Source organism: Aotus nancymaae, unplaced genomic scaffold (assembly GCF_030222135.1).
Source record: "Aotus nancymaae isolate 86718 unplaced genomic scaffold, 86718_ANA_hifiasm-v0.15.2.pri h1tg000029l, whole genome shotgun sequence".
Lineage (NCBI taxonomy): Eukaryota > Metazoa > Chordata > Mammalia > Primates > Aotidae > Aotus > Aotus nancymaae.
The window spans coordinates 37,945,471-38,013,636 of record NW_026988442.1 but is presented as its reverse complement, the minus strand read 5'-3'; the positions used below and the strand labels follow the sequence as shown (position 1 = coordinate 38,013,636).

Below are 68,166 nucleotides of genomic sequence, written 5' to 3'. Positions count from 1 at the left end.
TTGTCCCGTGGACAAGGCTCGTCTCTGAATGAAACCACATGTCACCCCCTCCTGCCCCTACACTTCTTAGTTATTCTTTCATCCATTGATGAAACAAATAATTGTCATGTAGGAATGGGGAAATCACTGAACAAGTCTGGCAAGAGCCTCGCCCTCAGGGGCTTACAATCTAGTGGAAGTTACAACAAATAAACTAGATGATTCCATTAATTCATCCATCCCACAAATAGCTATTGATTTTTTTCATTTTTCAATAAGTAATTATTGAGCCTTGACTATATAGGAGACACTGAGAATTATTTTGGAACAAGACGGGCAAGATCCTTGACTTCAAGGGCTCGGTTCGAGTAGGAGTTACAACAAATAAATGAACAAGGTGATGTCAGAGGGTAAGCGCTAAGAAAAATGCAACAGGATATTGTGATGGAGCAGAGCAACAAAGGTAGGAGGATCTGCTAAGAAAGGGTGACGAGGGAACCCTCTCTGGGAGAGACATCTCAGCTCAGATCATCCTACGCACCTAGGGCAAGGTCTGCCGGGCCAGCAAGCTTTTCCACCTGCCCCTTCACTGTGCTTCCGGACTGCACCCCTGGATGGGGTATTCATGGCATGTCTGATGTTAGCTTCTCCGCATCACGCCTTACTTATCCCCTCCGAGAGCTGCAAGCTCCTGGAGGGCAGGTGGGAGGGGCACAGCTGATCGGCTGGCTGGCTGGTGGATTTGGGACAATAGATCGGGCTGACCCCAGGAGGTGGCAGGAATTCTATAGGGTACCAGGAAATTTTGCACAAGTGAGCACCACAATGAACATCCATGTCAGCAGGCTGACCGGATGCGTCCACACGCCTCGAAACGCCAGGCGAGGATGTGCTGGGCCAGAACGACAAGGAGGGCCGGTCAGGAGCCCAGGCACCTCCTGGACCTGACCCAACTATGCCCAGAGGTCGTCAGGGCGCCCGCCCGCCGCGCGTGCGCAGCAGAGCTCCCGCGCCGGCGCCTCCAGGTGCCATCTACGGCACTGCGCCGGCGCGTTGCGCCGGGCGCTAAGGGGCGTGGTTTTCTTGCGCCGCGCGCAAGGCTAGGGCAAAACCCGGACCGGGATAGGACGTGGGGCCGCGCGTCGGGACGTCCCTTGCGTCCGGCCTGACGGCGCCTGCGCGCTGCGCGGCCGGCTGGTGTGCTGGGGGCGGGGCGGGGGCCGGTGTAGCCTCTGTACCTAGTTGTGCCCTGGCGCCACCCGGTCATCGCTCAGGTCGCCGGCGCCATGAAGATCTGGACATCGGAGCACGTCTTTGAGTAAGTTTGGGGCGCGGGGACGGCTCCGGGGAGGGTGGGCACGTCGGCTCTGGGGTCGAGGCGAGGCAGAGGCGGCCCTCAGGAGGCTTCCAGGCGTCGGGCCTAGCGAGAGGAGCGAATCCTGAAGCCTGCGGGCCCCGGGGACACTGAGGGCTGGTCAAGGTCACGACCCCGAGACGCCCGAGCTGAGAGGACGGCTCCGACCACCGGGCCCAGGCGGCCTTGCGGCTGGGAGGGCCGCCGAAGCCACTTCCGGACTGTCCCCCACCAGGAGGCAGCCTCGGGCCAGCGCCCGCCTGAGGTCCTGGGGGCGTCGCAGAGCACGAGGTCCTTGACTACACTTAGGGTTGCCACATCCAGCCCTGCCGAACCCCTTTGGGACATGGACCCGAGAATCCCAAGAGGGAGGTGTTGGTTTTCTGCAGAGTGTACTTTTCCTGGCCGCCGTTTGGGTGGAGTTCCTACCTCCGATTGTGACTCCGATTGTGAGTTGTGGGTGAACTCAGGCCACCAGGATGTGAGACCTGTTCATCTACGCCGCAGAGCCTTGGATTTGGAATTCAAGGTCTAGCTCTGCCAGCAACAAGCGTGTGACCTTGGGTTTCCCATTTTCATCTGAGAAATAGAAGAGGACAGTCATCAGGGCCTACCCGTGTTGATTCTCTTTGAGGCCATGTTCAGGAACATCTTTTTGGATTAGCGTGAAATGTTTATTAACGAAAATAGGCCTTGAACCAGTTGGATGTGGAGAATTAAATTCTCTTCCAGGTCCATAATTCCGTAAACAAAAAAGCCACAAACTTAAACAGCAAAATATTTTTCCCTGAGTTACCTACTCTCATCCGCTGATCTTAATGTCATTGCCACAGTTTTAATTAGTATAGCCTTGTAAATAAATATACTACAAAGCCATTTATGTTTTAAAAAGGGTCTCTGAAGGCAACTTTTATTATTTTTATTTTTGAGGCAGAGTCTTGCTCTGTCGTCCAGGCTGGAGTGCAGTAGCACCATCTTGGCTCACTGCAACCTCTGCCTCCCATGTTCAAGTGATTCTCCTGCCTCAGCCTCCCAAGTATCTGGGATTACAGGTGCCCACCACCACGCCCTGCTAACTTTTGTATTTTTAGTAGAGACAGAGGTTTCACCATGTTGGCCATGCTGGTCTCCAACTCCTGACCTCAAGTGATCCACCCGCCTCGGCCTCCCAAAGTGCTGGGATTACAGGTGTGAGCCACTGCGTCCAGCCTCTGAAGGCAACTTTTAAAACGTTGGCAGCATTTGTACTTAGCAGGACACATCCTAGGGCCTGCTGTATCCTGCAAAGTGTAGAATATTAGAATCAGAAGGGAGCTTTTTTTTTTCATCCTACTGTTTAGTCTTTGTGGGAGGAAGAAGACCTGAAAGTTGTAGTCATTCTGATGTTCATTAACCTAGTCACATTCATCACTAGTCCAGTTCAGCTCTGGGGATGCTTAATTTCATTCCTCTTCCAGGTTTGCATGCTCCAGAAATTCTTGGCACTGAGTCTCTGTAGAACTTTCTTCTCCCTTGCCAGGTGTGGTGGCTCATGCCTGTAATCCCAGCACTTTGGGAGACTGAGGTCAGCAGATCACCTGAGGTGGGGAGTTTGAGACCAGCCTGACCAACATGGAAAAACCCCATCTCTACTAAAAATGCAAAATTAGCCGGGCATGGTGGTGCACGCCTGTAATCACAGCTACTCGGGAGGCTGAGGCAGGAGAATCGCTTGAACCCAGGAGGTGAAGGGTGCAGTGAGCTGAGATCATGCCACTGCACTCCAGCCTGGACAAGAGTGAAACTCTGTCTCAAAAAATAAAGCACTTTCTTCTCCCTTATCTTCCCTACTGCTCCTTCCTGACCGGTCCCCTGCTTCCCTCTGTACTCTTTCTCTGCCTTTGTCTTCAACGCTTCCCTTTTTCCCATTCAGTGTAAATGTTCAGTGAGATTCTGTTGTTGGCCTTCCTATGTTGGATTTCATCTATGATCTTAATTTCTTTTTTTTTTCTCTTTTTGTCACAGACTTTTTTTATCCTGGGAGAAGAAGCCCTGATCCGTGCTTTCTCCCCATATAAACTGGGCTATTTGGTCAAAGTCCCAAATGATAAGTTCACTTTTATGGCACCCAGATCTGTACCTTGAGCTCCAGCCTCTCCAGCTTCGCTCTTTATTTTCAGGTGCCTGTTAGGCATCACTACCCTCCTGTCCCACAGGCCCTTCAAACTCAGCCTACCTGAAGTTGAAGTCATAATCTCCCCTCACAAATCTGAATGTTGTTTCTGATGTTTAGGATGTGACTGTCTAACAACAATATCTAAGTCATTATTCTACATCTTATCTATTGATTTTCCAGGACTTTCTTCCAAGGCCTCTTCTGAGGCCTATAGTTGGCAACCAGGTGAAATCATTCATTGACTCCTTCAACATATAGAGATGTCCAGTATGTGTCAGGCACTGTTATTTGGATTGATTACATTTTATTAAGTAAATGAAGACATTGTTGCTGCCCCAGTGAAGTTAACAATGTCCTCACCTGGTTTCAAGGGTGAAGAAGTGGGACAGGTCAGTGAGCCATAGCCAGGTCCTCCTGATTCTACTTTGGTACGGTCTTTGAATGTCTTCCATTATGAGATCCTTTTCACATAATTATGTTAATACAGTTCATATTAATTGCTGGAAGATTATTAATCGTAGTAAGTATTGTTTGTAATGTTTGAGCTGGTTATGGTTCATAAAATAATCTTGAGCCAAGCTAAGTCAACATCAGTGGTTTCAAGTTGGTTCAGAAAGGGGAGATGGACTCAATTACAAATAATGCATAACCACCCTGAGGCCATGCAATTATTAATTTTTTAGAGAGGGTTGGGGGAAGAGATAAGGGTGTAGAAGCCACCTAACCATGGTATATGACTGGATGGAGACCTGCGGAGGGTTTATCTGATTTTCATTTTAGATAGTTGCCTTGGTAAGAATCAGAGTGCTTCGCCTGTAAGCTTCTATTTGTGGGGACTGTTCGGATTGATGAAGCAACTCTGCTTATATATCTGCATTGATTGCTGGATAAGGCTGGAGACTAAAGACATAATGAGGTTCATTTGTATAATATTATAGAGAAAACAATATTATAATAAAAACATTAAAAATAATGTCACTGGTTGTCCAGGGTTCTGGGAAATTTCCCAGAACCCTGGACAACCAGTGACATTATTTTTAATGTCAATTAAAGATGTAGTTGTCAATCTGAGGTCTCTAAAAAGTTGGAATAATGTCTACCTGTTTCATTTTTAGACAAATAAAAAGTAATGCTGTGTGGCTTATCAGTCATTGTAGCTTGAAACATCATCCCCAGATCTTGTCTTTTTCCTTCAAATGAAGATGAGAGCACAGATACGTGGTGTAGAAGGGGCTAGAATCAGACTGCAGGTGGACTAAATCACCTTTAATACTGATTGTACTTAATAAGGGGTCCTTTTGAAAATGATGTCTTTTGTACAAGTGTCTTATTCACAGAAGTTGTGAAGTGAACAAAGGTGCATCACATTTTGAATCACCCAAGCACATGTGCTTTTTCAAGAAAAAAAGATACTGCAAGTTCTCAAGTGATGCGATATTAATACCACTTCAATACTAGGTGATAAGCAAGTGCTGACAACATTAAAAGAGAATATTAGAAAGTAGCATATTAGGAGTGCCTTAAGGACATTTTATTGTATTGAGTGACCTTTTCAAAACAGAAATCAGAATCACTCCTTTGAGGAAAACAATGAATAAAGATTGACTGGAGGGAATGTTATTTATTACATTAATATGAAGGAAAAGTTCAATAATTAAATCAAAGCTTTGGATCTTTTTTGTGATCCCCATAAGAGCTTATAGTGCCCATAAATTCTTTTACTTTTGTTACTTCCTTATAACCTGATAGAATTGGGGTTAGACAAAATAACAAATAGCATAATGATACTTTTGGCTCTTTGTTGCAGTAGAACACAATTTTAAATACATTTTCTTGAATCACTGGTTCTTCCTAGAAATAATTTACATGTGAAAGTGGATAATGGTAAGTAGGAAAGACAGTTTAAGAAACTATACTGTAGTGCTTTGTAGGCTACTTTGATCTTTATAGATACGAGTTTTATTACATAGCCTGTATTGTAGAAAAATACTGAAGCCTGTTAAAAATGTAGATCGATTTCCCATAATCATCATTGTTTCAGAAGATAATTTTTCCTAGGAAAACTCACTAAACTTACATTGTAAAAAATGATTTGATGGATTATAAAATCTGTTTAACTCATATGCATATTTTTAAATATTTGAGTGTTTTGTTTTGTTTTGGTTTGGTTCACATCGGCAGCCACCCATGGGAAACTGTTACAACAGCTGCAATGCAGAAATACCCAAACCCTATGAACCCAAGTGTGGTTGGAGTTGATGTGTTGGACAGACATATAGATCCCTCTGGAAAGTTGCACAGCCACAGACTTCTCAGCACAGAGTGGGGACTGCCTTCCATCGTGAAGTCTGTAAGTGTGTCTTTATTCCCGGAGAAATGTGACTGCTGTAGAGAAGTTTTCTAAACTGCATTATAATTTCAAATAGGTTGTGGGAGCCGATTCTGAATGTCATTTTTGCATCAGTTCAAGTTGTATTATAATAAACTTGAGTTATGAGTGTATAACGAATTGGAAATATTATTACAGTCTTCACGAAGGCACCCGATAGAATCTTCTGAAGGAAGCCAGCTAATTCTGTTTAATCTGAAAAGACTTATATTCTGCTTTTTCTGCTTTTGCCAGCAACTTGAGACCAATCCTAAGGTTTGGAAGTAATGGTCTGGTCATGATTGTTAGTGACAGTTCTGTAGTCAGTGGTGGGTTGGATACATTAAGTAAGGAGTATGTTCTCGGACTTGTTCTTGCCACATTTGTTCCAAGGTCTGGAACTCCTTCCTGTACATTTAGAAATAATTCTATTCCCTTAAGAATAAGCTGGCTTTAGTGAGCAGATTTAACCAGGAAGAAACTGAATGCCAATTTACCATAATGTGAGAAAACTGGTGTAATAGTGAATCCAGAGGGTCTCTTTATGGAAAGTAGGTTCACTAGGAAAACAAAAGTATACATTTCATTAGGAATGTACTTACTGCCTCCTTTATACAAACCATGGCATTAGCTAGTGCGGACTTAGAAATGAGCAAGGTCAGGGGATGGGCTTGGGGTCTTAGCACAGGGAGTGACAGTGGACACTGATGTGTGATCCTCCATCATGAGAAAGCTGTTTTTCTGTCTGGAGAATGAAGCTGAGGTGCCGCCTCCCTTGGACTGTTCTAGGAAAATACAGATACCTTTGAGTTCTCCTTTTTTCTAGCTGCCATGTTGCCCCAAGCCTGATTTCCATAGTTCAGCCTCAGCGCTCCACTGTTGCATCTCGGCAGATTCAGCGTGGTGCCTCGTGTTGCAGACATCTCAGTGGGCTGGTTTCTAATTGCCTGTGGGAAAAGTTTTTGTGTCTGACAGTCTCATCTCATCCATGTTGTGTCAATAGGCCTTTTTTCTGACTTTTGCTTGTTTCCTCTGGTTTTTAGGAAACAGATTTTTGGTTCAAGATATTGACATTTTTTCCTGCAAATAAAATGTTGATGTACTTGGTAAGAAATTCTTCCTCCTCTGATGACTAATTGTGAATGTTTTACTTAGCTTATTGGTGCAGCAAGAACGAAAACATATGTGCAAGAACATTCTGTAGTTGATCCTGTAGAGAAAACAATGGAACTTAAATCTACTAACGTAAGTCTTGGCCCCCTTTTGTTTCATTTTGAACTGTCTGGCTGAGTTCTTTGTGTCTCTTCTAGTTGACATATAAGTGAGTGCATGTTCACGGGGTGGTTTAGAGACTCCCTGCACATGCGCAGCCCAGACTCGGCCCCGTGTGTCGCTTCCTTACCCTTCCTGCTCTGATGATCCTGCCTGTATCTAAGGGGATAGCACTCAATAAAATGAGTTTGGGATTATGTGTATTATCATTATACTTTCTTTCCTCAACTTTGTTTTTTAAATAAAAAGTAGGCAATGAATAGTTTATGCAGTAATAGCAGTGGTTTATTTGTTGTTTTGTTATGTGTAGCTAGTAAGATTTTGGCTTGTGTGTTGATTTTGGAAACATTTTGAATCTTCAGTTCTAAAATTATTTGCTTTTTTTTTTTTCATTCTGTAGATTTCATTTACAAATATGGTTTCAGTAGATGAGAGACTTATATACAAACCACATCCTCAGGACCCAGAAAAGTGAGTAAAAAATATTTTAACAAATGTATTGTAAAGGGTGTTGAAAAAAATTTTTTTTTGTCAAATTTTTTGAAAATGAAAGTGGGGTCATCTGAACCAGCATGAGTATGTTTTGTTCCAGAACTGTTTTGACTCAAGAAGCTATAATCACTGTGAAAGGAGTTAGCCTCAGCAGTTACCTTGAAGGATTGATGGCAAGTACGATATCCTCCAATGCTAGTAAAGTAAGTGAGGCTGTTTCTTGGTTATTATTCCCTGGTTCATTTCCTAGACAAATGGGGTGCTGACTGCGTGTGTGTTCCTGTAAGCTGACCCTTACCCACTCTACCCTAGGAAACTGCAGCAAGTTGGGCAGTTACTTACACAGGCTCTGGGTTCGCATGCAGTCTCTAGCTTTTAGCCTTTCAACCTTGAGCAATTAAGTTAACCTTTCTATGCCTCAGTTTCCCATTTTTGAAGTGGAGATTACCCATTTTACAGGGTTGGCATGGAGTAAATGAGATAACGCTGCAAGTACGTAGCCTGGGACCCAGCACTTAGGAAGTGCTCAGTGATGTGTAGCTGTGTGTCATTTAAAGCACTGCTTCTCAACCTTTTTTCACTATTGTCTCCCCCCAACCTGTTTTAGACATTTTTCGCCTTATTGCCACTTCCATTAAGTTATATCATATCATATACATATGTATGGGCTTTAGAGGAAGATTTTTCCATCCCTCCCAAGAACCAATTTTTGTTTATTGAGAACATTAAGTTTAGAGAAAGATGCCTAATGCACTGTTTCATAGCACATGGTTAATTTGGTCATTCAGTAGTCAAGAGATACTCACGGATGCCTTCTCTGTGTCAGGCAGAGTACTAGGCTAGACAGGGAATCCAGCAGGGACCAAAACAAGTGTGGTCCCTGCCCTCGTGGAACTAAAAGGCAGGTGACATTAATCACACAGCATGTCATTAGGAAAGAAAAGGTTAAGAAAGGTATGAGAATGCTTAATGAGTGTTTAGGAACTGATGTTTCTCCTGAGCGCGTAATGGGGACAGGTTGATTTCGAGCAGTGTGCCAAGAAGAGTGTTCTAGGTGGAGGAGCTGCATGTGTGAAGGCCCTGAGACAGGAAGTGGCGATTGCTCTTTCTGTTTTTCAAGGAACTGCACAGAAGACTAGGAGAGAAGGGGTGAGGAGGGAGTTGGGGACCAGATCCTGTAGGACCTTGTACAGGCTTTTGGTTTAAAATATAAAGCAAAGGGATTTGACCTTCTTGCCCCTAAAAAGGGGACCACTGTAATGAAATAAATAAGACATCCTGTTATTTAATTGTAGATTATTTTGAGAACATCTTTTGCATACAAAATAAAAGTCAGTTTATGGATCAAGCCAGTTGCTCAAGGCATTTGATGTTTGCTAAATAACATTAGAAAAGAAAAAGCCAAGACAAAAACGATCTGTCATCTAAGATTTAAACTTGTCACGCTCCTTGTTACTTCCTGGTGTGTCATTAATTCAATATATGGCTTTGCTCTCACTAATAATAAACGTATTGGAATTTTTTAAGGGCCGAGAAGCAATGGAATGGGTAATACACAAATTAAATGCTGAGATTGAAGAACTGACAGCCTCAGCAAGAGGAAGCATACGGACTCCAATGGCTGCAGCAGCATTTGCAGAGAAGTGATAGTGAAAGTTGGTGGGCAACGTCGGGTACTCCAGGTCTCTCCAAGCTGACTATATATTTATTTGTTATTTTAACAATACAACTATATTTTAGGTAATTTTTTTTTTTAAGTTGGTATAAGGCTGTGTGACTTGATCAAAACATGCAGGGCTTGTAAATAAAAGGGATCATCTGAAATTAATGTTGTTTGAAATTATCTGATTTTGAGGGTTCCAGTATTTCTGTGAAAATTCAACAAGAATTCCTTGGAAATAAGTATTGATACTGAATCTCCTTAAAGTAGGATTTTCAAGCTTTTCATACACTGGAACTCCACCTGACTTTGGACCAACCCCAGAACAGAGCAGAGCCACCCATAGACGCCCATTGCCCTGCTGCTGTACACTTGAACAGCTTGCACAAGGGAACTCACCTAAAAGGAGAAATGGTGTAGTTTTAAAATATATTTTGTGTAAAATAACTTGCTCTGCTATAAACCACCATTAAAAACCAGTGTTTTGATTTGGTACTTAATATTTTTGGAGTGAAAATTATCACTCAAGTAACATGACTCCAACAAAAGTATGGTTTCATTATATTAAAGAGTACTGTATTGATTTGCCAAAGTTTTGTAACTTAGTAAAGGTATTAACTTCCTTGGATTTGTACTTTATGATTTAGTATGCTGTACCGTGGGCTGGTTATGTTAACTGAAAAGAATAAAGTCATTACCTGAGTTTTGCAGCGCTCTAACTTAAACAGAAGAACGGCTGTTCACATCTTTTAGCATTTCACATTTGCCTAACTTAAAAATTGCCATGTGTCAAAATCATGGTTTTGTAATTGCTAAGGCATGATATGTCAGGTTATTTGAATATAATTACTTTTTGAAGTAATTGTGACCACAAAACATCTTTTTTACATTAAGGAGCTGTACATCATTTGAAATTACTCAAGTGATGTCTTGCTCTGAAGCATAAACCCCAGGTACTGAATGTTTTTAATAATATGGTGCCACTGCAGGATTTGGGGGTGGTGGGAAAGAACAAGGATAATGGTGGGGGATAGGCTTGGCCTGAAACTAGCCACTGAGTGAATTGCACTGCAGCTTTCATTGATGGGAATTCCGTGTTTGGGATGTCAGAGGGCAGCTTGCAAACTGAAAATCCAATAAATGTACTTTGTTTTATATTTTGTAGCAGCCAGTTAGTAACCACTAAATAATAGCTTTGACATTTGCAATTGTTGCATAGAGAGTATTTTTGCTACAAGATGATTAGCTCTTGCCTTTAATTTACAGTGCTTAGTGTGATAAACTTCTAGTCATGTTCTCTGTCAGAGACCAGTTAATATATGTACATAACCACAGAAATAGAATAACCAAACTATTTTTAAATTATTGTTTTCCTACTTAAAAATTGTATAGCTTAAGACTTTTTAGGACATTTGTAAAAGCAGATTAAATTTAATAAGGTTTCTGATTTTTTTTTGTAACCGGATATAGTTTTTACAAGTGAAATAACATTTCAGCTAAATATCACTAAATAATTGATATTTGATGAAAATCTGCCTTGTGTAATTTCTGCAAATTATACTTGTTCTGAAAAAGGTGTCATGCCCTAATAAGAGATTTTTAACAAATCCCCATCCTTTGATTTTTTTTAAACGCTGATCTAATTATAAAACTATAAATTTTCATTTTCCAGTGCAGTTGGTTACGTTTTTTGAAATAGCTGGTAATTGATAGCTTCTACCTGTTAATCATAAATGCACAGCAAGCAAATGAATTTAAGAGGACTAAACTGGAATAAGTGTTCATAAATGAAATCCTTGGACTATTTAATACTAAAGTTGAAATGTGGATTAAGAAAAACTTTTGTTAATAAAAACTTTCTTTTAAGTATTGTTTTTCCTGATTATAATTCTTTTTAATAATTAAGGTGAAGAGCAAAGGGTTTTTTTCCCCCCCCTCTTTATGAGAGAAAACACTTTAATTCCTAGACTGAGACTTCACCGCGTTAGGTTAAGAGTTTGAATTTTTTTTTTTTTTTTTTTTTTTTTGAGACGGAGTTTCGCTCTTGTTACCCAGGCTGGAGTGCAATGGCGCGATCTCGGCTCACCGCAACCTCCGCCTCCTGGGTTCAGGCAATTCTCCTGCCTCAGCCTCCTGAGTAGCTGGGATTACAGGCACGCGCCACCATGCCCAGCTAATTTTTTGTATTTCACCATGTTGACCAGGATGGTCTCCATCTCTTGACCTCGTGATCCACCCACCTCGGCCTCCCAAAGTGCTGGGATTACAGGCGTGAGCCACCGCGCCCGGCCGAGTTTGATTCTCTAAATCACAGGCACTCAGATGAGCATTTTCCCTGTCGCGTGGCAGCTCCCCTGTGCGTCCAGTGAGTTTTCCTCACGTTTTTCTTCCCATCCATCCCGGGCAACAGTGGCAACTGTTGCCTGACCCTCCGTCTTGTCGCACATTGGAAGCACGTCCTAGAACAGAAAACGCCAAGGGGGGTCCTCCACTTGGATTCCAGTGTTTAGCGTCACTCTGGGAAAAAGGGTGCCTAAGCGTTTTTCTGAATCTCAGCTCTCAGGACACGCTTATCTGTCCACAGATTTTCAAAAAGCCGGCGCCGTTTCCCTGAAGCGGGTGCAAAGCCAGGCCCTCGGGGCGGCCGTCCCCGCGCCGCCTCGCGTCCTCGCCTCCCGAAAGCACGCGGCTCCACGGCCCCCCAGCCCCCTTGCCCCGGCCGCCCGCGTCGGGGTAATACGGAAGCCCGGGAAACACACGCCTCGGGCGCTCGCGGAGCCAATAGGTGGACGCAGTCGGCCGGCCCGCCCGGGGATTGGCACCCGCGGTCCAAGCCTCGCGTGCCCATTGGCTACCGGCGCCAGGGGGCTTCCGCGGCAGGGCAACAGGGGCCGTGCGCAAGGGAGGGGCGGGGCAGGAGGCGGTGATTGGCAGGCCCGCACGCCCCGCCCCTTCCGCTTCTGTGGTCTGAACTTCCTGCGGCTGAACCGCCCGGCTGAGCCGACATTGCCGGCGTCTTTGCGATTCGACCCGACGCGTTCCGTTTTCTCGACAGCATGGTGGCCTACTGGCGACAGGCTGGACTAAGGTAGGCCCAGGCCTCCAGAGGGAAGGGCGCCGCGAGCCCGGCCCGCACGCATCCAAGTGCCCAGAGGTCATGCAGGACACGGCCGGGAGCAGCTGCCCCACGCGTGACCGGGACTGGTCGAGCCTCGGGTGCCGCCGCCAAGATGGCGTCGCTATGGGCAAAGCGTTCTGGAGGGCGCGGCCTCGGCCTCGCGTGGGAGTGCGCCTGTGTCCTGCGTCGCCTCCCGTCGGGGCGGCCCAACACCCAGAGTGCCCGTGGACACCTTGCGAATGGGAGCTTTCTCGAGAGAGAGGCCAGCTCTTTTCTTCCAGAATGGTGCTGGAGCCAGATGGTCAAAGTAGTACAGTCACAGCCACCTCGGGAAACAGGAGATTTTTTTCCACGTTACCGCTGTTGGCAGCTTTGATCTTTAATCCAGCATCGCGGTAGAGTCTTTTACAACGTTACACATATTTTTAAACTTTTAAGTCCTGTCAATCTCAGGTTTACTTATGTGTAAAAGGGGTGACAGTCGTTGGTAAACTGTAGAGAGCTCCTCACAAAGATGAGAGTTGGTTCCTGGGAAGATCAAATATGGAACCCACTTGAGGACATGGTGTCTCATAGTGGAACCGAAAACCATTGTTGTAGGTGTCACATCTGACCCATGCACCTGAATGAGCAGAAGTACCGTGCGTGTTCCAGGTGACACACCTTGTTCGTTGACTAGATGGTGTTGCACTTTCCATTTTGTGGGTATATGTGACCGCTCTACAACTAAGCTTCCCGGTTTGCTGAGGTCAAGCAAGCAATCTTGTAGAACTGGAAGGTGGATGATCTACTACTGGATGATAGTCCCAGTAGCAGATGCCATTTATTAGCCAACTTTCCTGTGATCTGTACCTTTTCACACTTTGTTTTTCCTCCTCCCAGCTGTCAGGACAGGTATTATCCTTTTATTCTATTGTTTTTTCAGGTGAATAAAGGTGCTGAAAAGGTTGACCAGCCTGAAGGTCACCCAGTTAGTAAGAATGGACGCAGGCATTGGAACTCATACCTCTGAGTCCCCAAAATAAATTCTAAAACATGAGAAAATAGACAGCACCCCTCCCCGCTTCCTGTTTTTCATAAGTGTGAAAGGTGATCTGACATCTTTTGGAAACTACGTTGTTGATGGGAGTCCATCTACCAAACAGGAAGCAGGTTTTACGATTTTGCTAGCATTGATGATGTTCTCTAAGCACTTTTCAGTTTAATTTAGAAATCTTGATTAGGAAGTATTTTCAGTGGCAGATTTGTGATGCAGAATTCAGTATTCTCAAGAAAACCTTTAAATAATTTAGTACAGGAAGAACTGTTTTAATTCAAAATAGTTTTTTCTCTTAATTATGTATACCTCACCTTTCAAGAATAATGTAATTAAAGTTTTAAGGAGAGAGAGAATTGATTGATCATGTTATAGTCTCTGTTAACATTTTGGTCTATTTTTTTTCTGTGCTGTGGGATTTTTAAAAACATTTATGCAGCTTTTAATTTGAATTAATATACTCTAAAGAGAAAACAGTACAAAGAAGAAAAATCAAAGATCATGCATCCAAACACCAGTTAATACTTCGGTACACTTTTTTCTAGTGTTATTTTTCTTTGTATAGATTCTGGCGTTAGTCATATTTTTAAATCCAGTTGTACACTAAGGTACAACCAAACCAAAATAAAAAGTACAGGAAGAAAAGCGAAAGCACATAACAGCTGTCTGGCTGGAATATTGATAATTAACTGTATACCTTCATTTTCTCCCAGCTACATCCGATATTCCCAGATCTGTGCAAAAGCAGTGAGAGATGCGCTGAAGACAGAATTCAAAGCAAATGCTGAGAAGACTGCTGGCAGCAATGTAAAAATTGTGAAAGTAAAGAAGGAATAATCTGTAAGTTACTGATTGATTTAGAACAGTTGCATCCGAAGTTTTTGGAACACCATAAAGATCAAAATAATTTTAGTTTTGGGTTCTGTTCATTTTTTAGTCAGTGTATTTGGAAGTTAGTTATTGGGATAATATAATTTAGAGCATACAGGTTATAGAAGTCCTTTGGCCTAATAAAAAGAAAGTCTTTTCAGGCCCTAACAAGCAGGAGTAATTGGTACATTGATTTTCAGTTCATTTAGCAATGCTTAGGTAGAGAGCCATGTTATTTTAATTAAACCTGTTTCATTTGTCTGCACAAATCAAATAATTTGGAGGATGAACTCCCCACTTTTATAATTGCTATTGGAGTTAACATAACAGTTCAAGAGCATGAAAAATTACAGTTCTTTACATTTTTATTTCCCCCACATCTAATATTTTCACAAATCACTACTTCCTGAACATAGTAACTACAAGTACAGGGAAGGGTCCTGCTGTTGTACCAAGCAATAAAATCTGCAAGACCCTGCAGTGAATACTGTTTTGCTAAATTTATTATGCTTTTAGAGGGTTTGGTTCATTTTACTTTTTCAAAGATGTTGGTGATGTAAAGTTACATTCTCATGAAATAAAAAGTTCTGTACAGTTGCTAGGTGTAGACTTTTGCGTTCCAAATTATAAACGTGGTTTTATCTCTAAAGTACTTTCTTGACATTGTTATTTCAAAGGTAGGCAAAGCAAATTGTCAGAGATGTTTTCCAGATTTAATTTTCTTGTTTTGCTTTTAAAAAGCTTCAGACTCACAATAGCACGGAAATGTGAGAAATATTAATCCTTTGGCAGCTTGTGGTTATGAGCAATTTTACTTATTGGAACTGTCTCCCCTAAGCACTTTTTATTTTCATTTTGAATTAGTAAATATTTTATTACAAGTCTGGAGATGGAGTGTTTTGAATTTAGCCCTTTTTCTATGGGCTGTCTAATCTCATAATTCTGAGTAATGAGACCTGGTTTTATGTTGGGTTGTTTTGTTTTAACGATAAACTAACAGAAGATCATTTAGCCTCACACCGCTCTGCAGCAGCCACTAGACTCTGCATCAAACGCCGAGATTTTGCGGTGTCCTAGGGGTGGGGAAGTAGTGTCTGATCCCCTTAAACAAATCATTAGCCCCTCTCTGTTATGTCCTTCGGAGTTGGGAACCTCACCTCATTAGCACAGGAGATGTGAGTGTCTTTTAAAGGCAAAGTAGTTTCTTTATTACTGGGAGAGTGTTTACTTTTACTCAGCCGAGAAATGCCTGCTTGACTAAGCCTGTGTACTTGAACTGGCACCTTTGACTAAGCCTGTGTACTTGAACTGGCACCTTTTTACATCCAAGCCAAGGCAATGTGAATTATAGCCACAGTTATACCGTTCACTATAAGGAAGTTATTTCTTATATTCATGTTGAATTTTTAAGAAAACACCCGAGAACTAGCCGGCAACTGTTGCGTTTTCTTTTTCTTCCTAGACCCTGACTAAAGCTTGATATGCCGTATTTCCAAGGTGAAGATGTGTGGCCACATGTTACGGCAGATTGAAAAGGATCTTATTTCATGGAAAAAAAAATCTTGTCTTGTTCATAAATTGACAATGTCAATAAATTGAAGTATGGTTCACTGTTACTCTTGATTTTTAGTTTCTGTCAGACTTTTATTCTCTTTAGAGGAACTGTCTGCACAGCTGCATGATTGTGGCCATGTGAACCAGAGTTTCTTAAAAGCACGGGAAGCCAGATTTAATATTTAGTGACCAAAGGGATGCAGAAAGCATTTTGAAAATGTCTCAAAATAGTTGTTTCATGACATTAATTGGTGATCAAAATTATCTGCTGTCATTGAGACTTTGTAGTCCCTTATTTTTGAATTGTTGTCAGAATAATGAATTGGTCATCAGTAACCTAAATGAAAATAATTATTCCATACTAAAAGTGCTTATTAGAAGAAGAAATACTAAATTGTACTCACGTTTTTTGTATTCACTTAAAACCTATAGATAAAAACAATTACTTTAAGCACAAAGTGCTTTTCACATTGTTTTGTAAATGTATCTTTATATTCTTGTAACATTTCTCATGGGAAATGAGGCAAAGCTATTTAATAACTTGCTTGCTGAGTTGATGGCCAAACTAAAATTACAGTCTAAAGTTTTTGACTGCAGATCTGGTGCATGATGATCACAACGCAATTTCGTGGTATTTTCATAGTGATTTCATTCATTGATTATTTAGGGATGAAGAATTGTTGCAAGTTACAGTTTTTATCTTTCTTTGAAACTTGGGAACAGTTGGCCAGGTAAAATACCATTGCAAAGTTAATTGCCTGATTTTAACTGTATTTGGAGAATGGAGAAATAAATTTGAACTGGAAATTTTGAAACACCATTCTAGGACCCGTTCTCACTATGGTACTTAAGCTCACAAGGATTCATCAGGGCCACTATCAGCAATGCTGAGGTCAAGCTGAAAAGAAAGTCTTTGTCCCAGCTTCTGGGAATGACTTATTGTCCCAATACTTGACCTGTAGGTTTTTATTGAATTTTTAGCACAGAGTGAGCAGGAGGCCCAGCCGATTGAGTGGGAAAGAGTGCCTCTGGACAACAGCATGTTAGGAGCCCCTGGAGTCCTTTGCTCGGAGCTGTCAGCCTGCTATTTGCAAGTTAGGACACCTCAGTTCAGTGCTGTGGTCCCCAAGACTAAGGTACTAGGAAGCATCCTCCATTACAGGGAATAGGAATAAATGAATCACAGGTCTGTAGGGCCTTTTTGATACAGGATGAATAAAGTAACTAATAAATGGGCTAAATTATTTCCAGTCAAGTAATTAGAGATATGTCATTTATTAAGGAGGCAGATGGGGTGCTTAAGAGGTGAGACTTAGGGACAGGGTTTCTGATATGGAAAGGAGTGAAGTAACTGAGTAAAAGACAAGTTTACCATCAGGCAGAGTTTGTGAGGGACTCTTTCTCTGTGATTAAAAAAAAAAAATCCTGAACCAGTAGTATAATGAAATAAACTTCCTGCCTCCAGTGCTGCTGGGTAGCTGGCGGGGCAACTGTTCCCAATGATGAGGTGACCTCAATCAGACCAGCTTGTGGGTATCCCACTAACTAGTTGGGTGATGTTTGAGGGAGTCAGTCTCTTAGTTCACGTAGTCCTTGTGTGTGAAGTGAAGGAATCGGATAAGCTCTAAGATTCTGATTCTGCTGTCTCAGTCTCTGAGAAACCAATGTCGCCGTAGCAACCATACTGCTGAAGGAATAAGCTCTTCAAAATCAGAAGGGACAAATTTCTCTAGGTTTCTAGTTTGTGTTTTGTGTTTTTAAATCTATTTCTACCATACAAAAGAGTAGGATGGTGAGATGCATTTCTAAATATTTTTAACTACTCAGTCTGGGTGGTTAGGCTTCAAGAAAAGGAATTGATTTAGTCTGAAATAAAGCAATTTTGCCAAATTATTTTATACTTTAATGATTGCTATTGAGCAAACAAATCTTTACAGTAATGTAAATCACAAGTTGTTTAAAAGGTTTAAATACCTCTCTCCTTACATCTACTTCATTGCCTCCTTAGGTTTGGGAAGTAAAGCACCAGAGGAAGCATGTGTAAATCCTTGTATAATCGCAGGATGCAGGTCTTCAGCATCTCAGGAAGTTACTAACTTCTCACTAAGTATATAGGTGCAGTGGTGCAGCTTCTTACTAAATCTAGTGCTTCTTGAACCACATGTAGAAAGTGTTGAAAACATGATGGTGGTTTTGTGTTTTTTGAAGTTTGTAAATAGAAAACTTGTTGGTGATCCCAATGGCAAGGTATTTTTCACTTGATATGTACTTTAGTTATTTCCTCATGATGCATACGTGAGAAGAGTGAAGTTTCTCAGAATGAGCAACTGTCATCCATTCACCTGCTATTTTATTATTGCTGATTACAAAAGCAAATCAAGAGATGAAAACCCAGTTGCCTGCAAGTAAATATGTACTGCAGTGAGGGTCGGAGCATTTTCCTATTACCAGTTATCCATGGATCAAATAGTGTATCTCAGTGGTAATTCTAGAGGGCCATTAAAACCCTGATGGTGCTGGAAGAGATGGCAGTGCTGCCCGTCAGAAATAGGTAAATTGTAATTAAGAAGTTATGGTTGATTTGATTGCGCTCTTGTGTATCTGGTCCTGTTGTAATGTGAGCAGATTAAAATCATGTCGTGGTTAAAGCTGTGTCATGCAAACATTTATGGCAATTTCTGTAAATTAATTTGAACTGTAAAAGTTCCTTAATGAGACGGTGTCCTCCGTAACAGAAGGACACTGCAGCCACTGCTGCTTCATTCCTGCATTTGAATGGTTGCAGATCAGATGGTGTGCCCTTTCTCAAAGAGGCTGTGGAGCTTTTTGGGGGGTGATTACTGAATGAAAGTGAAAAGAGCACTTCAAAAGAGCCTTTAAAAGGAAAACCAAGGATGATTATTAATGAGTTCCTGGGATCTAACACTAATAAGAAATTTAAAATATATAAACACACATGTTCAAAGCTAGCTCTTCAGAAATGAAGATCAGAGGGCTGCAGATTAGTTTTGCTTGTCTTTTGTTTTTCATGTTTAGACCAGGTGTTTTTCTAGGGAGGACTGTGACTTTTCTTTTTTCCTCTTTTCCAGTTAGCAGGTTGTGTGCACAGGTCCACACAGCATGGATTATTTCTAGTGGATGTTGACTCACATTGACCTTGGCTCTGTAGCTCCCCATGTACTAGTCAGGCACCTGGCTCTTGTGAAGGCTGGCAGGCACAGGAAGGCAGGATGCCAGGCAGTGTTTGCTCAGAGGAGAGAACCTAAGGGAAGAGTCTTAGTAGCCCTCGGATACCAAGTGAGGATTCCAGGGTGCTTATCAGTGCTGCTCGAGTTTAAAAAGTTAACACCAGCTGCGGTGGCTCCTGCAGATCCACACGTGTAGTCTGGATGCCTGGCACAAGGCATATCATAAATAGCCAGTGAACACTTTGAAACAAAGGGAGCACTTTACACTTCACTATATTTTTAAGTTAATAAGTATGCATTTAATGTCAAACTCGTCAAAGTTAGTAAATGTCAGCAAAGACCCTAACGCCTATCAGCTGCTCCCCACCCCATCTCCCGCAGTCCCTGTGTTGAAGCTAATGATGAGTGCATATCATTCACTGTGCTGCAGTGCAGAATGGGTTTTGGAGTGCTGCAGGAGAAACACTAATCTAACGGGAAACTGTTCTGTAAGCGGCTCCGTGGCACAGCTTCTCTCACGGTTAATGTCCGTTATCTTCTGGCTCCATTTCTGCCTCCTCCGTGACCTCTTCATTTTCCTCTAGAACTGCTTTGGCATCTTGAAATTGTTGGTACTCAGATACCAAATCATGGATGTTACTTTCAGCTTCCCCAAACTCGTTTATGTCCATCCCTTCACTGGTGTACCAGTGCACAAAAGCTTTCCTTTTGAACATGGCTGAGAAATGCTCAGAGACCCTATTAAAGATCTCTTGGATGGCCGTGTTGTTGCCAATGAAGGTGGCGGCCATGCTCAGCCCCTGGGGCGGGATGTCGCAAACAGCCACCTTGACATTGTTGGGAATCCACTCCACAAAACAGCCGCTGTTCCTGGTCTGCACGGAGAGCAGCTGCTGGTCCACTTCCTTGGTGGACATCTTGCCCCGGAAGATGCAGGCCACTGTTAGGTAGCGGCCACGGCGGGGGTCACAGGCAGCCATGGTGTTGCGGGCGTCGAACATCTGCTGGGTGAGCTCGGCCACGGAGAGGGCCCGGTACTGCTGGCTGCCCTGGGCTGTGAGCGGGGCAAAGCCGGGCATAAAGAAGTGCAGGCGGGGGAAGGGGACCATGTTCACTGCCAGCTTGCGTAGGTCTGCGTTGAGCTGACCCGGGAACCGGAGGGAGGTGGTTATGCCGCTCATGGTCAAGGACACCAGGTGGTTGAGATCCCCGTAGGTGGGTGTCGTCAGCTTCAGGGTACGGAAGCAGATGTCGTAGAGGGCCTCATTGTCAATACAGAAACAGGCATCTGCATTCTCAATCAGCTGGTGGATAGACAAGACCGCGTTGTAGGGCTCCACCACTGTGTCTGACACCTTGGGGGAAGGCATGACACTGAAGGAATTCATGATCCGGTCCGGGTAGTCCTCTCTGATCTTGTTCATGAGCAGAGTGCCCATCCCAGAGCCTGTGCCCCCGCCCAGGGAGTGGACGATCTGGAAGCCCTGCAGGCAGTCACAGCTCTCGCTCTCGTGCCTCACCACCTCCAGAACGTTCTCGATCAGCTCGGCTCCCTCTGTGTAATGGCCTTTGGCCCAGTTGTTGCCAGCCCCAAAGTTACCTGTGGCAAAAAAGAGTAACCAGCAAGGTGAAAAGAGAAGGGCACCATTAAGGCATCCGCCTCTCCTCCTGGTGGAACCTTCTGGAAAAACCTACCATGGACAAAACTGTTGGGTTGAAAGAGGGCTCCTAATTTGCTAGATCGAATGCTGTCCATCATCCCAGGTTCTAGGTCCACCAAGACTGCTCGGGGCACATATTTCCTACCTGTGTAGAAAAATAGGAAAAAGTCAGCATGCTTGTTTTTCTAAAAGTTATGTTTTATCAGAATAGACCTTGCCATACTGGTCCAAAAAAATCATGGATATTCTAGAAAGGGGCCCTTGGTAGGTTGAGATTTGAGTATCTAACATCATATTTCTGACCCCAACAGCAATCTCACAAATCTATAGAATTACCCAAGAAACACTGTCGTTGCTCTGTGATAGTGCCAGTGAGAGATTCTCTTCTTTCATACTGGAAATGATTCTGTTTTCATTTGTGAAACCACAGAGGAAAGTGAGTACTTCACCTGCTTGTGTTAAGGTGTGTGCCCCATCCGGCAGCTTCTTCCCCAGTCCTGCCTCTTGACCAGGGGCTGGGGACCCACCACTCTGGGGATCCTGCTGCCCTGCCTGCCGCCTCCCTGAGCCTGGACATCACTACATTGACATTCTGTCTCCTGGGCCTCTGCCCATCCTTTGTCTGTGTTCCCAGTTGCCAGATCACTGCTCCCAGAGCTCCCCAGGCCTACCGTAGGCTTCGTTGTAGTACACGCTGATTCTCTCCAGCTGCAAGGCCGAGGCCCCGCGGTCACTCCCAGCCGAGTCAATCCCATGCTCCTCACCAATCATCTCCCAGAACTGAAAGCAGGAGGAAGGTCACAGTAAAGGGACCCCAAAAAAGGCTGTGTTAGCCAGAGAGAAAGTTAGCACTCCTAGGCCTGTTTCCCTGGGGTTGCCTGACCCTCCCCAAGACATTCTTTTTGGGCCTTTTCATAAATAACCATGACATCATTTACTTTTTGCCTCTACTAAGCAGTATGAAGTAATATGAAGGCTGCGTTTTCCCCCTACCTGAACTTAAATAAAATGTCACCAAATACTAAATTGGATTTTGCTCCTATTAAATTGAGACCATTATATACATTAAAACTGTTTTAGAATTTAACGTCAATGTGTCTCTAATTTCTCTTTATAATGCTCCAAGCTAGTAAAGTGTAGATTCCATTAAAGGAAAATAAGATGAATTTTTGTCTGATTTCACAATAATATTTCACTTTGGGGATTTCTTTTCATGAACTTTTCCAAACAACCCATAACTTGGACCTCTATGCATGATTTTAAGTAATGGCTTTTTTTTTTTTTTTTTTGAGACGGAGTCTCACTCTGTCACTAGGCAGGAGTGCAGTGATGCAATCTCAGCTCACTGTAACCTCGGCCTCCCGAGTAGCTGGAACTACAGGTGTGGGCTACCATGTCCAGCTAATTTTTATATTTTTAGTAGAGATGGGGTTTCACCATGTTGGCCAGGATGGTCTCGATCTCTTGACCACATGATCTGCCCACCTCAGCCTTTCAAAAGTGCTGGGATTACAGGCATGAGCCACCATGTCTGTTCTTTGGGGTTTTTTTGAGACAGAGTTTTACTCTTGTAGCCCAGGCTGGAGTGCAGTGGCATGATCTCGGCTCACTGCAACCTCCACCTCCTGAGTTCAAACAATTCCCCTGCCTCAGCCTCCCAAGTAGCTGGGATTACCTCCCAAGTAGTCATTCGCCACCATGCCTAGCTACTTTTTGCATTTTTAGTAGAGATGGGGTTTTGCCATGTTGGCCAGGCTGGTCTTGAACTCCTGACCTCAGGTGATCCACCCACCTCAGCCTCCCAAAGTGCTGGGATTACAGGTGTGAGCCACCACACCAGGCCAGTAATGTGCATTTTTTATGACCAGGTATACACACAATTCAAAATTACACATAGTTGTCCTCTAGTAACTGTTTGAAACACACTGCCCTTCCAGTCACATACACAGTACTTATTAACATAGATATGTGCCAGGCTCTTAATAGGCAAACAGTTACTGGGATTACTCCTTTTGATCACCCTGAAAAGCACATATTAAAATGCAATGAAAATGTATTCACATATGCTAAAATCCCCAATCATAGGCCAAGGTTTTAGTAACAAGGCACTAATTCATGGTAAACTGCCAGCACTGTTCAGGGAGTGGAAGAAAAATAAAATTCAAATTCTAAGATACACCAAATTAAATGTGTCTTAAAGTTCTTATGGCTCCAAATTATGAGTTGGCCAGGACTCTCAATACTAGACAATGCGATTCTAGAGTGAGAGCTGAGACCCTATCTAAAGCCAGCCACCTTCTCCCGAGGGCCCCTCTCCGTATTATCTTCCAGCTTCAGAGCAACAGGGCTCATGCCTGCCACTTCTCTGTGTATTAGTTATGAATGTCTTACCCCGAGGCATGGAGGAATGGTGACTTCTTTTCAAGCAGTAATGTTCTTTGCCCCAGGTTTAAAACACCTGCGTTTAAAAGCCTTAGCTGCTTCCTAGCAGCATTACTCACAGTAGCCAAAAGGCAGAAACAACCCAAGTGTCATTGATGGATGATGAATGTAGGTGTTTTAAAACCTTACTTTTAATGCAACTCATACTAGTAAAAGTAACTTCACAATAGCAAAGAGAACACGATAAATTTTGCACAGTGCAATTGGTCATCTTAAAATCAAGATTGGAGATCGTGGGTTCGGGCACCTGTGTTCTTGGGGTTGGCCTATTGAGTTAGGTACTTCATAGAAAATCTTAAGCAGGGAAGGTAAGGGAGAGAAAAAAATATTTATAGTCCAGAGGGTATATTTTGATTAATTCTGCTACTGTACACGAAAACTTTATTTTGGGTCTACCTCTTAAATTTTCAATTGCATACTAATAAAACAGTAATTGGTGGATTTTTTCTTTGTTTTTTTGTTTTGTTTTGTTTTGTTTTTGAGACAGAGTCTTGCTCTTATCACCTAGGCTGAAGTGCAGTGGCACAACCTCAGCTCACTGCAGCCTTCGCCTCCCAGGTTCAAGCAATTCTGCCTCAGCTTCCCAAGTAGCTGGGATTATAGGCACCCACCACCACACTAGGCTAATTTGTGTATTTTTAGTAGAGACAGGATTTCACCATGTTGGCCAGGCTGGTCTTGAACTCCTGACCTCATGACCCGCCTGCCTCAGCCTCCCAAAGTGCTGGGATTACAGGCGTGAGCCATTGTGCATGGCCAGTAATTGATTTTTTTAAGCTTTATAATAAACATGAGAAGGGAGGGAAAAGACACCTTAGTGACAGGGCATAGAAAGTTCCTCAACAAACTTCAAAAAGCTGTTTTTATATCTAAAAATAAATTACTATTTTTAGATATATAAAGTTCATTGTTAAGATGATAAAAGTGGGCTGGGCGCTGTGGCTCACACCTATAATCCCAGCACTTTGGGAGTCCAAGCTGGGCAAATCACCTGAGGTCAGGAGTTCTAGACCAGCCTGACCAACATGGTGAAATCCTGCCTCTACTAAAAATATAAAATTAGCCAGGTGTGGTGATGCATGCCTGTAATCCCAGCTACTCAGGAGACTGAGGCAGGAGAATCACTTGAACCCAGGAGGCAGAGGTTGTGGCAAACCGAGATCATGCTATTGCACTCCAGCCTGGGCAACAAGAGCAAAAGTCTGTCTCCAAAAAAAAAAAAAAACGAAAAGGAAAAAAAGATGATCCCAGTACTTTGGAAGGCTGAGGTGGAGGATCACGTGAGCCCATGAGTTCAAGACCAGCCTGGGCAACAAAGTGAGATCCCCATCTCTCAAAAAAATAAAAAAATTAGCCAGGCATAGTGGTGCACACCTGTAATGCCAGCTACTCAGGAGGCTGAGGCAGGAGAATAGCTTGAGCCCAGGAGGTTGAGGCTATAGTGAGCTGTGACTGTGCCACTGCACTCCAGTCTGGGCAACAGAGTGAGACCCTGTCTCAAAAAAAAGATGATAAACATATTATATAATGGTTGGCATGTATTGTACATATGTATCTATGGACAAAATTAATCAACACTCTAAGCTCTTAATGTGTCTTGTATCTCTTTAATTAAAGATTGTTTCCTTCTTTTCCTGTGTGAAAAAAAAATTTTAAAGAATAATTGTAAAGCCTAAAGGCATTGTCTGATACTTAGCAAGTGCATGAAATCTCCTAGACTCACTGTGCTCCCTGCTAACTTAGGGTATTCTCTTGGTTGGCTGCCTCTATGGACTGTGGCAAAGCTAGGATTATAACCAAACGTTACTTACCTTGGCTCCGATCTGGTTGCCACACTGGCCAATCTGAATGTGGACAATTTCACGCATCCTTGCTCTGAGCCCAAGTCTAAGATCTTCACAGAATCCTTAGACTCTCAGAATCCAGAGCCTCGGTTCACTGGTATGAGCCCAGCACAGCTGTGGTCATTGTAGTGGTGGGACTGGCTGACCAAGCTACCCTCACAGTGTGACCCAAGGGTGTGTCCACCCCAGAGGCCCAGCTCCCCGCCCTCAGCCAGTCCTGGCCCTTCTCTGCTTTCTGCCTGTCATGCTTCTGGGAGGAAGTGTTTTTCCTCTCTCAACACAGAATACTGCCCCATCATTTCCTAGAGAGCGAGTGCAAGATTAAAGGCCGCCTCGGTGCACAGGGCCTGGAGGCTGGCACTGTTTGCAGGCCTCTAGGCACCCATGCTTGCTCTGATGCCCGTGGTGTGATGACTGGCTCCTCGCTCACCCAGGTGACCAGACCACCTCCAAGGGCTTTCCCTGTCCGACTTCCCAGCCCATTTTCCAGACTTTGGTCCCCAGAAGCCCCATGCTCCGATACAGTGAAAGGATCCACGGCTGGACCTGGCAGGTCACGGGTATTGCCAGCATCAGGCACTGTCTGCCCACCCATCCCTGACATGCCCTTTCTCACCCTGTCTGCCAGTTACTCTGCAGTGCCCTGCAGGCCTCTCAGACCCCTGCCCTGTCCGTGCCAGGGCTGGGCTGCCCCTCAGCACCCTTCCCAGCTCCCGTTCTGTCGCCCCATCACTCCTGTCGTGGTGTCTGGAGTCTTAACGTTTGCCATAAGGTCCCTTTACCAGACCCTGAATTCTCCAAGTGCAAAATGGACTCCCAGTTGCCTTCTCTTAGGGCCGGGTGCGGTGGCTCACTCCCGTAATCCCAGCACTTTGGGAGGCCAAGGTGGGTGGATCACCTGAGATCAGGAGTTCAAGACCAGCCTGGCCAACATGGCGAAACCCCATCTCTACTAAAAACACAGAAATTAGCCAGGTGTGGTGGCGCACACATGTAGTTCCAGCTACTCAGAGAGCTGAGGCATGAGAATCGCTTGAACCTGCGAGGGGGAAGTTGTAATGAGCTGAGATCGTGCCACTGCACTCCAGCCTGGGCGGCAGAGCAAGATTCAACAAAACAAAACACCATTACCCTCTCTCATGTGCAGTACAGGAGTGGCAGCAGGCTGGGTACTCAGCCGCTGGAAAGCAGCAGTTCATTCTCCTGGTCCTCAGCACATCCCCTGCCCTCAAGCTTCCATCAGCGTCGAAAGCCAGCCCTAGGCTTCGTTACCTCCAAACATGCAAGGGCATCCGGGCCAAACACCAGCTCCGTATCCTTGCCGAAGAGGGTGGCAGTTCCCTACCTCCTGGAGATGAGGTGGAGGCTTCCAGAGAAGAGGGGAAATGGACTCCCTGAGAAGCCGTGAGAGCCGTGGCTCGTTAGAGGGGAGAGCTGGTAGGCACAGCCTACTGCGCTCCGGAGGTGCAGATACAAGGGAAGGTACAGGGCAAATCTCACTCCCGAAGCCCTGAGGATGTGGGCAACCACCATCGGTGAGCACCTGCCTCCTGAAGCCTCTCTTCAGCATCTGATCTGCCTGTGTTCGTTCTGAGGCTGCCCCCATTCATTGAACAGCTATGGATGGGGTCCTGTCATATGCTAGGCTCACCTTGAGTGCTGGAGAATGAAGCACCCAACTCCTCCCTGCCCAGAGGTAAAGAGAAGAATGTGTAAATTCAAGAGGAGGATATTCATATGTCCTCAGCAGTATTTTTATTTGTTTTTTATTATTAGACTTTAAGTTCTGAGATACATATACAGAACATGCAAGTTTGTTACATAGGTATACATGTGCCATGGTGGTTTGCTGCACCCATCAACCCGTCATTTACATTAGGTATTTCTCCTAATGATAACCCTCCCAAAGCCCTCCACCCAACAACAGACCCCGGTGTGTGATGTTCCCCTCCATGTCCATGTGTTCTCAGTGTTCAACTCCCACTTATGAGTGAGAACATGCGGTGTTTAGTTTTCTGTTCTTGTGTTAGTTTGCAGAGAATGATGGTTTCCAGCTTCATCCATGTCCCTGCAAAGGACATGAACTCATCCTTTTTATGGCTACATAGTGTTCCATGGTGTATATGTGCCACATTTTCTTCAGTCTATCGCTGATGGGCATTTGGGTTGGTTCCAAGTCTTTGCTATTGTGAACAGTGCCGCAATAAATATACATGTGCATGTGTCTTTATGGAAGAATGATGATAATCCTTTGGGTATATATCCAGTAATGGGATTCTCAGCAGTATTTTTCAGAAATTAAAAAGTGCACACAGAACAGACCGTTGTTTCCAGAGACGTTAGCCCATCTTGCCTCACTTCCAACCTCTCTCCCTGCGAGCCTTGGCCTCTTTTCCCCTTCTCTCTGTCCTCCTCCCCTCAGCTCTCCCCAACCTCCCTCCCCACCCAGGGACCCCTGCCTATCAGACTCCTCCAAAGGTCAAAGACACTCCACGATCTCCCCGCAGGCAGTTCCCCGGCCAGAGACGCCTCCCCTCCTGGGCCAGAGAGCTTCCACCTGCACGCCCACACACAGTCCTGTTTGCTGATTACTGCTACACTTGCCTTATCTCCTGCCAGCCTGGGAGTTGCCCATGTCACTTCATCTTTGAGTCCCCAAAGTGCCTGATCCATGGCAGGGCCTCAGTAAATGTTTGTTGAGGCCACATGGACAGCTGGGCAAATTTGAGCAGTGATGGTCAGAGCGGGCTGAGTTTGTAAAGCCAGTGATGTATTTATTCACAAGTGTGCCCTTCTCCAGGTGGGGTCACCTTTTTCCTCCATTCCATAAGAAGTGGAGGACCCAGGCTGAAAGTATAAACTGTTCCAAGAACCTGGACGTCTGGGGACAGACCGTAGATAGATGGATAACCTCAGTGAGCTATTATGGGAAGGTGTGACCAGTGGGCAGCCGCGGCCTTCTGTGGCCCAGCTCCTGAAAGGAGCCACTGTTGGCCACAGACCACCTCACTGTAGGGACCACTGGGCTGGGCTGGGCACTTCTGATCTGCCTGTGTTCGTTCTTTAGCACGTGAGCAGGATCCAGAGTGCGGGGTCCTCTGCCCAGCCTCCACTCTGCGGCACATTCCTCTTGGCCATCTCAGTTTGCTTAGGGAGGGGAAAAAGCCAGGTTTCCAGATGGGCGCTTAAAAGGTTTTTCTGTTAATGGGGAGTTGGCAAAAAGGGGGAAAAAGAGAGGAGTCCTATTTGCTTTGATTCCTGTATCGCCAGCTGTGTTTATTCAGGCCTGTAGGGTGCTGAGCTTTGGACGCTGGGCTGTGAGAGGGTGAGGGGCAGAGTGGCAGCTCTACCCCCAGGGGCCCACCTCCTCCCTAGACCTGAATTTTTTTCTTTTCTTTTTTTTTTTGGAGATGGAGTCTTGCTCTGTCGCCCAGGCTGGAGTGTAGTGACACAATCTCAGCTTACTGCAACCTCTGCCTCCCAGGTTCAAGCAATTCACCTGCCTCAGCCTCCCAAGGAGATGAGACTACAAGTGCACATCACCATGCCTGGCTAATTTATAGTAGAGATGGGGTTTCACCATATTCATATTAGCCATCTGGTCTCGAACTGACTCCTGACCTGGTGATCCACCTGCCTCAGCCTCCCAAAGTACCGGGATTATAAGCATGAGCTACTGCACCTGGCTGACCTGAATCTTTCCATGTGAAAAATGAAATAGCAGTCCCCATGTCGCAAGTCAGTGTGAGGACCGAGCCTGCCAGGGCTGACCCCCAACTCGGGGCTGCCAGTGGTGTTTTTCAAGTGGGCTTTGCAGGGTGGGAGGAGGAGATGGGCTCTTGGTGCAGACAGACCCACGAGTTCCACACCTAAGGACCGGGCACCTGCCAGGCAGCAGGCTGGGCGTGGCTGTGCGCACCGGGGCCTGTCTCCATCTAACGTGTCTGGGCAGAGCAGAGTGCAGGAAAGGCGGCAGATCTGGAAAGAAGTCTCAGCTCCTGTCTCAGTTCCTTGTCCTTGTTTCTTTTTTTCTCTTTTTTTGAGACTTAGTCTCCCTCTGTCACCAGGCTGGAGTGCAGCGGCGCACTCTCGGCTCACTGTAACCTCCACACCCCGAGTTCAACGATTCTCCTGCCTCAGCCACCCAAGTAGCTGGGACTACAGGCGTGCGCCACCACACCCAACTAATTTGTGTATTCTTGTCCTTGTTTCTGAAGATACCTGCTCCGCAGAGGAAACAGCTCTCCTCTGATTGGCACCTTAGTGCCAGCAGTGAGGTGGAGAATACAGACTGCCTTGCCCTCGGACTGGCAGAAGCAGCCCCTGTGCAGGACACATGTGAACAGTGCCCCTGGAGACACCAGCACGACCCCAAGGTCTGTTTTGCCAGGCTGAAGGTGAACTCCCAGTCCTGAACTGCAGCAAATGAGTAACAGTGGCCACTGTGATGAATGAGAGTCGTTTTCTGCCCCCCACAAAGGGCTGTGACCAAGGCAGGTTAACAGTGACTTCATTTAAGTAATGAGATTAGCAAGCTTTGCCTCAGAGGGCAGAGGGCAGGAGCTTCCTCCTAGCAAGTGTGGCCAGGACTCCCACAGCCCCCAACACAGATTCCCAACCGGGACCAGTCCAGCCCTGAGCCTGAAACCCTCTCCTCCAGTGGCCTGACACAGTTCACAGCCCACAGAAGGCTCTGTGGCAGCAAGCCTCTTCCTGCATGACACTTGGGTCTATTACAGGAATAGAACCAGGAAGATAAGAAAAACCAGTGTCACCCAGAAACCCCAAATCGGCTGCTTCCAGACTTCCCCCAGGAGTTGTCCCCCAGTGGTCAGGTGGAGCTGCCCCTACCCTCCATTTGGCAAATGAAACGTAATTTGGAGACAAACAGAGCACTCAGAGCATTCATTGATTTCATCCGCCCCTGATCTTCCACTTCTGAGCGCATTGAAGTTCCTTGAATAACTCAAAGAAGATTGTTGAATTATAGTGTTTGCGTGTGATTCAGAAGCAGAAATTTTTCCAAATGTCTTAGCAAGAAAATGACATCTGAGGGGCCATTATGAGTGACTCAGCGGGTGTGGGCAGGCCGCCAGAGGAGCTGAGCTCCACTTTCTTGTACTCTGCCTCGGTGTGTGTTCTCTTACTGGAAAAGAAAGTTCTAGGAGGATGAATAACTACAAGAGGAGAAGGACTAGGAGGACATTGCTGGTTTCCACTGAGCCAGAAGTGTTAACCTTCTTCCCCCACAGCTGAGACGCTCATGGTCTGAACCAGGCAGACTGGCTGCTCCTCATGCCTGTCTGGCCTCCAAGCCTAGAGAGTAGAAACACCTGGCTGTCCCTCTGGGTGCACTGGTAACCAGCATGCAGGCTGTGGCATCTCTGATTTATAGAAGGAAACACACACACATACACACACCTACCACCACCACTTCTCCTGAACTGCTGAAAGATCTAAAAGGGATAGACAGGTGGACCTTCTCAGCCGCTGCTTTCCCGTTCCAAGGTATGCAGCTAGTAATAAGCAGTGTTCTGTGGCGTGCGCAGAGGTAAGCATCAAATGGGTCAGCACCTGGAGCTGAAATCGAACAAAAATGTAGACTTCTTCAAGCCCAATGTTTGTCCAAGAAATCTCTGATGTATGAGTTTTGAGGGACCTCTGAAAAGCAGAAAATATGGGCCCTGCCCTCCAGGGAATTAAAGGGTGAAGGCAGCACGAGCCTCCTGCTCTATGGGTCTTTACCAGTTTCTCTGCCGCCACCAGCTCCCACATGCCACCCCCCAACCCCGTTTAGCCTGCATGACACAACCACCTTCGAGCTGAGTGATGGGTCCCACCACAATGTAGAAGAAGAAACTAAGGCTCAGAGAGGAATTGACATGTTCAAGTCTCAGGATAATGTGGCAGAAGCAGAAATGGATTGCAGGTCTTCAGACACCTACATCCAGGGGTACAATTCACGGTGTCAGGAGGCAGGCTCCAGGAGCCCGGGCTGCTCATGTCCCCCGTTCCTCACTCTGTAACTGCGTCCTGCAAGCCCTGCTCCCAGATGGATGCCCCGCTGCATCTCCTCTCCCCCTTCCCTCCAGCAGCACTCCTCCTCCATCACCTACGGCTCTCCCCTCCAGGGCCCTTCCTGTCCCACGGCTGCCTCCACTCACATCATCCTTCCCACAGCCACCAGAGGGATCTTACAAACAGGAGGCAGCTCTCATCCACCGCCATCCTGGAAAGCCAGTGGCAACTGGGGGAAACCCAGTTGTGCCTTCAGTCTTCCACGATGCACACGCCCTGTGAGGCGCGGCAGGGAAGCGAGGTGGAGGAAAGTCGATGTGTGCCTTCAATCTTCCACGATGCACACGCCCCGTGAGGCGCGGCAGGGAAGCGAGGTGGGGGATGAAGGAGGCCAGCAGAGCCCCTGTCTTGCCAAGGTGAGCTTGCCATCTGAAGCTGGCCTGAGTGCCCACATGGTCCCTGCAGCTTGGAGTCTGAGGCCACCTGTCCACGGCCTCCCCATGGGCTTTCTCTAGTGCATCACATGCTTACCCAGCGCACTCACATTCTCAGGCCTCTGCAGACACTCTTCCTTCTGCTGAGTCTCCTTCCAGCACCTTCCATGGTTGTCTCATTATTGGATCCCAGCTCACTGGTCCCAGACCAAACTTCTCCAGAGGGCCTCCTCCCACCGTCTCTCCTGTTCCCCATCTTGTCTGTTTCCAAGCACTTCCTACCTCCTGAGCATTTAACTTTTCCACATGTTCCCTTATGCAGAAAACGTAAGTCCCTGCAGACAGAGACTCTGTTCACTGCCAAATCCCTGGGGAAAAAAACAGTAGCCTGCACATTCTAGGTGCTCAAAAAACATTTGCTGACAGCCTAACTTTAGAGGGCAAACAAATTCAATTGGGTATAGTCATTGAGTGCCCCTTTGAAAACTTCCTGGTGAGTTCATGGTGGGCTGTGTCTGTTACATGCTGTGCCGAACAGGGTGTGTCCTGAAGGCGATCCTGATGGGGCTGCCCTCATGAATGTCAGCCCAAGGAGCCACATCCACACCCAGGCAAGTGTGGGCCACCAGTCACTGTGCAACTGTCAGAGGCATTTCAACCAGAGCGACTCTGTCTTGAATAGAGACTGGGTAAAATAAGGCTGAGACCTACTGGGCTGCATTCCTGGGAGGTTAGGCATTCTAGGATGAGATAGGAGGTCGGCACAAGGTACAGGTCACAAAGACCTTGCTGATGGGCTCACGCCTTTAGTCCCAGCACTTTGGGAGGCTGAGGTGGGTGGATCACCTGAGGTCAGGAGTTTGAGATCAGCTTGGCCAACATAGTGAAACCTCACCTCTACTAAAAAAATACAAAAAAATTAGCTGGATGTGGTGGCAGGCACCTGTAATTGTAATCCCAGCTACTCCGGAGGCTAAGGCACGAGAATTGCTTGACCCCAGGAGGCAGAGGTTGCAGTGAGCCAAAATCGCACTGTTGCACTCCAGCCTGGATAATAAGAGCAAAACTCCTTCGCAAAAAAAAAAAAAAAAGACCTTGCTGATAAAAAGTTATGATAAAGAAGCCAGCCAAAACCCACCAAATCCAAGATGGTGATGAAAGTGACCTCTGGTTCTCCTCACTGCTCATTATACACTAATTATAATACATTAGCATGCTAAGAGACACTCCTACCAGCGCCATGACAGTTCACAGATGCCATGGCAACATCAGGAAGTGACCCTGTATGGTCTAAAAAGGGGAGGAACCCTCAGTTCCTGGAATGGCCCACCCCTTTCCAAAAAACTGCGGAATAATCCGGCCCTTGTTTAGTGTATAATCAAGAAGTGACAGTGAGCATAGTTAGCGGAGTTCCGTTCGCCGCTCTGCCTATGCAGTAGCCATTCTTTTCTTCCTTTGCTTTCCTAATAAACTTGCTTTCACTTTATGTACCTTCCCAAATTCTTTCTTGCGTGAGGTCCAAGAACCCTGTCTTGGGGTCTGGATCGGGATCCCCTTTCCCATAACACAGCCAGGCCAGGATGTGATGCACGGTGGTGCCTGGGGACGGTGACAGGGTGGACTGCACACCTGACCCCCCCATCTGAAGGCCTGCCCCGCAGCGGAATCTGGGTGTTAGCAAGTGCCTCTGATCCACTCACCACGTGGACCAAGAGCAGCTCCTGTAGCTGGTGAGGGACCCGTTGCACCCTGCAAAACCAGCCTAGCCCAGCAAGCACTGCCGGCACCCACCCAAACAGATGCCGGTGTCCAGGATGTGGCTAAACTCAGGTATGTGGAACAATAGGAAATGTCTGCAGCTTGCCGGGGTGTGAGCCAGACAATATGGCACAAAGGAAGGAGGAAAAAAAGAATTTCGAGGCCATTCCACAGTCAACTAAAACTCACCTGTGTTCTCCTCCTCCAGGTTGGGAAGGTGGGCGAGCCCTGGCCTATGTGCACTGATCTTTATTAGAATGAGGAGAAAGATCAGCCTTATTTGTAGAAATGAATAGGCTTTTGTGTCTGTGGCCTTGGATCATGTGTTTTCCAGGAGACTTTGTAGGATTAAAAAAAAAGGGGTCTGGATTTAAACCTGCCACCCAGGATACTTGTGCTGAGCACACCCAAGCAAACCTGCCATCCAGAGGCTCAGGCTTTTCACCAGGAGAATGGAGTCATAGCATCTGCCTCCCAACCCCCACCCCCACCTTACAGCATTGTGCAAAGGATCAAATGTGGCTGCAGAGTCCTCTAGAATGTCATTGGCTCAGCCCTCGGCCCTCAAGCACCACTGGAAGCAGGAATGACTCACTTACCTCCAGGAAGGAAAACCCAGGACAGGTGCCCAGCTTTCCAGGCAAAGTGGTTTCAAGGGAGACGCCTCGTTCTCAATAACTAATTGATTCTGCCCCAAGCTGGAAGGCGGTGGCACACAACTGCTTATTAAGCGCTGCTAGAAGCAATGCTTAGGCAAGCAGGGCCTCAGAGGTACGAAGGTCCAAGTGCCCTGCCCGAGCCTCCTCGGATCTGGGCCCAGATGAGTTGAGTCACCATCCACAAAACCACCTTGCAGGCACCTGCAGCCAAGTCAGAAGGAAGCACACCTTTCAGGTTTCCAGAGTCCCCAAGCTGCTCTGCAGGTGAATCTGCTTTGAAGAGAGAGACACAACTCCCAGCAAGCAGTCGCCAACAAAAAACGGCCAGGGATGGCCTGTCTAGCAGGTTCCCAGAGTGCCCCCTCCTCTTTTTCCAGTCCCAGACACCTCCCGGCTTTATCTGCGTGCCCTTCAGAGAGCTCCTCCGGCTAAACCTCCTTCTGGAATCTGAGTGTGGGTGGGTTTGTGGCCACTCCAACCCCACCCTTCAAAGGAATATGTTTAGAATTTTGCATTGAGTTAAGGAAAAAACAACAAACAAAAACCCAAAACCCCAAAAACCCCAAAAATCGATTTAGGATCCTCTGCTGCACAATTTTAGGAACCCCCAAAATGACACAGCCAGCCAGCTTCTCGGAGCAGTCTGGTAGCCAGACATACGTCCACTCGACCAGAGCCAGGTTCAGAGATGAGGAGCCCCACATCCACTTGGTTTTCTGTTTGACCTATCAGAAGGGGCTGAAGAGGTTAAGTCTCATCAGGACCCCTTCCTTCCTTCTTGGCCTGAAAATGATGATTTCAAATGGCTGGACTCCCGCCCTCTCTTCCTGTTCTTCCATCAGGTTCTGAGCTTGAGTTACTTCTGTGTGAGGGAAGCCCAGGAGCCACAACTTGTCACTTTGGATGTCCTTTTTGTTACCAGCCTAAAAATATCCTTCCCTTTAACCAACTTTCCATAGGGTAAATCTAGACAGTCCCCTCTTTGGAACTCCCCTGATAAATGAAGCCTTGTGCCAGCATTCAGGGCAGGACTGTGAATGCTTATTGTCCTCCCTGACCTTCTCGCCCCTCCTTCTGACCCTTGTCTGTGAGTTTGATTAGCCAGAGGCTGTGCGCTGAAAGCGGGTGATGTACAGGACTTGTGACCAAGCAGGTGCAGCTGTGTAAATTATGTAGACCCAGGTCACAGTGAACCTTGCAGGGCCCCTTGTTCAGCCCTGCCTTACACTTCTGGACTTGGGACCCATGTGACTGCAGGGGTCATGTGCCTGCCTCGCTGGCCCTGCCTGTCATGATAGCTTCTACAGGCTGAACCTGCTCGGAGAGTCTCGGGCCATCTTCAGAGCACCCAGCTCTCCCCATGCTGCAGGGAAGAAAAGCTTACACTTTGGGTGCCTTTCACCCAGATTCAGGGAAGAGGGCCCAGGACATCACAGCTCAGGCATCAGAGGCCAAGCACAGGGGCCCTCCCCTCTCCAGGCTTCTGTTTCTCATGCTGTAGAATGTGCTGCTGGGCTTCACAGCACCCGATCCTGACCGTCGATGGGTACATGGAGGGAGGGGGGACAATGTCTCTTGCCACACAATTTTGTGAGTTCTTAGCTTTTTCTTTCAAAGAGGCCAAAAACTGGCTGCTTTGGTAGATGCCACCTGATGACCTGGCAGGGGCAACTGTGTTTGGGTTTCTTCCACACAAGGACCCAGTTCCTGTAGTCAGGAAGGCCACAGACTTGACCTGGGAGAAAGAACCACCCCCCCAACCACTGGCAATTCTCTTATTCTCTTTCTACTCCTTTTGTGCCAGAGGTTGGGAGGCCTGGCTCCCACCCCCACCGCCAGCTCAACCTGGGGTGCTTGTCCCAGGATGGCCACCCCACGCTGCCTTCTGATCACTGATGGACACTAATGTTTTCCATGAGCAACTTGCCAAAAAAATAGACACATGAGCAGATAGAGCTCTGGGGCCACACTCTGACTCGGTGACTGCTTTTTGGGGAACAAGGACTGACACTTCGGGGATGACAAAGCAGCTTTCAGCCTGGCTCTCCACTCGGACAGTCATGCAGGGATTCCACAGCCACCTCAGCCCTTCCAGGGATGGTCGTGGAAGCTGCTGGAAGTCAAGAGGCAGCCACTGTGACTTCCCCTTGCCCACGAGGCACCCTCAGAATGTGGTGAGCGCCACTGAGGATGGAGAGAGCCCATCAAGCTCATCTGAGGACACTGTGCCAAAGGCCCCCAGCAAGGGCCTGTAAGCCTGGCCCAGAATGCCAGGCCTGTTCTTACCAGAGCAGGAGGCCATGGTGTGGCCCACGGGCCAAGACAGGCACTCGGAGGAGCGGCGGGGAGAGGGGCGCCCTCCTCCAATTGCAAAACCACGTCCTGGGGGTGACTTCTGCTTTTGGTTCCTCATTTGACTGAGAAGAGTTTCGGTCTCAGAAAACCTTTCCAGGCAGCTTTGCAAGTCACGTTGCAGAACTCCTGATGTATGAGCCCAGCGGAATTTTCCTTTAGGGGCATTTTCTAGAAGGATCCCTCTTTCCTTCTCTGCAAAAGGGAACCGTTCCTCCGAAAGGGCCTGGGCCTTGGGGAAAGGGTTTGAAAAGCCAGGCGCGGGCATCTTTCTGCGGCCGCTCCCAGGATCCCTTCCTAGGGGGGGATGTGAGGCTGGGGGCCTCTCTCCAGGGCTCAGGGTCTCGGGAATGCAGGCCAAGGCGGCCCCCAACCCCGAGGCCAGGAACCCCGGCAAATGAGTCCAGCTGGACAGTACCGTGCTCAGAAGGCCACGAGCTCGCGGCGGCCGGCGGCGGGGTCAGGACTGGGGTCTGCCCGGTGGCCTCGCGCCTGGCCCACGAGTTCAGGCGCCCCGGGGCCAGGGTGCTGCTCCGGGCGGGGGCGGGCGAGGTCACCGGGCGAGGTCACCGGGCGGGGCAGGAGCCGCGATGGGACAGCCCCGCCCCGGGGGAGTGTCCCGGCCCGGCCGCCGCCGCCTTAAGGGCCGAGCGGGGCAGGAGCCAAAGCGCGGGGTCGGCCGGGTGCGGGGCGGGATCCAGGGCGAGAGCCGGCGCGGGATCTGGGACCCGGAGCGGGGTCCAGAGCGGGACCTAGAAGCCGGCGCGGGACCCGAGAGCCGGCGCGGGGCCATGGCGGGGCGCGGGCCGGACTGGCGGCCGCTGCTGCTGCTCGTGCTGCTGGCGGGCGCCGCGCAGGGCGGCCTCTACTTCCGCCCGGGCCAGACCTGCTACCGGCCCCTGCGCGGGGACCCGCTGGCTCCGCGGGGGCGCAGGTGGGCGCCGGAGAGGGGAGGCGGCCCTTGGGGGACGGGAGGCCCAGCTCCCGGGCCGGGCGCGCGCTCTGCCTCCTGGGGGTCCTGCCTCGCCACTAGGCCTTGGAAGGTCAGATCCAGCCGCTTCGTTTTGGGGGTCGCTCCTTCTCTTCCACATCCAGGGAGAGCCCTGATGTTTGTGGCGTTGGACAAGCCCCACCTGGCCAGAAAGCCAGACCAGCGCCGCCTCCTCGGCCTCTGGGGATGGCCCCCGTGGCGCGGCGTGGCTAGGGGAGCACCCCGGTTCCCTCGTTTCCAGGGTGCCCTGCCTCCTTCACATTCTGAGGGCCCTGGGGCCTCCTCCTGTGAGGTGGGCCCACACCTGGCTCACACCTGCTGACTGTGGCCCCGCTCCCATGCCCTCAGCTGTTGGGAAGGGTGGGAGGGCCCTACCGAGTGCTTCTTGGGCCCATGGCCCTGGAAGCCGGCCTGGCAGCCCCAGGAGCCCCAGCACTGATCTGCGGGGGGATGTTCTCTTCCCAGCACATACCCCCGGCCTCATGAGTACCTGTCGCCAGCGGATCTGCCCAAGAGCTGGGACTGGCGCAACGTGGGTGGTGTCAACTATGCCAGCATCACCAGGAACCAGCACATCCCCCAGTACTGTGGCTCCTGCTGGGCCCACGCCAGCACCAGCGCCATGGCGGGTGAGTGGCCCCCCCTTGACTGTGGGCCAGGAAAGCCCATCCCGGCTGCCTCTTTATAGGCCCAGTGAGTCAATGCCCGGTCAGCCTGGGCTGGGGTGCTGAGGCCTCGGGGCGGGGGCCTTCGCCCTCTGCCAGGGTGATACAAGCTGGGTCATTCTGTGGGGCCTTTGGGTGATTGGCAGGACTAGGACCGAAGCCCGTGACAAGTGGCTGTCAGGTGCCCTCACTCCCCCAAAGCTTGTGACCTCAGACACTGGGATAGACAGAATGCAAAATCACTGAGTCCCCAGGCTGTAATTGAGGATACAGAGTAAACTGCTTCTTAGAGGAAGGCCTGTCCTGGGCTTGGAATATTAGGTGAGGCTGGCTGGCTACAGCCTATGGCCTAACCTGGCCACCGCCCCCAGCCTGGAAGGTTTCTATCGTAGGCTTTTGGCCGCAGTGGGGTAGGAAGGCTCTCAGCAAAGCGGAAGGGGAAGTTGAGGCCCACCCTGTCGATGAGGCTCTCTGCCCTGCTGTGGGAGAGAAGGCAGAAGGGACAGCTGCAAACCAGCCCCAGGCCCACCCCACAGCATTTGGGAGGGACCCTGCCATCCCCTCTTCAGTCATAGCACAGGGTCCAGGAGCCTGGATTTTCTGGAGATGGGACTTGCGTGGGCTGGGGGTGTGGCCCCACGAGCGCTGTTGCCTCCTCCCTGGCCTTGGTCCTCATGGGTCAGGCCTGCTGTACACCCACGTTGAAAGGATTGACTAGTGTGGCTGCTGCTGTGGGCCAAGGCTGGGGCCATGCGCTTGTGTATGCTCCATCTCACCGACACCTCCTCAATGCCGTGATCGCTTTCAGTTTGCAGATGAGGAAACAGGCTCTTTGCAGGGAGAGCGGGAGGCTTGGGCAGAGTGTGAGTGAAGGCTGAGATTTGAGCCCGGAAGCCTGGGCTTTGTGCCAGGATGTCAATGGGCTTTGTCTTGTGAATGAGGGGTTGGGGTTTGTCTTGCTCCGGGGGTGGGGTCTGGACCCCAGAGCCAGCTAACTGAAGCTGTGCCATCTGTGGCGTCTCCCCCCAGGGGCTGGAACACGCTTTTGACCCTTGGTTCAGAGGTCCCTTGGGTGTGGACAGAGCTGGAAGGTCTAGGAGACCTTGGGCGGGCTGCAGGGTGTGGCTGGGCCTGGAGGCAGAGGATTAGGCAACGTTCGGGGGAGTGCCCAGGCCTTGGAGGGTGGGCGAGGGGGAGGGGAGGATACAAAGATCACCAGGTGCCTGTGGGGAGCCTTGAACTCTGAGAGGCGGTCAGGTGACAAGTTGTGCATCTATGAAGGACTGTGGGTAGGAAGGAGATGGCTTGAGATGGGGGCGGGACCCTGGCAGGGGTCAGCCCTGCCACATTTCCCCAGGGGCCTCACTCTCTGGGCAGATGATGCTTCACCCCACTTTCTCCTGAAACTGCTAACATCTCAGCGCACCCACGCCCTTGCTTCCTCTTTAACTGAGGAATAGAAGCCACCAGAGGGGACTTCCACGGGGCCCCAGCCATCTGCCAGCTGAGGCAGCAGGTCCTCCACTTCTCTTTCCTCCTCTACCCCAGGATAAAATGTCTCGGCCCCTCCCCAAGCCCATCCCTTCCCACGCAGGGAAGCTCTCCCACTGGAAACAAAGGAACACAGAGCCCCTGGCCCCGCCCGCCCCACTTCTCTGCTCCCTGGGGAAATATCCGGAGTCCCTCCACTTCCTCTTCTCCATCCTTGGACCCACTCCAGCCTCAGTCCCACCCCTGCCACACCAGCACTGCTCTTCCCACGTGGGGGCAGTCCCCACATCTCCCTGAAATGCTTCCCTCTCCTGCACCACACTACCCAGCTGTTCCTTCCCCTCTCCCCAGCTGTCGTCTTAGAGTTCTGAGTGTCAGCTTCTCCAGGACCAACCCTTCACCTGAACCCACCTTGACATCCGCCCGCGCACTTGCCCGCTGGTCCGGGCACCTGTCGCTTCCAGCCTCAGCCGTTCAGGTCGGATGGCTCCTTCTACCTCCGTCACCTGAGAGCCCATTTCTTCTCCAGTCCTCCTTGGCCGTCCTTCCGGCTATGTGGGCAAAAGCCTGGACTGGTCCCCAGCTCCTCTGTTTTCTGTCCCTCGTATAATCCACACACAAGTCTTGTCGGTTCTACCTTCGAAGCAGATGCAGAAATCACACGCCGCCACCATCTCCGCCAGGTCTAAGACACGGCGCCCCGCCACCCACTGCCCTCACTGGTCTCCTGGCCTCTGCCCTGCCGTCTCCTCTCAGGCAGCCTCAGTGAGCCTGTGAAAACTCATCAGATCATATGCTTTGGCTGGAAACCCTCCAGGATTCCACTCAGATAAAAGACAGAACCCTCTGGCCTTCAAGAGCCTTCACCACCTTCACCATCTGGCTCCTCCCGGTTCCCCTCTAGATCCCCCACTCCTGCCAGGCACCTCCTCTCTCCCTGAGGTCCTCTGGCTCCCTCCCTCCCTCCTATGGATGTCACCTCAGTGGGGTCTTCCTCAGCCACCTATGCGTGTGACACCCCACTTCCTGAGTCCTCTCCCTGTTGTATTTTTCTTCATGGCACTGTATACTTTGAATGGTTAACAGATGCTCCTTGGTGTAACTGGAGTCACGTCCCAACAACCCCATCGTAAGTTGAAAATACCGTGAGGGGATAATGCGTCTGATACACCCAACCTCCTGCACACTGTAGCTTGGCCTCATCTGTGTTAAACGTACTCAGGGAGCTTGTGTTAACCCACAAGCTGGGTGTGAGTAGTAAGCCCGTTGCTGGATGGGGCTGGCAGGATGAAGGGTTGAGTCTGGCCATGGGAGAAGCCTGTGCACACGTCAGCGGGCAGGTTAGGCCCTAGGCCCGGCCCAGATGCTTCATTCAGGCGTAGACGGAGAGGCCAGAACTGAAACTGCCCACCCACCCGAGCTCTGCCTCTGGACCGGGACTGCTGTTGCTGGGTTGGGTTGAGCAGAGAAGGGAGGGGCTCCAAGCAGGCCCTGGGACGCCCTGCACTGCCAGGTGGGAACCCCAGAAGCGCAGGCAGGAGGTGCTTTTAGAAGGACTGAGCGACCGCTCTGCTGACTGCTGCCCAGGAGAGGTCGGCTCCGATGAAGGTGGAGAGTGACCATTAGCAGAGAGGAAGGGCTGAGGAGGGGCGGGGCAGTAGGGGTCGGGCACCATCTCAAACCATTGAGTAAAGCAGAAAACTGTGACAGTGAGTGGGAGGGACCAGGGTCTCCCACTGTTGTGAGAAAGGCGAGTGTGGGGAGTGCAGGTCTGCACAGAGGGGGCGTGGCTGGCAAGGGGGCGGGGAGGAGGAAGGCTGGAGGGAGCCTAGTGCTTGGGAGGAAACAGGATAGAACCTGGGTTGGTCGAGTGGGAGGGAACAAACCAGCCACCTGCTGCTCCAGAAAGAGCATTTGGGGTGCAGAGCTTGGCAGGCCCAGTGGCGGCAGGATGGGGGTCTGCTCTGGGACTTTTCAGTGATGTGTGAAGCAAGGTCACCAGAGTAGGGCCAGTTCCAGGTCCCTGGCTGGGCGACCGGGAGGAGGCCGGGTGGAGGAGCGGACTGGGGCAGTGTGAGGGAGTCTGGAAGGTGACACAGGAAATGGAGTGGGGTGTGCAGGCTCGGAGTGGGGTGTGCAGGCTCGGAGGGGGGTGTGCAGGCTCGGAGGGGGGTGTGCAGGCTTGGAGTGGGGTGTGCAGGCTCGGAGTGGGGTGTGCAGACTTGAGGGGGGTGTGCAGGCTCGGAGGGGGGTGTGCAGGCTCGAGGGGGGTGTGCAGGCTCGAGGGGGGTGTGCAGGCTCGAGGGGGGTGTGCAGGCTCGAGGGGGGTGTGCAGGCTCGAGGGGGGTGTGCAGGCTCGAGGGGCGTGTGCAGGTTCTGAGGGGGGTATGCAGACTCGGAGGGGGGTGTGCAGGCTCGAGGGGGGTGTGCAGGCTCGGAGTGGGGTGTGCAGACTCGGAGGGGGGTGTGCAGGCTCGGAGGGGGGTTTGCAGGCTCGGAGGGGGGTGTGCAGGCTCGAGGGGGGTGTGCAGGCTCTGAGGGGTGTGCAGGCTCGGAGCGGGGTGTGCAGGCTCAGAGCGGGCTGCTGCGGGCAGAGGGACTCCCTGATCACTTTGCCCCAGGGGAGGGAAGGTGAGGCTGCAGGAGCAGTTCTGACTTGGAGGTGGGGGCAGGAGATGAGGCGTGAGGCAGGTGCAGGGGTTGTCGCTGTGAAGGCAGGGAGGGTGGAGAGTGAGATGACCCTGAACAAGGGCCTGGGTTTCCTTCTCGGATCTGTTTTATTGCATTTGAACATGGGAAGGGAAGCAGGCTGGTCAGAGGTCGCCCTCGGCTCTCCCTGGCTGCACTTGGGATATGTGAGCCCAGGCACCTAGTTGGTGGGGGTATGGACAGCCAGCTGCTGGGAGCCCTCTGCGACCCCCAGGGCCTTCGGGGCAGGGTCCCTGCTGGCCTTCCACAGCCCTGGGGACTGCATCTGGCCTGTCACTGGGGCTGGCGTGACTCCCTGGGCTATACTCGTTCACAGAGCTGACACCTTGGTCCCCTGTCCACGAGGGCAGGGATGGTTTCTCCTGGCTGGCTTTGGCATGGGTGGCTGAGTCTCTGTCCATTGAGCCCTTCATTCAGCCAGCACTTCTCAGTGTCTACAGGGCCAGATGCTGGTGACCACCTGTCTCTGGCCCTGCTCTCATGGCATCTGTAGTCAGGAGGTGTGGCAGACAGGACAGTGTCCAAAGAAGGCCAGGGAAGGCCTCTCTAGAAAGCGACATCTGAGCAGAGACCTCCATGAAGAGGTCAGTGGGGAGAGGGAGACACGGGCAGCTGGGCATGAGCCGAAGGCTGGCCAGGCTGGGCACGCCTGCATCCCGCCCCAGGCATCCAGGTCCTCTCGGGGAAGTGGGTGGAGGGCGGGTGGGTGCTGAGCAGTGGGTGCTGACTGTTGCAGATCGGATCAACATCAAGAGGAAGGGTGCGTGGCCCTCCACCCTCCTGTCTGTGCAGCACGTCATCGACTGTGGTGACGCTGGCTCCTGTGAAGGGGGCAATGACCTGTCCGTGTGGGAGTACGCCTACCGGCACGGCATCCCTGATGAGACCTGCAACAACTACCAGGCCAAGGACCAGGGTAGGCTGCTGCCCTCACCCCCACTCCACCCTACCACCCTCCACTCCCTCCTCCACAGGCAGTCGTGGCTGAGTGCCCAGCCTGACCCCGTGCTCCTCACACTGGTGGGTAGCTGGGGTATCATGGGAGGGCAGAGGTTGCAGCCCCCAGGGGCGCCGGTGCTCTTGACCATGAGGGGTAACATTCCCAGTGCTGGCTCCATCCTCTCCCTGCGGAAGCCCCCTCTGCCAGCTACCTTACACCCACTGGAGCTGGGGAGCAGAAAACAGGAGCCCACAGTCCCTGTTGAGAAGCCCAGTGAAAAAGCCTGATGCAGGAGTGGTCTGAAGAGCATCCTCGGCCACACGTGGCGGCTCACACCTATAATCCCAGCACTTTGGGAAGCCGAGGCAGGCAGATCACTTGAGGTCAGGAGTTCGAGACCAGCCTGGCCAACATGGTAAAATCCCATCCCTACTAAAAACATCCCTCGCCACCAGTGTGGTGGCGCATGCCTGTAATCCCAGCTACTTGGGAGGCTGAGGTTTCATAATCGCTTGACCCCAGGAGATGGAGGTTGCAGTGAGCCGAGATCGCGCCACTGCACTGCAGCCTTGGTGACAGAGTGAGACTCTGTCTCAAAAAAAAAAAGCATCCCCCTCCTGATGGTGTCTCCAGCCCCGTGGAAGGGTCTTGCTCCTGTGCCCCTGTGCCCCTGTTGCTGGCCCTGGGTGTGCTGTCTGGGTTCTGACATGCTGGCATTTTGGTGGCTTTTGGGGCCTTTGTAGGGAAGAGTTGTAGGAGGCCTTGTGGAGGGAGGAGTCTATTTTCCAGGGGCATTGGTGGAGAGCTGGTGGGGAGGGAAGCAGCCATTGACGTGGTTCCTGTTCTGGCGACCCAGGGTCCAGGTCCCGCACATTCAGGTGTGGCTGAGGCCACAGGGATGCTGCATGGATGAGCAGACCCCAGCTGCACGTTCCTTTCAGGCTGCTCCCATTGGAAACCGAAGGAGAGAAAAGTCCAGACCCTAACCCCATAATTGGTAGTTTAGTTTTTGTTTAGTTTTTCTTGTTTGTTTTTTTGAGAGAGAGTTTTGCTCTTATTACCCAGGCTGGAGTGCAATGGTGTGATCTTGGCTCACTGCAACCTCCACCTCCCAGGTTCAAGCAATTCTCATGCCTCAGCCTCCTGAGTAGCTGGGATTACACGCATGCACCACCATGCCTGGCTAATTTTGTATTTTTAGTAGAGACAGAGTTTCTCCATGTTGGTCAGGTTGGTCTCGAACTCCCAACCTCAGGTGGTCCACCCACTTCAGCCTCCCAAAGTGCTGGGATTACAGGCATGAGCCACCACGCCCGGCCAATTGGTGGTAGTTTTAAGCCACCTGACTCAGATCTCCCTCAGCCCGAGCGGATAGCTGGGAAAGGGGAAAGCTCAAAGGCCGCTTGCCCTGCTGTCTCCGCCCCTCCCCCAGGCCATATATATAGGCTGGCCCCAGCACCCTATGCGCTCTGACGTGGCGGAGGCTCCTCTGGGCACTACCCTCTGCTAGCGGGGCTCCCTTACTTTGCCTCTCCAGCCTTATTGTTCAGCCAGAAAGAATTCTCCTGGATTGGTCAGGTGAGTCCTTTGGGAAGGGGGACAGATGAAGGCACAGAGGGAAGGGCGGTCAGATGGCTCTGGAAGCAGGAAGCAGGTATCAGGTGGTCTCCAGGGCCACACCCAGCCCACTCCACCCCAAACTGCTCTGGGCCGGCCGAGGGCAGGCCCCTCTAACCCACCCAGCTTGATGGGCTGATGGAGGTCCTCAGAAATCTGATTGTGTGACTGGTGACCACGGTGGCCCATGCCTGTAATCCCAGCACTTTGAGAAGCTAAGGTGGGTGGATCACTTGAAGCCAGGAGTTTGAGACTAACCTGGCCAACATGGTGAAACCCTGTCCCTCCTAAAAATACAAAAAAATAGCCGAGCGTACTGGCATGCACCTGTAATTCCAGCTACTCAGGAGGCTGAGGCAGGAGAATGGCTTGAACCTGGGAGGTGGAGGTTGCAGTGAGCCAGGATTGTACCACTGAACTCCAGCCTGGGTGACAGAGAAAGACTCTGTCTCCAAAAAATTTAAAAAACCTTATTGTGATAAATAGTCTTGTCTTTGTAGTATGAGCAAATGTGGCCACAAATCCACCATTTTCCCTGGCACTGTGCACTTGGTGTGCAAGGAACAGATTGAACCAGCATCTCAGCCTCAAGGGGCTCGTGGTCCTGCAGGAGGAATCCGGACAGATGTCTAACTATGATGGAAACAGGTCATGCCAAAGCAGTGAATGGCAGGCCGAGGGCCGCCATGTGGGTGGGGTGAAAAGTGGGAACACGGCGGCTCTGAGCCATGCAAAACCAAGAGCTGCACTTTTAAAAAAATTTATTTTTCTGTAGAGATGGGGTCTCACTCTATTGTCCATGCTGGTCTCAGACTCCTGACCTCAAGCCATCCTCCTGCCTTGGCCTCCCAAAGTGCTGGGATTACAGGTGTAAGCCACCACGCCTGTCCTCTTTTTTTTTTTTTTTGAGATGGAGTCTTGCTGTGTCACCCAGGCTGGAGTGCAGTGATACAATCTCAGCTCACTGCAACCTCCACCTCCCAGGTTCAAGCAATTCTCCTGCCTCAGCCGCCTGAGTAGCTGGAACTATAGGCACCCACCACCTCACCTGGCTAATTTTCCTACTTTTAGTAGAGACAGGGTTTCGTCATGTTAGCCAGGCTGTTCTCGAATTCCTGACCTCAGGTGATCCGCCCACCTTGGCCTCCTAAATTGCTGGGATTACAGATGTGAGCCACCATGACTGGCCCTCTGTGTGTGTGTGTGTGTGTGTGTGTGTGTGTGTGTGTGTGTTTAAGCCTAATTCTTGATAACCTCTTAAGTTGAAATAACAAGAAAATTAAAATTTTTTTTGGTCCCCTCAGCATGGGCACAGAAGAAAATGCTTTTTTCTTTTTTTGTTACCCAATGTATTGGCCTATTTATTCGCCAGCCAGCAATAGAATCATTTTATTAAGTGCTAATCATTTGATTACACTCCATTTTCAGCTATAAAGTATTATGGAAAAAGGCGATCTCCTGAGTGCCTACTATGTGCTAATTAATGTCTGTCTCTTTTCTTCTCTGGCAAGGGGAAAGGCTTTTCATAACTTCCTGACAGCTGAAAGAAGGGCACCATTAAGCAGCACCTAATAGCCAGATGATTTCTGTTCTTAGCTAATGAGTGGCAGGCTGCGTGAGAAGAGTGGAGAGTGGGCTTGGCGTGCTTGTCAGTGGGTTCATGAGGAGACGGCCTCATGCTGACTTTTTTGCTCTCCCCCAGAGTGTGACAAGTTTAACCAATGTGGGACATGCAATGAATTCAAAGAGTGCCATGCCATCCGGAACTACACCCTCTGGAGAGTGGGAGACTACGGCTCTATCTCTGGGAGGGAGAAGATGATGACAGAAATCTACACAAATGGTCCCATCAGGTGAGGAGCGGTCCCACGGGTGAGAGGTCCCGCAGGTGACAGCGCCAGCATGTGCTCACGCAGGTACACATGGCTACATTCTTCACCACTCTCCTTCTGGCCCGTTGTTTTTACTAGGCTCAAGATAGCCAACCACATCATTTCCTAAGAACTTCAGTTTTCTCAGAGGTGAAACTGAGCTGATAGCAAGTCTGCCTTTGAGGACTGTTATGTGAAATGTGGATGAGACACTCCCCAAGCTGTACTGAGGGCGGTGGTGTTGGGAGTAGTTTCACCAGGGAAGGCACTATGTGAATAACAACAGAAGTTGTTGTTGTTTTTGAGACAGAGTCTAGCTCTGTCGCCCAGGCTGGAGTGCAGTGGCTCAATTTCGGCTCACTGCAAAGTGCCTCCAGGGTTCAAGCGATTCTCCTGCCTCAGCCTCCTGAGTAGCTGGGATTACAGGTGCCCACCACCATGCCCAGCTAATTTTTCTATTTTTAGTAGAGACAGGGTTTCACTGTGTTGGCCAGGCTGGTCTCAAACTCATGGCCTCATGATCAACCTGTCTCGGCCTCCCAAAGTTCTGGAATTAACAAATGTAAGCTACCCCCTGGCCTACAACAGAAGTTTATCTGGAATCATCAGATATGCATTATCTTAGTTGGGTTTACACAACTTTTTTGCCATATCAGATTTTTTTTTTTTTTTTTTGGCGACACAGTCTCACTCTTGTCACCCAGGCTAGAGTGCAGTGGTGTGATCTTAGCTCACTGCAGTCTTGACCACCTGGGTTCAAACAATCCTCCTGCCTCAGCCCCCTCCCCAAGTAGCTGGGACTACTGTCACACACACCACACCCAGCTCATTTTTGTATTTTTTGTAGAGGTGGGGTTTTGCCATCTTGCCTAGGCTGGTCTTGAACTCCTGGACTCAAGCTATCTGCCTGCCTCGGCCTCCCAAAGTGCTGGGATTACAGGCGTGAGCCACCATGCCTGGCCATATCAGATTATGTATAATTATGGCAAATTCTCTCAATTTAAAGTGGTAATTCTTTACCTGCTTGCTCTCAGCTGTGGAATAATGGCAACAGAAAAGTTGGCTAACTACACCGGAGGCGTCTATGCCGAATACCACGGCACCACCTTCATAAACCACGTCGTTTCCGTGGCTGGGTGGGGTGTCGGCGATGGGACTGAGTACTGGATTGTCCGGAACTCGTGGGGTGAACCCTGGGTAAGATGTTTTCATTTTCTTAAGGTCGTTCCTAGAAAAAGCATCCTGGTACTCCTCTCCCTTGAATGGTTCTGTTTAAAACCATTAGTTTAAAACCGTGGCCTTGACAGAGGGTTCCTTGCTGCAGCTGTCTTAGCCACTGAGTGAGTGGCTTTTGGGGCCAGACCCTTCTTCTTTGTCCTGTGCGGCTGCCACTGTCCTGTGCATGTTGGGTTCTCAGCAGCAACCCTGGCCCTCCACCCTAGATGACTCCCCGCAATCCCAGTGTGACCAAAACTGTCCAGATGCTGCCTGGTGCCATGGGGAAGTCCCTGTGAGCTCCGCTGGAGGAGCTCTGCCACCCTCTTCCTTTACAACCAGCTCATTCGTTTTCCTATCATGATTTTTGGGCCGCCCTAAGTAATACTGTGTAGATTTTTCAAAAATACTCTTGAGTTGGGCCAAAAATCCAGGAGCGATAAATTAACTGGCAGACCTAGTCTTAGTCATTCAGTTTAAGACACAGAAATTCATTATTTCGAAATGGGGGAAAGTGGCTCCTGTGGAAGTGAAGAAATCCCATAGTTTTTACTAGGTGGCTACTAGTGGGGGCAGCAGCAGCTGGAGGAGTCATCGCTCTAGAGCCAGCATGTTTTGTTAGATGATTCACTGTTGGCATAGAGGGCCCTCATGTTAAACGTTAACCAAGTGAAATATTTCACAAAAGGTATTTCAGAACAGGGGTCATGGGAAAGCTGAGGGGTAGCTGAGTGGGTTGTCTGGATGCCCCAGGCTGGGCTGAGGGATGGAGGCAGAAAGCAGCAGGCAGGTTATGAGAGCAGCAGGGGCAGCAGGGGTCAGGGGAAGGGGACGGCTGCAGAGGGGCTGATGGGCAATCACACTTCTCACAGGGCGAGAGAGGCTGGTTGAGGATCGTGACCAGCACCTATAAGGATGGAAAGGGCACCAGTTACAACCTTGGCATTGAGAACTACTGTACATTTGGGGACCCCATCGTTTAAGGCCATGTCACTGGAAGAGCAGTTTTTTAAAGAAAATGCATCGTGAGCCACGAGGGGATCCTGTGATTATGTGCGCCAGGCTGGCTGGCAGGAACAGGGGCGACTATCAATTTTGGACGGCTGGGATTTAGAAGGAGCGCCTGTCCACATGAGGACAACGTGGTACTGGCTGAGACTACATTCCTGAGAGTTGAAAATGGAATGACTTCTTATAACACTGGCACAGGACAGCTCCGCCTCACAGTGGCTGCAGTCAGCTACCTGGCAAAGAAGTGACCTGCAGGACAGGAAATGATGGGACCTCACTTCTTCAGTAGAGGGCTTGATATTTTGTATTTGCCAACTGTGGCCAACGATATGGCATTTAAGAGGTAGAACAGTTCAGACTTATCACTGGTTCTCATGTCACTTTGGAATCAGTCTGCAGCTGAAAGTACCTTGGTCGGGGAGGGAGGAAGGGAGATGGCTGTTTCAGATCGCCCAAGAAATGAATAAAAAGTATCTGGCTCCACACAAGACTGAGGCTGACCGTGCCTTATTCACTCACAAAAACAAGGTCACGTCAGGACCTAATCCAATCCAGCAGAAAGGCTGTTGAAAAATTTATTTATTATTTGTTCTTAGCAAATTAAGACAATTACAATAAAACATCAACTGGGTTCCTATGAGAAAACTCGAGGTCAGCTTTGAAAGGAGTCCCCGAGTGTCTGAGCTCCCAGCTGCCCATGGCTGATGGCTGGATCTGTCCTGAGGGGTAATGGGAGCCCAGTGCCTGCCTTGAGGGAAATGAACACTGAAACTGGGACTTAGGCGCAGTACTGGATTGACAGCAGAAAAGGGACTGTCCGTAGAGCAGTTTCGCACTGAAGCTGCCACCATTTCCCTTTGTGAAGAAGTCATCCACCTCTCCCAGCAGTACCTATTTCCAAGACGCTGCCCACACCGCTTAAAACAACAGCTTCTTGAAAGGGTTTTTCCACAGCTGGTTCTGGAATGTTCTGCTTCAGCTCTGGAGGAGGCTCTAAATTAGTTCACCATGATGAAGTTAGATTTGCAGTGAGCTTTAACGAGGAAAACATTGACTGCATTAGAAACAGGAAGTAGAACATGACAGTTTTTTTCTTTTTTTGAGACAGAGTCTTGCTCCATTACCCAGGCTGGAGTGCAATGGCACAATCCCAGCTCACTGCAACCTCCAGCTCCTGGGTTCAAGCGATTCTCCTGCCTCAGCCTCCCAAGTAGCTGGGATTAGGCATGTGCCACCATACCCGGCTAATTTTGTATTTTTAGTGGAGACAGGGTTTCTCCATGTTGGTCAGGCTGGTCTCAAACTCCCTACCTCATGTGATCTGCCCGCCTCGGCCTCCCAAAGTGCTGGGATTACAGGCATGAGTCACCGCGCCCAGCTGCCATTTTCTATTGCAGCAAAGGGCTGGGCCCATTGTACCACTGAACTCCAGCCTGGGTGACAGAGGTCACCAGGCCTCACCTATGAACTCCGCCACAGGGTCATGCTCGCCTTCGGTTTTGATGGTGCCTGCGATACTATCATTCTCCAGGATAGGGAGGAAAAGCTGCACAAAGTCAGAGGTATAAGGAGGAGCAATGACGTCCAGCACCTGCATGGGGGAGCATGGGGTGACTTCTTCCGCACAAGCAGTGCGGGGCGTACACCGACATAACGGTGAAATGGCAATCAGTTTAGAAAATATCCCTCCCCCCGCTGCCCGGCTTCCCGGGTAACACCACCAGTCTCCAACATTAAGACACCCAGGGTGGTAATGGAGGTAAAGTGTGTAATACAGCTCCTGCAGGCAGGAGGTGCTTTTTGGTAAATAGGTATCTGTCATTGTCACCACCACATCAAAAAGCACAGTTCTCAGTTAGGTACAAAATGAACTAAATTAAGCCAAAAAGGGCAGTGCTAGTATAAACAGTATGAAACATGAAACCGACGGTGCATTGCTGACCTCAGTGACAAAATAGCGAATGAGTGAAATGTCAGTGTCCAGCTTCTCCAGACACTTTCGGATGTAACTGACAACAGGAAGTACATAACCTCGACTCAGCAGGTGAACCATCCTGTCCAGCAGGGTCTTCTTCAACTCAAGCTGCAGAAGGGGGACAGGGAGCTGGTTAGAGAGGTCCTCCCCAGCCCCCTGGCGACCCTACGGGCACCACTCACCTGCTCCATCACGTCCAGCTGGGAGTGCTCAGTCTCAAAAAGCTTAACAAGCAGCTGCAGGACCTGGGGGTGCAGGAGCTGGTGGCAGGTGCTGATCTACAAACAGGCCAGAGGGAGCTTCCCTGAGCAGTGTGGTCACACTCGGCACACCGAGAAACCGGGCACTGTCACAGCCACCAAAGAGCTTATCGCTGAGGAGGAAGGTCCTGACACCCAAGCCAGGGCGCTCAGCTTCCAGTAACATTTGATTAAGAAATCTCTGCAGTCAATGAATCGAGGTCCTCAAGCAGAAAATCCTCATTTAGGACAAAAATAACTATTTTTGAAAAGAATATCCCTAAACTCACTAAATAGATGCAATGTTCGTGCCAAAGTAAACAGCATGAGACAGAGCCAGTGTACGCTGTGAACAGCCCTCCGCCCTCTTACCTCATCCAGCAGTGCCAGGTGGACGGGGGTGTGGTCAGTCTGCAGCTGAAAGTACCGTGGTTCTGACACAGTCCAATCCACCCACTTCAGCACACCCATTGCTACCACTGGAAACCTACAGTTGAGGCACAATGCTTCCTTTACAAAACAATTTAAGACACAAAATATGCTAGAAAAGCATTAAAGGAAGGTGAAAAACAAACTCAAATGACTCCATCATTCACCCTTCAATAAACCCTCCCTCCTTTTTTTTTTTTTTTTTTTTTTTTGAGACAGGGTCTCACTCTGTCACCCAGGCTGGAGTACAGTGGCACAATCAGGGCTCACTGCAGCTTCCCAAGTACCTGGGACTACAGTGTGCCACCATGTCTAGATAATTTTTTGGAGAGAGAGGGTCCACCATGTTGTTCAGGCTTGTCTCGAATTCCTAGGCTCAAGCAATTTTCTTGCCTTGGCCTCCCAAAGTGCTGGGATTCCGGGCGAGAGCCACCGTGCCAGATCTAAGCTCTGCTTATTAGTAAACAGTGTGAATGGATCGGCAGCCACTCAAATGTGCGGTGCAAGAAGCAGCGTTCAATTCCCTGCTCACTTTAAAGCACTTGTTTAAAGGAGAAGATCATTAATGCACAATACTCAGTGAGTGTGGTGGACTGGGTTGAAGTTTACCTTTATTTAGCAAACTCTTTCTTCATCCCTAGTATAAATTATTAGGGGAAAGACATGCCTAAGAGGACACACTATTTCTAGGACACATCTGTTTATATAATTGGCATGATCACATAAATCATTTCTCTCTAAGCAATACTTTGTGGGTATAACTTTACCTATAGACCATTCAAATCAATTTTTGTAACTCTGGCTGGTCTATCAGTTACTTAGTCAAAGTTGTGAGGATTTACTCAACAGACTTTTGGCAAATAAACACCTGAAAATTACTCATGCTGCTAAAACTGTTTAAAGTTCCCTACATACTATTTAAAAATGAAAAAATAAATAAAATGAGTAAGTCTCTCTGAAGCTTTTGTTACTTCAGCTTTCAATATGAAAACTCCAACCACCTCCTCCCCAAAGGACTGATTTAAGAAATAAGTTTCATTTTGCTTACCTAATACACTGATAAAGTGTGCTCAATTCCGCCACTAGTTCAGAGGCCCCTTTGTTCTCATTGCAACACAGATTGTGAACAGTTTCGACAGCTTTTGACGTTGACTTCAGCTCATCTTTATTGATGCTCACTCGCTTGTTCTGAAAACACACACGAGCCGGTGAGCCTGACAGGGCAGGTGGCCCTGCTGTCGCCGTGTTCTGGTGTCGGCCACTTCTCCTTGCAAATCACTTTCCCGATCTCTCCTTAAGTTGGGAGTCAATTTAACTGTCAAACTTCACAGTCACACAGTATACAGAAACTTAAAAGCAATGAGGCTAGTGTCTGTATTTTATGGAAATCAGTTTCATTTCTTTAGTCACATTTTGAATTACAGTTTGCAGAGTATTAGAGAAGTATACACATTTTCTCGAGACATTTAGCACTTTCTCTATGCCGAAACAGAAGGAAAGACATGCCTGATACTAGACAGGAGCCAAAATTCCCAAATAATATCAAAGCAGAAGAGGACATTTGTCTCCTAAAACAAATCCCACAAATTCCCAGAACTGATAGTACCTTCTTCCAGGTCTCAACCACGCTTGCTGCATAAGCCAAGATGTGGATGTATTTGTGCTTGTGGTCCTGGTTGATCCGAGCCCCTGGTTTAAAGAGTGACTGCATGAACAGGTCCAGGAAGGCTGGCACGCGGATCTGAGGAGAAGCACACGCCCAGTTCGGGATGGCAGGCGTTGAGGGCACTGCTCGCCCACCTACCCGCAGGGCTCTCTACATGGCAGGGGTCTAACAGGCTCCAGGCAGAGAATGTGACTGAGGAAGGACCAGGACAATGATGGATTTGCATTCATAGACTTCAGAGAATCAGACAAGCACAGACCTTCCAAAGTAACCTGACCAGTTGGCATGGGGGTTCTTGAGAACAACTTACAAGTTCAACAGGAGGAGGGTCCATGCTCGTGAACATCTTGAACAGGACGGTGATGTCGGCAGGGTTCAGGGCTCCTTTGGATAGCATGGCCCCCAGAGCCTGGCAGGCCCTGGGGTAGGAGGCAGCCGTGCCCAAGGCTAGTGTGATCTGACTGGCATCGTGACCTCTTCATGAGAAAAAGCACAGAGCCCGTTACTAACAAGGCAGCTTCTTTTTTCTGTTCTTTTTTACGCATTTAATACTTTGCATTGTTGGGATCTCTGTTTTTCTGTCATTCCCGAGTATACTGACTGACAGGAAAACAACATTTACAACACTGGGAAAGTGGTTCAAAACAGCTTGCTGACTGTAATAAAGGAGTCACTTTAAATACTTATGAAAACTCTAGTGGTAGCAGAAAATGAAGCTAATATGAGCTCATTCTGTACTGTAAGATATGGACTATACCGTAATAACCAGATTGCTGAGCAACTCTTTCAGGACTGATGTTATTTGTTACTCACGAATCCCAGTGTAAGAAAACCCGGGTCCATAAATCCAGCAAAGTGAAGAATAATCAAGTACTTTACAAAACAGTCCTCAAAGTAGCACTTAAGAAAACCAGCTCTTCATGTATACCAAAAACAACTCTCACTTCTCCAGCTCTGCTGGATAAAAGGAAGGATTTTTTTTTGTTGTTTCGTTTTGGTTTTTTTGAGACAGAGTTTTGCTCTTGTTGCCAGGCTGGAGTGCAATGGCACGATCTCGGCTCACCGCAACCTCTCCTTCCCAGGTTCAAGCGATTCTCTCGCCTCAGCCTCTCAAGTAACTGGGATTACAGGCATGCGCCACCATGCCTGGCTAATTTTCTATATATATATATATTTTTTTAAATAGAGACATGGTTTCTCCATGTTCATCAGGCTGGCCTCGAATGCCTGACCTCAGGTGATCTGTCCGCATCGGCCTCCCAAAGTGCTGGGATTACAGGTGTGAGCCACTGCGCCTGGCCAAGAGGAAGTGTTATCTATATGTTGACGAGAAGGAGCTAGCAGCTTTGGCTGTGGAATAAGGGCCATGGGAAGGGTTTCATGGGGAGCACTAGGGAGGGAGGGGTGAGCAGAAACAGGGCCTCTCACTTCTCCTGAGCAAAGCGCTGCACTTCCTGTGCGATCCTGCGGACAGCGGAGCCCCCCTGCTCCTCCTGGGCCAGCACGGACATCATGGCCTGGGCAAACAGGTACGTGTGCTCCCCATGGCACACCATCTTCTGAAAGATTGCAGGGAGAGAGGGTGTGGGGTTCACTATTCTAGCACCAACAAGCGGACAAGAGCCAAGCCTCCACTGTGGTCAAGCCTGGGAGTTGGCATCCCGGAAGGTGCCCTCAGAAATGGAGATTCTCCCGAGGGAAGGAGCATCTCATGCTTGAAAACCAAGACCCAAAGCAGCTTCCTTCTAATCTGAGGTTCGTAAAGAAAGAACTTACAGCAAACTCAGGGAGATTTTTTTCAAGGTTTTCTTCTCCTCCATCTAAAATTGTAGCTAGAGAGGTCCGGAGCACTCTCGAGAACACCTCTAGCTGCTGGCATGCTGTGGACACGCTGGTGATCTCCCCCTGGTACCCTGCATCAGAAATAAGCTAGCACACAAAAACAAGAAGTCAAAGGGGCGGCACGCAGTGGCCTCCACGGGGCGCTGGCCTGTCAAGTGTTGTGGTGAGGTGGAGTAAGTGTGCGCTGTCCGTGAGGCTCAGGCCTTCACTCCGCCCCCACCTTGCTACCACCTAGGTCTGTGCCCCGGGCTGACCACCTCTCCATCGTTTCTGTGTATGCAAGAGGAAGACCAACCAGGCACGCTTAAAGCTCCTCTCAAAACACAGAACTCTATGTGTCCCTTTTCTTTTTCAATGTAAGGCTTATGAAAATAAAACAATAAAGACGTTTATCAAAAAAGCAAATATGAACTGCCAAAGGAAACAGAACAACAACCAAAAATAACCCTCATTAGTAAACACTTTCCTTTTTCTTCAACTCTAGAACTCTTCCTACCTTAACGGTAAAGTTCAGCATCAAACAGTCTGGATGGGCTTCAGCCAGTTTGTAAAAAAGGTCCCGCCACGTGGTGTGTGCGATCATCTGTTCCAGCCATGCTGGGGTCTGCCAACAAACACACAAACAATAAGATAGGAGGAGGCCCCGCTGTTACTTGAGTGGAGATTCTGTTGTACAAACGATCGCAGGAGATCGGTGCTGATGGACTCCCCATGGGCATCTAGTTCTAGGGGAGGCAGACCCAGAGCTGGCCACGGCCACACAGTCGGCCGAGTGACAGGAAGGTCCCTGGATGCCCACTCAGTTTTCAGAAGATCGGACTCAACACAGGAGGGTACTGAAAATCGCTTCCTAGGAGACGCCGAGAACTGTGCAGAGCTGCCTTGCACACACACGGTGCTCATGCTGCCCCAGCTGTATGCCCTCAGCAAGAGAAAGAGGCCATTTAAATGGCACAGGTGGTCTGGTCCATCACCACATGGAGTAGCCAGAAAAACATTCTCTCAGCTCTCCTGTGTGATGGATGGCCTCAAGGGCTGTGCTCCGAACCTGCCATCCTGTTTGTGCCAAGGCCAGCTCCCCAAGGCTGCTGCCAGCCACAGACAGAATGCAGCAGGGCCTCAAAAGCAGGCCTGTCCAGGAGATGTGGGCTCCCAGAATGGACACCTGTGGCTTGAAGACTCCCCACTGATATGGCTGGAACTCTCTGGAAACTGCATGCAGCCTAACATTCTTCTTACCAACCCTCATTCCTTCTCTTGCCCTCAAGAGTCAGACCTGCATCACAGCTCCCCCAGCCTCCTCCAGCCCTACCCCATCTTCTCTCACAGTCACTACCCCATAATCTCCTGCAGGCCTAACCCTGTCTTGGCATCTGCTTCTTGGAGGAACCAAACAAAGCCACCACACCACTCCAAGGGCTATGCCCTGGAGTCAGCCTGAGAAGGGCAGTGGTGGGAATGGGCTGTTCCTTCTCTTGATCTCAGCACCTGTGTGCCTCTCATGTGCAAGCATGTCACGACCCTGGGTACAAAGGACAATTCTGACTAGATGCGACTTCTGTCTCACACTGATTTTAGTATCCAACTCTGCCATTACTTACATGATATGCCACACTCCAGTGTACACCGGGAATCTGCAAAAGACCCTAAGACCTAGTACTAGACAAAGAAAAATAATTTCTCACCTCTCCTTCTTCAGTAAAAATAGAATCTGCTTTGCGGGGGTCAAAATGTTTGATCAGCAAACTCTTCAAGTGATTTTCCACAGTTTCCTGAACCTGCACTGGCTCAACACCTGAAAGAGAATGAAATCAACTAGACAATGGCAAGCTCTCAATTCACTGTGTGACTTAGAAAGCAAATGGTCAAAAGTCTCTACGTAAATCAAATACCATAGAATTGCTTCCAACCACTTATGAACATAAGATTTTGGAACTCTTTAAAAAAGTTATTAATGATATTCAATGATAAGACCTAAAATGCAGCACAGAACAGAATACAGAAGGCTGGTCCACCCCTGACTTCATGGAAAGGACAGAACAGTCTGTAGAGCCTCGCTAAGGATAAAGACAAATGGCCCCGGCAGACAGGTAGAAGGATGGAAAAACATCCCTTCACAGTGAGGAGGGAGCAGATGCCAGCCAGGAGAGACACACTTTATCTAATCACCAGGACAGCAGTGCGTCCACGAGGTTCCAGACAGCATGTACTTCGGTGATGTCATCTGCACCCGGCTCCGTGGATTTACAGTAAGGCTCTACTTTGATCATATTAGCTAAAAGCCATAATCATAGCCCGTCCTAAATTATCCATCATTTACTACTTGCTGTAATAGATGTCTTGAAAATGACACACTGAACATACACTGTATAATCCTATAATTCTACAACATGGTAGGGAAAACAGCTCAATGAGAATCACGTTCACAGCCTACCAGTAAACCTCAATTATTGAATCAAAGATAAGAGGCAAGCAGATAAAAATGAGAAAGATAAAGATAAAAATGAGTAAGAAGTTCCACTCTTTCTTACGCAAGTCTCAGAAACCAGGAAAACAAAGAAGGCGACGTATCAGTGTTATAAGCACACAAAGGTCTATTTTTAAAAAGGTGGGGGTGACTAGGCAGGACAGGGGCCACCCACAAAGCACCTGTCTGAATGAGCCACTCAGCCAGCAGGTTCACAGTCTGGGCCACAGCGGTGTAGTTTTCAGATAAGAGCTGGATAACATTCTCTGGAGACCCTCCTGCCTGAAAATACCTAGGAAAAGGAACAAAGTGGCAATTACACCACAATGAATGGAAGTGAGCCTGGGATGGACAACAGGAAGGTAAGGAAGGAGGAAGAGAATGAGGTTTCAACATTCTTAAAGTGGCAAGGGGGCTGGGTGTGGTGGTGCACATGTGTAATCCCAGCACTTTGGGAGGCCAAGGTGGGAGAATCACTTGAGCCTAGGAGTTCAAGACCAACCTGGACGACATAAGAAGCTCTATTCAAAAAAAAAAAAAAAGGCCAGGTATGATGGCACATGCCTGTGGTGGCCACCTCAAGAGGCTGAGGTGGGAGAACTGCTTGATTTTGGGAGGTTGAAGCTGCAGTGAGTGGTGATTGTGCCACTGAAACAGAGCAAGACTCTATCTCTTAAAAAAAAAAAAAAAAAGTGGCAGAGAGGACCCCCACCTTAGTTCCAGTTCACATGACTATTGCTTTACATAGCACCTTCTGAATGTATTACAAAACTTTCTCCAAATTATCCCCAGCCTCCTCTCAATACAAACACCTTTCTCACATACCTCTTCAGGGTGTTAAAGATGGAGGGTTCCATGATATAATCCCGGGTGGAAAATTTATGCAGGCATTCTTGCTGAACCTCTGCATCATCCTCTCCTTCTCCAGAATCATCCTCCTGCTGTTGGAAAATGCCAGGAGCCAGGATATTTTTTCATTAATATAAATATTCTAATCTCACCTTAAATCTGTAGAAGCCTGCCCATTTTGAAGGTATTCTACACACATTATTTCATTTGACTTTCATACAGTTTCATGAAATGGGCTGGACAGGTAGTGAGTGGCTAAGAAAATGGGATCCAGGATCACACTGAGTGGGTGTTTACAACTCCTACCTGGCAAACCGCGTTCCATGGTCACACAAGTTACCCAACCTCTCTGAGCGTTCGCTTCCTCCTCTGTTAAGTGAAGATAATAATGCCTATTCCCACTTGGCTGCTGTGAGGATTCCATGAGCTAATTTTTGGAAGAGCCCAGCACAATCCCTGATATTTAGTAACAGAACAATAGATAGTAAACTATTATTGTTTTCACTCTTATTTCATACATGTCATTTAAGACTAACAACCTGATTCCTGAAAGCGTGAGCCATCACTTACCATTAGGAAGTAAAGATCACTAACTCGCCTGGCATCGGCACTCCTGGCTGGACTCCGGTCCCAATTCTATGTGGAAGTAACCTCAGGCCTGTCACTCAATCTAAGGGCAAAGCAGGCTTCTTCACCTGCTGATGACCATGGAGGATGGAATGAGTTATCCCAAACCCTGCCCAAACTTTAACACTGCCACCCTAACTAATAAGCAGATGCTGTTTGAACCTTCAGTCTACACTGTGCTCATCAACCAAGGAACCTAAGAAAAATAAGATAAGGCTTTTTCCATCAAAGAAGTTCACAAACTAACAAGAGAAACAGACCTCCATGCAACCTACTCTAATACAATGGGGAAGAACTGGACCAGGGGTCAGCAAATTCGGGTCATGACACAGAGCCAAATCCAGCCCTCTCCTATTTTTGCAAATAGTTTTATGGAACACAACCACACCCACTCTTTTACAGATTGTCTATGACTGCTCTCTCCGCTAAGGGCAGAGTTGAGTAGTTAAGACAGAGGCACGTACAGCCTAAATTAGTTGCTCTCTGGCCTTTTTCAGAAAAGTATGCTCACTCCAGATCTGGACTAAGATCCTAAAAGCAGTACTTTGGGAGCAGACAGAACCCAATGACTTCCCAGTAGAGACTGAAGAGTCTTTTCTCAGACCAGATTTGTGTGGAGAACCCTGAGCCCCTAAGGGTGTAACACAGGGTGGACTTCAGCCCAGCCTCATTCCCATGTGTCTGTCCTCTTGGGCTTCCATCCTGGGTTCTCACCTGCCTCTTCTGCCACCATCTACCTGCTCACAAATCTAGAATTAGCCTGGATTTCTCTCCATCTCTCCCCGCTTGAGCTCCAGACTCAGGTATCCAACATCCCATTCTCATTTCCATTCAGATATCTCACAAGTATCCAGACTCCACAGGTCCAAAACTGACATCTTTTCCCTGGACAGATCTTCTTCCTACAACCTATATTTTAGTAAAGGATTCCATTATCTATTTACCTGTTACCCCTAAACCTGAAAATCATCCTCAGCTTCTCTCCCTCGCCCCACCCCCACATCCTGTCACAAAGCCCTGTCAATTCCATCTCCCGTCTGTCTATCCAAGGTGGTCCTTCTTTCCACATTTGCCTCCGCTCTTCCTTACTTTTTGCATGCTTGCAGTGGCAACATTCCCCTAAAGTCTCAGTCTCATTCCTTCCTTTCAGTCATCTTTCACACTGAAGCCACAGTGATCTCTGCAAGCCACAAAATTGATGTCTCTCTCCTCCTTAAAGATTCCCATCTCCTTCAGGAAAAAACACCCAAGCTGTAGCACGACTGTGCCCTTCCCACCTGCTTCCCTGTCTGTTCTGAACCCTCGCCACTCCCCATTTACAATCTGCAGCCAGACTAATCTATTTGCATTTCTGTAGCTCTTAGTTTCCATCATCTGGACTGAACATCACAGTGGCTTCCTTACACATCTTCCCGCCTTCCGCTATGTATGGAACATGGCATCAAGTGAACAGAATTTGAGTCACCAACTATCTTTTAAAATCCAGTTCTTGCCACCCTCCTAACACCTTTCCTAACTTTCTGTCCCTCGTCCAAGTGGAGTCACAGAATAAAAATGAAATGAACATCTGGTCCACCCTCCTCATCAATGAGAGCCCACTGGTGTCAATGGGATAAATTAGGATCCTGATCAAAAATCCCCAAACATGGGGCTGGGCATGGTGGCTCATGCCTGTAATCCCAGCACTTTGGGAGGCTGAGGCAGGCAGATCATGAGGTCAGAAGTTCAAGACCAGCCTGGCCAATATGGTGCAACCCCATCTCTATTAAAAACTACAAAAATTAGCCAGGCATGGTGGTGCGAGCCTATAGTCCCAGCTACTAGGGAGGCTGAGGCAGGAGAATCGCTGGAACCTGGGAGATGGAGTTGCAGTGAGCCGAGACTGCGCCATCGTACTCTAGCCTGGGCAAGAGCAAGACTCCATCTCAAAAAAAAAAAAAAAACAAATTCCCCAGACAGGAGACTCCCCCATCTTCCATCAGCAGGGTCTAGGTCTGACTGCATAAGCTTGGGCAAGTAACTCATGTGCTCAGTCTATAAAGTGAAGGCACTGATTAGATGGCCCTTACATGCCCCAGTTCTAACACTTTTTGACTCAACAGCTCAAGGTGAAGCCAGGCAGGCTCAAGCCTATAATCCCAGCACTTCGGGAGGCTGAGGCGGGCAAACTACTTGAGGCCAGGAGTTTGAGACCAGCCTGGCCAACATGGTGAAAGCCCATCTCTACTAAAAATACAAAAATTAGCCTGTAATCCCAGCTACTCGGAAAATCACTTGAACCCGGGAGGCAGAGGTTTCGTAAGCCAAGATGACACCACTGCACTCCAGCCTGGGCAACAGAATGAGATTCTGTCTGAAAAAAAAAAAAAGAGAGAGAGAGAGAGAGAGAGAGAGAGAAAGGCTCGGTGTGGTGGCTCATGCCTGTAATCCTAGCACTTTGGGAGGCCGAGGCAGGAAGATCACCTGAGGTCAGGGGATCAAGATCAGCGTGGCCAACATGGTGAAACCCCATCCCTACTAAAATACAGAAATTAGTTGGGCATGATGACGGGTGCCTGTAATCCCAGCTTCTAGGGAGGCTGAGACCAGAGAATCGCTTGAACCCGGTAGACAGGGGCTGTAGTGAGCCATGATCGTGCCACTGCACTCCAACCTGGGCAGCCGAGCGAGACTCCGTCTCAAAAAAAAAAAAAAAGAAAGAAAGAAAGAAAAAAGTCTCAAGGTGATGTACAAGATGCCCCAAATACCAACCCACCACTAAGCTAATTCACACCCTCTCATCTGGACCACTTTGGTGGTCAGCAATTTGATGAAGCTGCAATAGAGGCAAATGACGTGGGTTTGGGTCCCCTCTCCTTCCTTTATTAGTTTCATGACTTTGGGAAGGTCGTTAAGTCTTTCCATCTCACTTTCTTCACTTACCAGATAAGCAGAGTAACACCCAACTCAAAATCTTGAGTGTGGAAGGCGATAATGCATGAAGCACATGGCCCAGGCTCTCAGCCACATCTGACTCTCTATCCACTCCACCCTAAGCCTCCAACGCTGTGAAATGATCCAAAGTGCAAATCTACTCATATCACCCCCTGCCCCAAACTCCTGAACAAGCCATTCAGCTGCTCTCCAAGGATCTTCAGAACCTGCTCCCTACTGACATCCTGCCACTGCTCCCACCAGGCAGCTAACCTCACAGGCCTTCTTTCAGTTCCAGAAACACATCGCCTGTCTTGTTATTTGATACCACAGCTCCGAAGCCGTCATCACACCACCATCCATGTTCATCGAAGTAAGTCCACTGCATCCTTCATTCCCTCAAAATACCAGTTCAAAATGCACCAAATATCCCCATTGTTGATTCTCGTTAAAAATGCAAGTTCCTGGGCCAGGCGCATGGGTCACGCCTGTAATCCCAGCACTCTGGGAGGCCGAGGTGGGTAGATCACCTGAGATCTGGAGTTCGAGGCCAGCCTGGCCAACATGGTGAAATCCCCCCCCCCCATTCAAAATTTTAAAAATTAGCTGAGTGTGGTGGCGGGCGCCTGTAATCCCGGCTACTCGGGAGGCTGAGGGAGGAGAATCACTGGAACCCGGGAGGCAAAGGTTGCAGTGAGCCGCGACTGTGCCATTACACTCCAGCCTGTGCAACAAGAGTGAAATTCCGCCTTAAAAAAAAAAAAAATGCAAGTTCCCAGGCTCCCATGCAGATCAACTGTAGGGCAGTCTCCAGGGGCGGGACCTGAGAAGCTGCATTTCAATCATGCGCCGCAGGTGGGTTTTAAGATTAGAAAAAGGTGGGGACAAACCAGCCAGACTAGAACTGCCTTCCCTGGCTCTGCAGGCCCTGTCCTCAGGGGAGAATAGAGTGATCCCTCCTGGGCTTCCACTCCAAACCCTGGAAGGTCAAGGCCAGAAGATCCTTTTCATTATTTTGCCCAAAGACAGATGAAATCGGCCAGAGGTGCTGAAGAGTACAGTTTATAAAACAGTGAAACACATGTAGGAATGCCCAAAGTTCTACTTTTCCCCACGATGCTGGTGTGAAGTTTTCCATTTTATTTTTGTTTAAAACTGTCTGGGCTCCGAGCCCAACCCTCCACCTTAGTATTGGTGTCCCGCCCGTCGTGGGGGTCGCAGGGCCGGCGCCCGGCCTGGCCGGAACGAGGGCTCACTGGGGGCTTCGGGCTGCCCCGCTCCAGAGCCACTGCTGCCTCGGCCCCGCCCCACGGTCCTGCAGGCGAAGACGCGGGGACCCCGGCGGCCGCGCTGCGGGACCCCGGGCTGGCGGGGGCGGGGCGGGCTGTGTAGAACCACACGTTGACCGCGCAGGCCGTGTGCGCGCACACACACCCCGCACGCCCGCGGCCTCGCGCCGCGCGGGCTTGCCGGGAGCGGAGCCGGCCCGCCGGCGGCGGAGACGAACGATCCTCGCCGGGGAGCGCCCAATGCTCCGCCTTACCTGGCCGCCGTCAGCCTCGTCGCCCGACTCGGCAGCGCTTCCGAAGTAGTCCTCATCCATGATGGCTCCCGGCGCGGCCCCCGCCATGCTCTTCCGCGAGCGAGCGTGGCGCATGCGCGAGGCGGGGACCGGCGAGCGGGCGCACGCGCGGTCCCGCGGCCCCGCCCCCGCGGCCACGCGCTCGGCCCGGGCGGGAGGCGGGGCCTGGAAGAAGGGGCGGGGCCTGGAGGAGGGGCAGAGCCGCGGGCTCCCCGCTAGGAACAAAGGGGACCGGACGAAAGGAACGCCCCCCAATCGATTTCTGAGCGCTGCTGGGGTGGGCCAGGGGCTTATGCAGAGAGGTTTCCTACTGGTCTCGTGCACAGTCTCACCTCTGCTGCACCAGCCCTGCGAGCTCCAGTTTCCTCATCGGACAGCTGGGAACAAATCCTTTGGGGAGTGTCTAGGACCCACGAAAGTGTTTTAATTTCTTTTATTTTTGGTAAAAAGTACTAAACGCGGCAGGGCGTGGGGGCTCACGCCTGTAATCCCAGCCCTTTGGGAGGCCCCGGAGGGCGGATCACTTGAGATCAGGAGTTCGAGACCAGCCTGGCTAACGTGGTGCAATCCCGTCTCTATTCAAAATACAAAAATTAGCCAGGCGTGATGACGGGCGTCTGTAATCCCAGCTACTCGGGAGACTGAGGCAGGAGAATCGCTTGAACCCGAGAGGCAGAGGTTGCAGTGAGCCAAGATCACACCGCTGTACTCCAGCCTGGGCAACAGAGTGAAACTGTGTCTAAAAAAAAAAACAGAGAGAGAAAAGAAAAGAAAAAGTACTAAATGCAGTGGAAAGTAGCATTTTTAATTTTTTTAAATGCAGAAAGGCCCACAAAGCAAAAGTGTCCAGAGTCCACAAAAATCTCTGGAGAAAAGACCTGCCTGGTAGTTGCCAAAGGGAGCAGGTGACGCTGTTGTGAAGCCCGCAGCACGATTCCTAGTGTGAAGTAGGGAGTAAGAACATGACAGTCTCCTGATAATCACGAAAAGGTTTTTGTTGGCTGTTGTGTGTGCGTGTTTTTTTAATTTTAAATTTGGTACATGTGCAGGTTTGTTACATTGGTATATTGCTTGATGCGTCTAATAATACCTTCGCCAAAGTAGTGAACATGGTACCAGATAGGCAGTTTTTCAACCTTTACCCGCACCCCCTCACCCCCCACCCCCACCCCATCCCCCACACCTTCTGCCTTTTGGAATCCCCTGGGTCTGTTGTTCCCATCTTTGTGTCCAAATCGTGGAAAATTTTAAGCAGGGTGATTAACGCCATCGGATCTGGATACTTTAAAAGGTAATCCCCATGGCTGACCGCAGTGGCTCACACCTGTAATCCCAGCACTCTGGGAGGCTGAGGCGGGAGGATTGCCTGAGGCAAGAGTTTGAGACCAACCTGGGCAACATAGAGAGACATCCCCATCCCCTCAGCCAGCTACGGTGATGCACGCCTGCAGTCCTAGCAGCTCAGGAGGCCGAGGCAGGAGGATTGCTTCAGCCAAGAGCTTGAGGTTACAGCAAGCGATGGTCGTGCCATTTCGGCCTGTGTGACAAAGTAAGACCCTGTCTATAAACAAAAAAAAGAAAGGTACTGCCCATGTCAGTAAGGAAAGGGTATTAAAGAGCTCCAGAATATTGATAATAGTGAGCATTTATGGAGGGCTTATCAGGGAATATGTTTATTCAACAAATGTTTATTGAGTGTCCCCTAAGTGCTCGACTTCTGTGCTGCTCCCTGGAGCTCAGTGGTGAACAAATTGGACACGATCCTTGCCCTGGTAGAGCCTGCATTCTACTGAAGGAGCTGAAAGTGGGGGCGGGGGAAACAAATAAAATAAGGACAGAGGTGATCAATGCTAGTATTCTGTGATAATAGGAGAAACCTTCTTGGGGAGATCAGAGATGGCCACTGAGAAACTTACATTTGAACTGAGAGTCATGTGATGAAAGGGCCAAGCAAGCTAAGACCCAGGTGAGAGCATTTCCAGAGAGCAGAACTGCCAGGGCAAAGGCCAGCCATGTGTTCTTGGAACAGAGAGGCCACTGAGACTGGCACTGGGCAGGCCAAGGAGAAATGTAGATGAGGTAGGCAGGGCAGGCAGGGCCAGATCTCAGGAGAGAGTTAGGTCTGTGTTAACTGAGGGCCATCTTTAAGGATTGAATGTAATAAGGTATGCCAAGCGCTAAGCAGAGAGCTTGCACATGGTAGGTGTTCAGCGAATATGCATCATTATAAGGAGGAGGAAACATTTGGATTTTTTTTTTTTTTTTTTTTTTTTTTTGGTTTGCTTGCTCTGAGCGTGTGAAAGCACATATCTGAGTTTTCAAAGCTGTATCTCCTAGCTGAGGAGGCCCTACAGAAGGGAGTGAGAAGGTGAGATGGTAAATTAAGAGGTATGAACAGGAGGCTGAGAAGGAGCTGCAGCTAGCTGCTATGAAGTTGGAGTTAAGTCCAGAAGATAAAACAGTCTTGCAAGTGGGAGTTGGGGGCAAGGAGCAGGGGCAGGGAAGATGCTGCTGTAACTCCCAGCTTGTGTGCCTGCAGATGGCCCACGGCTGAGACAGGGAACCCAGGAGGAAGGCAGGTTTCTGCAAGGGATGATAATGAGTTCAGATTGGGTGTGCTGAAATAGAGGTGCCAACAGAACACCCATGAGGAGATGTCTTGCAGGTGGTTGGAGGTGGAAGTCTGCAGCTCCGATTCAATGGATCAAGCTCTAGCTTCTATTCACAAGATTAAAGTGTATTAAGTTAATGAGTACCCCTGCTGTTGGCTTGTTTCAGGGTTCATTTTCACTTGCTTTCTCAAAATGTTGGAAAGAATAGATGGCTGTTAAACTCCTACACCTCTCCTCTTAGAGTTTTTAAGAAATAGTGCCTGAATTGAAAGCAGACAAATTAATGTATGTATAACTGATTGTGCCTACAGAATTGGGGATTATTCAAGTCACTTCTCCTTCAACTAAAAGGTTGGTTAATCCATTTAATAATAAATGGATTAACAAGCAACCCCTAATAAAAGCATTACATTCAGTCTATAAGTTGCAATGATTTGAAAGTAATTGGGTCTATAGGTCTTGCCTCCTGAGATATTGTGAATCTGTTGTTTTTTTCAAAGTCTTGTCTAGATTGTCCAAATTAGCTTGCATTGCTTAAAATAAGTACTCTTAAAGTCATTTAATATATTTTCCTGTTTAGGAATTCTCAGCCAGGTGCAGTGGCTCACGCCTATAATCCCAGCACTTTGGGAGGCTGAGGCGGGTGGATCACTTGAGGTCAGGAGTTCGAGACCAGCCCGGCCAACATGGTGAAACCACATCTCTACTAAAAATACAAAAATTAGCTGGGTGTGGTGGTGAGCATCTGTAGTCCCAGCTACTTGGGAGGCTGAGGCAGGAGAAACGCTTGAACTCGGGAGGCAGAGGTTGCAGTGAAGCAATCACACCGCTGCATTCCAGCCTGGGCGACACAGCAAGACTCTCTTAAAAAAAAAAAAAAAAAGAAAGACGAAGAATTATTCTGGTGGAGAATTTTTATGAAAATTTGAAGTTGGTTTCACTGACTCCATTGAAGAAATACTTACTGAGTGCCTATGAGGCGTCATGTGCTGGGATATAGCTGAATCAGAGACACAGTTCATCTGGTGCTAACGGCAGAAAAGGAGAAAACAGAAACTGTCTCCAACGATTTTAAAAAAAAATGCAGTGACTTCTGAAGGAGGTCAAGGAAGTCCTTTCCAGGGAAATTATGTTTACATTTTTAAAAATTAGTATTAGGAACGAGGTCTTGCTATATTGCCCAGGCTGGAGTGCAGTGGCTATTCACAAGCGCGATCCCACTACTGATCAGCACAGGTGTTTTGAGCTGCTCCATTTCTGACTTGGGCCGGTTCACCCCTCCGTAGGCAATCTGGTGGTCCCCCGGGACCATATTGATGCCGAACTTAGTGCGGACACCCAACGGCACAGCGCACTACAGCGCAGAGCTCCTGGGCTCAAGCGATCCTCCCACCTCAGCCTCCCAATTAGCTGGGACTAGAGGCACGTGCCACCATGCCCGGCAGAGATTATGTTTAAGCTGAGATTCATGACTTGAATCTGGAGAACAAAGAGAATAGGGTACAGTGGAGAAAATAAGAAATGACAGTAAAGAAAATGGCTGGAGCACAGACATCAAAAGGAGAGAGAGTAAGTGGGAAAGAGAGGCCAGGCCAGAGAACGGGAGAAAGAGAGGGGGCCCAGGGGTGGGGGGGGGGAGAGAGAGAGAGAGAGAAGAGAGAGAGAGAGAGAGGCCAGGCCAGAGAAAGGGAGAAAGAGAGGGGGCCCAGGGTTGGGGGGGAAGAGAGAGAGAGAGAAGAGAGAGAGAGAGAGAGAGGCCAGGCTAGAGAGAGAGAGAGTACGGGGGGGGGGCACGCCAGAGAGCAAGTAAGGGAGAGAGAGATGGGGGCCAAGCCAAAGAGAGAGAGAGAGCAAGGCAAAGGAGGGGGCAGGCCAGAGAGAGAGAGGCCAGGTCAAAGAGAAAGAGAGAGAAAGAGGCCAGGCCAGAGAAAGGGAGAAAGAGAGGGGGCCCAGGGTTGTGGGGGAAGAGAGAGAGAGACCAGGCTAGAGAGAGAGAGAGTACGGGAGAGAGAGAGGGGGGCCACGCCAGAGAGCAAGTAAGGGAGAGAGAGATGGGGGCCAAGCCAAAGAGAGAGAGAGAGCAAGGCAAAGGAGGGGGCAGGCTAGAGAGAGAGAGGCCAGGCCAGAGAGAGAGAGAGGCCAGGCCAGAGAGAGAGAGAGGCCAGGCCAGAGAGAGAGGCCAGGCCAGAGAAGTAGGCAGGAGCCAGATGGCCTAGAAACATGCAGAGTTTGGACTCTGAA

The 68,166-nt window shown here is 48.9% G+C and overlaps 5 protein-coding genes across 7 annotated transcripts; 3 read left to right on the top strand and 2 right to left on the bottom strand.

Moving 5' to 3' along the window:
• The first annotated feature begins 1,181 nt into the window (after positions 1-1,181).
• Positions 1,182-11,149, top strand: PRELID3B (PRELI domain containing 3B). 2 transcript variants are annotated; one of them, XM_012467554.2, is made up of 6 exons: positions 1,182-1,297; positions 5,670-5,838; positions 7,012-7,101; positions 7,529-7,599; positions 7,721-7,823; positions 9,148-11,149. In XM_012467554.2, the coding sequence occupies exons 1-6, from the start codon at positions 1,266-1,268 to the stop codon at positions 9,265-9,267; spliced, it is 585 nt and encodes a 194-aa protein (XP_012322977.1). In that variant the 5' UTR covers positions 1,182-1,265; the 3' UTR covers positions 9,268-11,149. The 2 variants fall into 2 exon arrangements, with proteins under 2 accessions (XP_012322977.1, XP_021524797.1); XM_021669122.2 differs by lacking the exon at positions 1,182-1,297 and having other exon boundaries at positions 4,545-5,838.
• A 1,082-nt stretch (positions 11,150-12,231) lies between these two features.
• On the top strand, positions 12,232-15,927 carry ATP5F1E (ATP synthase F1 subunit epsilon). The gene is made up of 3 exons (XM_012467553.3): positions 12,232-12,368; positions 14,148-14,274; positions 15,767-15,927. The coding sequence occupies exons 1-2, from the start codon at positions 12,337-12,339 to the stop codon at positions 14,269-14,271; spliced, it is 156 nt and encodes a 51-aa protein (XP_012322976.1). The 5' UTR covers positions 12,232-12,336; the 3' UTR covers positions 14,272-14,274; positions 15,767-15,927.
• A 2,264-nt stretch (positions 15,928-18,191) lies between these two features.
• Positions 18,192-25,231, bottom strand: TUBB1 (tubulin beta 1 class VI). Its single transcript, XM_012467552.3, has 4 exons — positions 24,961-25,231; positions 21,379-21,487; positions 20,742-20,852; positions 18,192-20,646 (listed from the first exon to the last, which is right to left on the bottom strand). Exons 1-4 carry the CDS (start codon positions 25,015-25,017, stop codon positions 19,568-19,570), a joined length of 1,356 nt encoding a protein of 451 aa, XP_012322975.1. The 5' UTR covers positions 25,018-25,231; the 3' UTR covers positions 18,192-19,567.
• An 11,774-nt stretch (positions 25,232-37,005) lies between these two features.
• Positions 37,006-49,212, top strand: CTSZ (cathepsin Z). The gene is made up of 6 exons (XM_064382560.1): positions 37,006-37,148; positions 37,671-37,834; positions 42,807-42,986; positions 46,330-46,480; positions 47,533-47,695; positions 48,586-49,212. The coding sequence occupies exons 1-6, from the start codon at positions 37,006-37,008 to the stop codon at positions 48,694-48,696; spliced, it is 912 nt and encodes a 303-aa protein (XP_064238630.1). The 3' UTR covers positions 48,697-49,212.
• Positions 49,213-49,285: 73 nt separating this feature from the next.
• On the bottom strand, positions 49,286-63,388 carry NELFCD (negative elongation factor complex member C/D). Of its 2 annotated transcripts, none has more exons than XM_064382557.1 (15): positions 63,275-63,388; positions 58,168-58,283; positions 57,525-57,634; positions 56,561-56,670; positions 55,372-55,479; positions 54,810-54,962; positions 54,462-54,592; positions 53,344-53,509; positions 52,974-53,108; positions 52,416-52,555; positions 51,311-51,425; positions 50,882-50,977; positions 50,667-50,807; positions 50,186-50,315; positions 49,286-49,757 (listed from the first exon to the last, which is right to left on the bottom strand). In XM_064382557.1, exons 1-15 carry the CDS (start codon positions 63,386-63,388, stop codon positions 49,723-49,725), a joined length of 1,800 nt encoding a protein of 599 aa, XP_064238627.1. In that variant the 3' UTR covers positions 49,286-49,722. The 2 variants fall into 2 exon arrangements, with proteins under 2 accessions (XP_064238627.1, XP_064238629.1); XM_064382559.1 differs by having other exon boundaries at positions 50,186-50,270; positions 63,275-63,364.
• Between the last annotated feature and the right edge of the window lie 4,778 nt (positions 63,389-68,166).

What these genes read in the sequence shown, in the direction of transcription:
- PRELID3B (XM_021669122.2), top strand. Translation starts at nt 5,584, where the DNA reads ATGGATTATAAAATCTGTTTAACTCATATGCATATTTTTAAATATTTG. An exon ending in CATCCTCAGGACCCAGAAAA is followed by an intron (nt 7,600 to 7,720) that starts GTGAGTAAAAAA and finishes GTTTTGTTCCAG; the next exon opens with AACTGTTTTGACTCAAGAAG. An exon ending in TATCCTCCAATGCTAGTAAA is followed by an intron (nt 7,824 to 9,147) that starts GTAAGTGAGGCT and finishes GAATTTTTTAAG; the next exon opens with GGCCGAGAAGCAATGGAATG.
- ATP5F1E (XM_012467553.3), top strand. Translation starts at nt 12,337, where the DNA reads ATGGTGGCCTACTGGCGACAGGCTGGACTAAG. An exon ending in TGGCGACAGGCTGGACTAAG is followed by an intron (nt 12,369 to 14,147) that starts GTAGGCCCAGGC and finishes ATTTTCTCCCAG; the next exon opens with CTACATCCGATATTCCCAGA.
- TUBB1 (XM_012467552.3), bottom strand. Translation starts at nt 25,017, where the DNA reads ATGCGTGAAATTGTCCACATTCAGATTGGCCAGTGTGGCAACCAGATC. An exon ending in GCAACCAGATCGGAGCCAAG is followed by an intron (nt 21,488 to 24,960) that starts GTAAGTAACGTT and finishes TCCTGCTTTCAG; the next exon opens with TTCTGGGAGATGATTGGTGA. An exon ending in ACCCAACAGTTTTGTCCATG is followed by an intron (nt 20,647 to 20,741) that starts GTAGGTTTTTCC and finishes TTTTTGCCACAG; the next exon opens with GTAACTTTGGGGCTGGCAAC.
- CTSZ (XM_064382560.1), top strand. Translation starts at nt 37,006, where the DNA reads ATGGCGGGGCGCGGGCCGGACTGGCGGCCGCTGCTGCTGCTCGTGCTG. An exon ending in CTACCAGGCCAAGGACCAGG is followed by an intron (nt 42,987 to 46,329) that starts GTAGGCTGCTGC and finishes GCTCTCCCCCAG; the next exon opens with AGTGTGACAAGTTTAACCAA. An exon ending in ACTCGTGGGGTGAACCCTGG is followed by an intron (nt 47,696 to 48,585) that starts GTAAGATGTTTT and finishes CACTTCTCACAG; the next exon opens with GGCGAGAGAGGCTGGTTGAG.
- NELFCD (XM_064382557.1), bottom strand. Translation starts at nt 63,388, where the DNA reads ATGCGCCACGCTCGCTCGCGGAAGAGCATGGCGGGGGCCGCGCCGGGA. An exon ending in ACCCTCCTCCTGTTGAACTT is followed by an intron (nt 53,109 to 53,343) that starts GTAAGTTGTTCT and finishes GCTTCTCCTCAG; the next exon opens with ATCCGCGTGCCAGCCTTCCT. An exon ending in AGCTGGACGTGATGGAGCAG is followed by an intron (nt 50,808 to 50,881) that starts GTGAGTGGTGCC and finishes CCCCTTCTGCAG; the next exon opens with CTTGAGTTGAAGAAGACCCT.